This window comes from Lontra canadensis, unplaced genomic scaffold (genome assembly GCF_010015895.1).
Source record: "Lontra canadensis isolate GAN:19392208 unplaced genomic scaffold, GSC_riverotter_1.0 scaffold20, whole genome shotgun sequence".
NCBI classification, from domain to species: domain Eukaryota; kingdom Metazoa; phylum Chordata; class Mammalia; order Carnivora; family Mustelidae; genus Lontra; species Lontra canadensis.
Genome location: NW_022631014.1, coordinates 17,636,629 through 17,692,395, shown reverse-complemented (window position 1 = coordinate 17,692,395; position 55,767 = coordinate 17,636,629). Strand labels below are relative to the sequence as shown.

The window sequence follows — 55,767 nt, the reverse complement described above, 5'->3', positions numbered from 1 at the left end:
TCTGAGGTTTCTCCACATGGCATGTTCAACACCAATTTTTTTTTTGTTTATGGCCAAATAATACTGTGTGCCCATATGAGATTTTATTTATCCATTCATCAGTTGATGATTATTTGAATGGTTTCCACTCGGGGGCTCTTATGAATAATGCCACTTTGAATGTTCATGTGCTGGTGTTTGTGTGGACATATGTTTTCATTTCTCTTGCATAAATAGATGCCCAGGAGTGGAGCTACCAGATCACATGGTAACTTTCGAACCATTTGAGAAACTATCAGACTCTGTACCATTCTACATTCCTACACCCACAGTGCAGAAGGGTTCAGGTTTCCCCACATCTTCTTCAACACTTGTTATTGTTTTATTATACCCACATTCGGGGGTTCCCAGGTGTTTCTGTCAACTTTCAAACTTAGGAAAGAGCCATTACATTATCCAAACAGCAGGAAGGGGAATTTTGGTCTCCGGGTTAAGAATATGGGCTGTGATCTAGGTGGTTCTAGATGGAAAGCCTGGTTCTCTACTTATTTAGACATAGTTGCAATTGTTTCTGGAAAGTGGGCATACTAATGGTGAGGGTAAAAGGAGCAGATGTTTCTGGCACCCTGACTTAGTTTCCTAGGGCTGCCACAACAAATTCCCACAAATTAGGTAGCTTCTAGCAGAAATGTATTCTCTGTTCTGGAGTCTATGGGTCTCCATAACACTAATCAAAGTGTTAGCAGGGACGTATGTTCTCTGAAGGCTATAGGGGAGGATAGCTCTGGTCTCTCCAGGATTCTGGTGGTTGCTGGCAATTCTTGGCACTCATCATTCCAACCTGGCTCTGTCTCCACAAAGCCACCTGTGTGTCTGTCTCTGTGTCCAAATTTCAAGGACATCGGTAATTGGATTACAGCCCACCCTCCTCTAGAATGTCTTAACCTGATTTCATCTACAAAGATGTACCCTATTTCCAAATAAGGTCACATTCTTAGGCACTAAGGTGGGGGGGTTAGGACTCCCAGCATACTCTTTGGGAGCACACACACTAAGTTTAATTATAAGTTTAAGTTTACACTTTAGGGTTTAGGTTAAAGTGTCCTATTCAAAATAGAGCAGTATAGGAGAGGACAGATAGGATCCTAAGCACAGAATCCCTCTGGGCCTTGATGATCTGTGTGTGTGAGGCCCTGTGCCAAGGAAAGGAGATCAGATAAGACTGGAAATGTGTTCTGGGACAGGAATGGAGGGAAGGCCAGTCACCATGGTTGTAGTAGCTGCCTCCTAAGAACTGGGTCCTTGGCAGGTTGGGGCAGAGAGGAGACCCAGAGGTATAGAATTCACTCCAGTTTGCTCACCTTATACTTGACCGGTGAATTTCAGTCACAAGGGTCACCTATTATGTTCATTATGATGCGGTTTTAGAATACAGGTATGGTTCAGTGGAGTAGGGTCCTGAGCCGATGACCAAGAAAGAATTCTTGAGATGTCTTTGGTGCAAAATGGGGTTATTAAAGCATGGGGACAGGACCTATGGGCAGAAAGAGCTGCTGCCCTGGGATACAAGGGGTGGCAGGTTATATACTATGGGGTTGGGGGAGGTAAGGAAAAGGGAGGTCTCAAAAGGATTTTCATATATTAAAGTAGACTCACAGCATACTAGAGGCCTTGCCATTGTCAAGGTTGTTTTTCCTTCTAACCTGGCATTAACACAGATAGTTGGGAGCTCTCTGGACTCTTCCTATTTGAAGTATCTGTCAATGGGCTACAGGTTATAAGGACATTTAATTTTATCTACATTTCCTTCTGGAAGATAGGTTATTGATAGAAATGCTATCTTATAAAATGCTAAGACATTTGTAAACCGAGGGAGACTCATGTCTTGCAGGGTATAAGTTAACTATTTGTTTTTCCTTTCCTCAGCTTTAGGGTAGCCAGGAGTGCCTGAGAAATGTAACGTAAATCCCATCTGGGGGAGAGGGAAGTTGTGGGGTGTCAGCTTCTGCTGCTTCCTCAGCCTGCCTTCTCTAACCTCATCAATTAGAATGTTCTTTTGGGGCAAAAAAATAAAAAAAAAAAAAAAGATTTGGAGAAACAGCCTCATTTCCTCTACATGTGGAGTAAAACTGGAATTTGCCCTTTTTAACCCTGATTCCAAAGGCAAGTGGCCCTGGATATCTCCATATCCCAGGCCCCAAGAATTTATTTTTCCTCTTCTGTAGTCTGTCACAGCTATTAAAGTTTGTGAGTTTCAGCTGGCTGGAAACAGTGCCCAGTGCCTTTAAAAAACTGATTTGTTCTTGGCTGCCTCAGACTTAAGGCAAATTATTTAGAGCAGAGCTTTGTGGAAGGAAATGCTCATCTGACCACTACAGATAAGGCCTGGTAAGGCATGGGCCAGAAAAGGACAGAAGCAAAGCTTTCAAGCTCTTGTTACATTCAATTTCCAGAAATATATTACAAAATATTTCAGTCACAAAGAGTAGAACAAATGGTACCTTGTCCCTTTATTCCCATCACCGAGAGGATTATCAGGATCTTGCTCCCCTTTGTCTTCCTACTCTCCCCTTTACAAAGTCTTTAAAAAAGCAGATTCCAGGGGCGCCTGGATGGCTCAGTGGGTTAAAGCCTCTCTGCCTTTGGCTCAGGTCATGATCCCAGGGTCCTGGGATCGAGCCCCGCGTCAGGCTCTCTGCTCCTCAGGGAGCCTGCTTCCTCCTCTCTCTCTGCCTGCCTCTCTGCCTACTTCTGATCTCTCTCTGTGTCAAATAAATAAAGTCTTTAAAAAAAAAAAAAGCCTCAGCCTTCAGCTCAGGTTATGATCTCAGGGTCCTGGGATCGAGCCCTGCATCTAGCTTTCTGCTTAGCAGGGAGCCTGCTTCTCTCTCTCTGCCTGCCTCTCTGCCTACTTGTGATCTCTGTCAAATAAATAAATAAAATATTCAAAAAAAAAAAAGCAGATTCCAGACACAGATATCACACCATTTCACCCTTCCATAATTCATCTCTAAAAATAATGAACATTTTTCTTACGTAACTACATTATTATCCCACCCAGAAAACGTTAACAAATCTGTTGCATATCATCCAATACCCAGCCCATATTCACGTTTCAAAATGTCTCAAAATGGATTTTTTTAGGGGAGCCTGGCTGGCTCCGTCTGTGGAGCAAACCCGCTAGATCTTAGGGTTGTGAGTTGGAGCCCCACATTCAGTGTAGATGTAAGGGATACAAAGGCAGAAGGAACTGTAGATAAGATTAAGTGTCCTTGGGGCACCTGGGTGGCTTAGTGGGTTAAGCCTCTGCCTTTGGCTCAGGTCATGATCCCAAGGTCCTGGGATCAAGCCTGGAATGGGGCTCTCTGCTCTGCACGGAACCTGCTTCCCCCCCACCCCCACTACCTACTTGTGATCTCTGTAAAATAAATAAATAAAATAATAAAAAAAATAAGTGTCCTTATAAGCTGCAGCCCATTGACAGATACTTCAGGCAGGCAGAGTATAAAGTTCCTCCAGGAAGCGCCCACCTCTTAATGTCCATGCCTTGCTAGATGAAAAGCAACCTTAGTTTGACAATAGCAAGGTCTCAGGTTTCCAGTGATTCTTCTTTAGCATATGAAAATCCTTTTGGAACTCCCCGGAGCTCGATCTCCCTCAGCCTCAAAGTAGGTCATCAGTTGCTGTTCACAATCCTGGGGCAGCAGCAGCCCTAGTACTTTATGTACTTTCTGCCCCTGAGTCCATCCTCATGCTTTAATAAAATCACCTTTTTGCACCAAAGACGTCTCAAGAATTCTTTCCTGGCCCTTGACTCTGGACCTCACCAGTATTCCAAAACTACATTATAGAGATTATTTAAAAATAAAATTTATTAAAAATAAAATCCTAGAGGTGGCTCACTTGCTTAAACCTCTGACCCTTGGTTTGGGCTCAGGTCATGATCTCAGGGCTGTGGGATGAAAACCACGGGCTCCTGCGCAGCCGGGAGTCTGAAGAGTCTCTTCTGCCCCTCCCCCAACCTGTGTGGGCAGACTCACTCTCATATATTTTTTAAAAAATTAAATCTTGAAAAGAAAGGAAAACTATTTTTTTTTAAAAGATTTTTTTAAATTTATTTGACAGATCACAAGTAGGCAGAGAAGAGGCAGGCAGAGAGAGGGGAGGAGGAGGCAGGCTCCCTGCTGAGCAGAGAGCTCGATGGGGGACTCAATCCCAGGACCCTGAGATCATGACCTGAGCCAAAGGCAGAGGCTTTAACCACTGAGCCACCCAGGCGCCCCGGAAAACAATTTTTTTTTACAGTTGGTGAACTGGAATTAGGATGCAGACAAGGTCCTGAGATTCCTTCACGAGATCTCCCACAGGGTTAAGTAATTTTGAATTCTTGAGGGCCTTATCAAATCAGAGAACCTAATGGCAGTGACAGCAATGGGCAGTTGCCAAGCCAAGATCTGCTCCCCAAAGCAGTGTCCCTTCCATGCCCCCCAGGCTGAGCACTGTGCATTTCCAACTTCTTGTTGACTTCAAATTCTCAAGTCTTAATTTTTTCACCACTCCATCTCCAAAATAAGCTGGCTGATGCAGTAGTCTCTAGGTGTTATTTTAGCGTCCAAGGTCTTCCCAGTGGTTCTTCCAAGTGGGAGCCAGTGGATTAAATAGCTGATAAACACTCTGGATCTACGATCAGTGGTTCTCAAAGGAGGCTGCACATTGGAATCAACTGAAGAGCTTTAAAAGCCGCTGATGTCTGGGTCTGCCACCCGGAAATTCGAATGTAATCAGGCTAGGTAGTGGCCTGGGCACGAGTAGTTTTAAAAGTCACCCAGGTGACCGCAACGCGCAGCCGTGGAAGAGAGCCACCGAGGAGCCCACCTGACTTTTCCTAAACCAGCTCCAAGGGTTAACCCGGAGCTGGCGGGGCGGGGGCGGGGCCTCGAGAGCGGGGCGGGGCGGGAGAGGAAACTCCGCGGGAGAGTCCGGGTCACCGCAGCCAGCGCGCTTAGCTGTTGCAGAAACGGGCGGAAACGCCTCCGTTTTACAAAACAAAGCGGAGAAGCGGGAGGCGTGCGCGGTCTGCGGGGCGCTGACCTCGGCGGTGGGTCCCTTCGGTCCGGGCGTTTCGGCACCTTTGGGTGACGATGGAGAGAGGCCTGGAGAGCTGCCGGCGCTCGGAGTCCAGCGGTCTCCGGGCGCCTCCGATCACCGCGGCCGTGGACCTGCAGAGCCGCGTGCAGGAGACCCTGGACCTGCTGTCCCCGCAGGAGCTGAGCAACTTCCGCATCTTCCTCAAGTCTGTGGACGAGGAGCCGCGCGTGACCCCCTTGCGGCTGGAGCTGGCGGGCAACAGCAAGGAAAGGCTGGCGGGTCTCCTGGTCCAGCACTACTGCGAGCCCGCCTCCGCGTCGCGCGTCCTCATCAAGGTGCTGCAGCAGCTACGCCGAGCCGACCTGCTCTGCCTCTGGCAGGGCGCCGGGGCCGCAGACGACCGGGGTGAGCTGAGGGCGGCCAGGTACCCGGGCTGCGGGCGGGGCGTGGTGAGCCGGGGGTACTGGGGATGGGGGCCCGGGCCAGCGTAAGCGCGGGGTTTGGCGCCGCTGCCCCAGGGGTTCCGGGCTCGGCTCGGGGGCGGGGCGCCCGGTTTGACTGGGGTGCAGAGCGAAGAGCGGGCGGGCGCCTTGGGACCCAGTGACGCGCGGCGGGAAGTGGGAGCCGGGGGGCGGGGGGCGGGGGGCGAGGGGGCAAGCAGCCGCGAGAGTCGCGGTTCCCGAGCGCGGAATCCGAATGACCCGTCGAAGAGCAGCCATCAGGATCTACCAGCACATTTTGGGGTGGACTCAGAGATCAGATCGACTCAGCAGGCCTGAGATGCTTTGTTAACATGTACCTTCAAGAGATGATGATGTGGGAGGTTTCCAAATGATGCAGCGAGAAGCGCGGTATTGGAATTCCCGCTGTCGCATCTCCAGGGGATGTGTGGGGCGGAGGGCTCTTGTTTTTGCACACCATGAGACTATTTGCCATTAATCCAGGAAGATGTGGCTTATGGTCAAGAAATGCAGTATGTAACAGGTTAAGGGAGGGGCTCTGCCCCTCCAGATTTAATAAACATATGCACACTTAAGTGCGTGTGAGACAGAGAAAGCAGCACTTACATGGGAGCCATCGAAGTAGACACTAAAATACACCGTGGGTGACTGCCGTTAGCGTGCTTACGATCTGGCTGAGCTTTGCGGTGTGTTACCGTTGCTGGTGTTGTTTATATTTGTAATGAGTGGATCACAATGGTAATGGCTCGCCGAACACCACCGTGGCGTGTAGCCACGCCTGCCCGCCCGGAGGAGGCTTGGCTGTCCCTGCTTTTCGTCACCTGTACCAGCCCCATCACACGAGCACTTCAGGTGTTCTCAGCTCTTTAGGCTTTGAGTCTCTCTTACTGTTGGCAAAGTGTTTTTTTTTTTTTTTTTTTTCCCAGAATCATCCAGACTACACAAGATTATGGCTGTCCACTGTTGGATGCACCCAGTAAATATTTGAATTAAATGCTAAGAGATTATGTTAAATTAAAAAAACAACAACAACTAGTTCCCTTAATTATGTCTTGCTCTCCTCTTCAGGAAGTACAAGTGCAGTAATGTCAAGCAATTACACCTTGTCCTTTTTATTGCTTGCCTGTCTTTCTGCCCTTGCACCTAACTGGGTCTAAGGGAGGTCTTTTTTAAGTTTCTAGCCTTGTATGAGTTTGAAAGAGGGTGTGTTCATAATCCAAGGAATCTGTTCTAAAATGAGGTTGAAGCCTGCTGGACCTGAAAGCCTAAGAGACAACAGAGTTCCCTGGGAAGAGCTTCCTGTAAACAGGAATGACAGTGGATTGATTGAAAAGGGAAAAAAAAATGTGGAAAAAATAATGCAGTAATGCCCTTTTTCTGTTTTATTCTCTTTCCATGAAAATTCATTCAGAGATTCCAAGAAAGATTCTAAAGAGAAGCTATGATTGTGTGGATGGCGAACTGGTAAATATTTTTGCTCTTACTCCAGCACTACACACTGGTTAGGAATGAGGGTACTTAGCCACTTTAGCTGACATTGGAATATTTTTTATGCTGCTCTTGTTGGTTAAAGGAAACTATCTGTATGGTTGTCTCAGGTGGTCAGATCTCACTGCTTTCTGTTACGATTGTGACAGATAAACATGAGCCATTTAAAACCACTGTGCCTGCATTAGCCAAACAAGGTAGGCACTGCTGTTATTTCCGTTTTATAAATCAGGAAAAATGAGGCACTGGAGGTTCGAGGATAACAGGCTATGTGGCCTTGGATGGATGGCTATTTAAATTGCTGATTGTAGGGTTTGTTTGCTTATTTTAAGTTTTATGATGTAAAATTTCAGCAAATACTAAAATAGAATAGAAAGACAAATCTCTCAAACTCCAGCCCAGTATACTTATGACCTTGCTTCAGCAAATTAGTAACTTAGAACCAATCTTGTTTTGCCTGGTTCCCGGCCCCATTATTTTAAAGCAAATCCAGATAACCTATCACATTCATCTACAGATACCTTAGTATGAACCTCTAAATCTTTAGTATGAGAAAGAGGTTGTTCAAAACAACCTCAGTACCATTATTCTACCTAAAAACAACTTCCTTAGTGTGTGCAAAGATGCGGTTGGAATTCAGATTTCATTGATTGGGTCCTGTCTTTTGCAGGTGTTTTTTTGTTTAGTTTTGTTTTTTTTTAATTTTTATTTATTTTTTAAATTTCTTTCCAGTGTTCTAGAATTCAGATGTGTTGTTTGAATCAGATTGCGGACTCATACAAAGTCAACACAATTATTATAGCCTATTGCTTTGGTGCTCTTAACTTAGAATACTTCTCCCTTCTTTAACCTTTTTTCTTATTGTTTACTTATTGAAGAAACCAGGTTGTCTGTAGAATGTCCCCTATTCTGGATTTGGATGACTACAGCCCTGTGTGGTCATTTACTCTACTCCTCTGTCTGCCATGTTTCCTTAAACGGATAGTGATAACTATACATAGGCATTTAACATTGAGATTGGCCTATTAGTCCTAGTGCAAGGAAGATATTTGAAAAAAGGTTAAGTCTAGTCACGCCTCCCCCCACCCTCCTTCTGTGACTAATAAGAGACAATCCCTGTTGCAGCTCTGATCTGAACTGGGAAACCTCACCATTGATCCTAAAAGAAACTCATTATTTCATATCTGTGATGTGTTTGGATTTCTGAGTTTCATTTGGTTTAAATGTTTTTGGCTTTCTTGGAAAATAGGATTGTTATGACTTGAGAGGCAAGCGGAAGGCTTTCATCATGTGTGTGGAGAAGAACAGACCTGGGGCTCACCGGGACATCTGTCTGATGGAGGAGTGGCTTGGCCAGTGCCAGTTTGAGCATACACAGTGCATCGATCCTAACAAAATGGTAAAATTAAAAACAAAAATGAAAAAATGTAACTTGGATCTTATAATTTTCCTTTATTTTATTTTTTAAAATTGGGTTTTGGGGGGCACCTGGGTGGCTCAGTGGGTTAAGCCTCTGCCTTTGGCTTGGGTCATGATCTCAGGGTCCTGGGATCGAGCCCCGCATCGGGCTCTCTGCTCGGCAGTGAAGCCTGCTTCCTCCTCTCTCTGCCTGCCTCTGCCTACTTGTGATCTCTCTCTCTCTCTCTCTCTGTCAAATAAATAAATAAAAAATCTTAAAAAAAAAATTGGGTTTTGGAGGGGCACCTGGGTGGCTTAGTCAGTTAAGCATCTGACTCTTGGTTTCCACTCAGGGTCCTACGTCTGACTCCATGCTCAGTGGGGGAGTCTGCTTTAGGATTTCTCTCCCTCTCTCATTGCCCCTCCCTCTGCTCATGTTCTCTCTCTCTCAAATAAATAAATAAATCTTAAAAAAATAAAAATACTGGGTTTTAATTCCTGGCAAGAACCAGGACTTGCTGAGCAATCCCATGAAAGTCTTCATAAACTTCCTGATGCTTTTGTAATCTTAAGTGTGTGATACCCTGCCTCCACTTCCAGTCAAGCAGGGACCTCTTGGGCTCCAATCTTGGCTAGGGCTACGCAGTTGAAGAGGGAAGGGGACCCAAGAAGGCATTCTAAGCAAGATGGGCAAGGAGGCCCAAGGATAGGGCATGAGTCTGGAGTAGGCAATTTCCAGAGACTTTGGGAGCAGGAAAGACCTAGAAACCCCTTTGAGAGTCACCAGGAGGCTGTTTTCTTGCATTCCAGCAGTGTGGGTCCTTGCAGGATTCACTTAGAACCTGGAAGAGGTGTAGAGAGGGAGTTGATAGCCCTGGGAGGAATTGCATTGTGACCTAACTAGATGATACTGAAAATATAATGTGGAAGAGCCGTGGTGGGAACTTTTGAACCCTAGGTTAGTCTTGACCTAGATGTAACCTTTTTTAGGGGTAGTAACATAGGAAAGCCCTTCCTAGATCCCAGGAGTCCCTGCTAATGAATGTCAAGGAACAGCGCAGCAGGGGCTTCGGATTCCACATAGATTGCCTGAGCGGGAATCCTGTCTCTTCCTAGTTCTCTTAAATCTGGTTCTCATGGGGCAGGCCTGATTTGTCCCCCTCGTTTGGCCATTTGTAGAGACATTTCTGGTTGTCTCACCTGGAGGGCACTGCTGGACTCTAGTGGGGAAGAGCCCCCTCAGCAAAGGATTTTCTGGCTCCAAATGTCCATAGTGCCTTAGTTTTCAGCAGCCCTGCCAGAAATTGACTACTTTTCTCTCCCGGAATTGGGGTTGATGAGAATGACTTGTTTTGGAGGGCTGTGGTGATAATGAATGAGCTCCTGTGTCAAAATGCCCAGAAGAGCCAAGTGCCCAGTAAGCTTTGATTTTATCATAATTTCAGAGATAAAAATAGACTCTTTCACTTTCCCCAAGGATTGTACCAGAATCTCTTACATATTGCATGGTTTTGAATCAGATGACAGATACTGCCAACGTTCCTTTCGTTTATTCTCTTAGGGGCCTCGAGTAGCCGCTTTTCCTGCATCCTGGCAACGTTTAGTTTATTTGTAAATATTAGCAGTTTTACTGGCAAAAGTATTTCATTGTTCTTAGTTTCATTTTCCAGATTATTAATTTGGTTAGACATCCTTAGGCCCTTATTTTCCTTCGATAAATTATTCTGTTTCCTTTGCCCTTTTTCCTACTGGGTCATCTTTTTCCTGCTTTTAGAGTTATTTTTCTGGACTTTATTCATTTACAAAATGTAGTGCAAATACTTTTCTCTTGTCTCTGTTAATTGTCTTTTGATTTCTGTTGTTGTCTTAAGTTGTATAGAAGTCTTTTTAAATTTTTTTGTGAGTAAACTTGTCAGTCTTTCTTGGCGGTTTCTTGGTTTTGGTGTCTTGATCAAATCCCGTGCCTTCCCAACTTAAAAAATGTTTAAATTATTTTTCTGTACTATTTGTGTAATTTAAGGTTTCCTTTCTAAGTCTCTGGAATTTTATTTTTTTGGTAAGTGTGTGGTAAGAGGCCTTACCATATGTCCAGATGGATAGGCAGCCATCTCAGCATCTACTGAATGATGCGTCCTTCCCCCACATATTTGAAACTCCACCTTTGTCGTGAAATAAAGTCCTATATACAATTTGATTGGTTTCTGGAATCTAAAATATTCCATTCATATATTTGTTTATACTTCTGCCGGTAAATCACTGTTTCACTCACTGTGATTTTTTTTTTTTTTTTTAGGACATTTTGATGTCTGATAGGACTTAGACCTCCTTTTTTTATCCCCCCTCCCTTTTGACTTCTGAGTATTCTTGACACTTCCTGAACATCATCTGTTCTCTGTGAGCTTGAGAATAATCTGGTTAAATTCCACTGAAATCCTTTGGGAGTTTGATTGCCATGACATGGAATAGAGATTCATTTGGAGAGAATTGGCAAATTAATAGTATTAACAGAAGCATGGGCTTGTCATGGTGTATGTTGCCTCTTCCCTAAAGCTTTCCTTTTCTTCATTTAGGTAATGTGTGTTTCTTAGGTTTATTCCTATGTATTGTCCTTGTTTGGGTGTGATCATGAACAGGACCCCCTTTTCATTATGTGTGTTAAGTGATTGTTGCTAGGGCATCTGGGTGCCTCAGTTAAGTGTCTGCCTTCAGCTCAGGTCATGATCTCAGGGTCCTGGGATCAAGTCCCACATCGGGCTCCCTGCTCACCGAGCAGTTTGCTTCTTCTTCTGCCCCTCTCCCTGCTCATGCCCGTTCTGTAGTCTCTCTCTCAAATAAATAAAATCTTTAAAAAACATTAAAAAAATTAATCATTGTTGCCAGGTAACTGGTCGGGGGAAGCATTAGATCTTTATGAGTTAATCTTGTGTCTGGTCAGATGTCTGGTCCCTAGTTCCAGTAGTTACTTGGTTGATTATTTTATATTTCCAGATAGTTAGATAGTCACGGTATTTGTAAGTAATGAATTTTAGCTCTTTATTTCCCATATTTAGACTTCATTTTAAATATTTTTGGTGTAAATTCAATTTAATTAACATACAGTGTATCACTAGTTTTAGAGGTAGAGTTCAGTGATTCATCAGTTGCGTGTTAACACCCAGTGCTCATTACATCAGGTGCCCTCCTTAATGCCCATCACCCAGCTACCTCATCCCCCCACCAACCTCCCTCCAGCAACCCCCAGTTTATTTTCTATGATTAAGAGTCTTTTTTGGTTTGCCGCCCTCTGCTTTTATCTCATTTTTCCTTCCCTTCCCCTATGTTCATCTGTTTCGTTTGTTAAATTCCACTTATGAGTGAAATCATGTGATAATTCTTTTTCTGACTGACTTATTTCGTGTATAATACCCTCTGGTTCCATCTACGTCCTCGCAAATGGCAAGATTTCATTCTTTTTGATGGCTGAGTAATACTCCATCACACACATATATCACATCTTCTTTATCCTTTCATCTGTTGATGGACATCAGGCTCTTTCCATAGTTTGGCCATTGTGGACATTGTTGCTATAAACATTGGAGTGTACGTGCCCCTTTGGATCACTGAGTTTGTATCCTTTGGATAAATACGTAGTAGTGCAATTGCTGGGTCATAAGATAATTCTATTTTTAACTTTTGGAGGACCTTCCATACTGTTCTCCAGAGTGGCTGCCCAGTTTGCATTCCCACCAACAGTGTAAGAGGGTTCCCCTTTCTCTGTACCCTCACCAACATCTTTTGTTTCCTGAATGGTTAATTTTAGCCATTCTGACCAGCGTGAGGTAGACTTCATTTAACTTTTACTCACTTTATTGAAGTGAGGAGCTGGGATCTTGGCTATGAGGGGCATGGGAGCAGTGATAGCAGCCATTCCTGCCTTGCTTCTCTCTCTGGGGGGCTTGATTCTGATGACATCTCCCCATAGGTTATGGCAGGTGTATATTATTGGTAGACACTTCCATTCCCTTCCATTTCTAGCTTTTTGAGGGCATTAGTTTTAGAGAATAACAATTTTTATATGTTAAAACAAGCTAATAATATAAAATTTACATACACTAGCCCCTTGGGGAGCTGTCATTCTGTTGTATTTTGTGGTAGAGAATTGGAAATGCTGTAATTCTCTCAAAAAAGAACCAGTGGCACAAGAAGAAAGCAACTGAAAGGGAAGTGACAAGTTAAGGAACTGGTATTTATCTCATACTAATCCTGTTTGAGTTGTGGTTTCTTTTCATATTTGCCCTGTGTTCAGATTGCTTAGGAAAGGGGCTGTCTCTAGCATTTCTGGTTTTTCTTACCTCCAGTTCTTTTGAATATGTTATCCTATTTTACAGGAGTTAATTGAGAAAATAAGATCATTTCGTGATGGACTCAATGAAAGTAAAGATGATGTTGGCTGTTGCCTTGTTACCCTTATGTCCCATGGAGAGAAAGGCTTTATTAAAATGGAAGATGGTGAAAAAGTCAGCCTGGAGGACATTTTTGAAATGTTTAATAATAAAAATTGTCCAGCACTGCAGGAGAAACCAAAGATCTTTATCATCCAGGCCTGCAGAGGAGGTAAGTGAAGACTTCTTTGTGACAGTCATGTTTCTAAGAAATTCTACTACGGATGATTATGAAAAGAAAAGGAAGTTCAAAATATTTGTTTTCATTCTCGTTTTTAAAGATTTTATTTATTTATTTGACAGAGAGAGACACAGTGAGAGAGAGAGAACACAAGCAGAGGAAGTGGGAGTGGGAGAAGCCGGCTTTCCGTGGAACAGGGGGCCTGATGTGGGGCTCGATTCTAGGACCCTGGGATCATGACCTGAGCTGAAGGCAGATGCTTAATGACCGAGCCACCCAGGCGCCCCTATTTGTTTCTTTAAAATCAGAGACCCCTCAGCTGATGTGACTTCAGTCATGTAGTGTATTAGGGCTTTTCGGCTGGGAGGAAGGGATAGAAGGGGAGCTTGGGCTGAGGAAGGGTCTAAGTCACGTCATTGGGGGGGCAGGGGACCTCATGTCTGAGAGAGATGTGTGCCGTTTCCAAGGGCCATCCCACCATCCATGGGTTGCCAGGTGGCCTGTGGGGCTGACATCCAACCTCTGTAGCTTCTGCGGATATTTCTGTCTCTTGTGGAGATACAAGCTCATTGGAACTTGGAGTGAGGGCTCCTGGTGTCTGTGGTGTATTACTGTAGTTTGTACTTTTGTTCTTCAACAAACAGAGAAAAGAGACAGCGGTGTCGAGACAGACGATGAACCCATGGAGTCTGATGACGTAGCTGAGAAGAGGAGGCTGCCCACATTCAGTGATTATTTCATCATCTATCCCACCCAGGCAGGTGAGACATGAGGGTAGATGACAGTGACACGCACTTTTCTTCCACAAAGTCTGGGTCATGCATATCTTTTTTTTTTTTTTAAGTTTTTAAATTATCAGTGCTTTACAAATTGACATGTATAAGGAGAATTCTTCAAGAACCCATCCATCTCTCTTTATACATGTTCTCACTTTCCGAGATGACAGGTTGACATCTTACTGTCCATTTCTTCTGGGAAGGTATGACCCTCTGAGCAAAGTATCACATGGTAAATAAGATCATTGACTTTCCTGTGAAAAAGTTCTTGGCCCAAAAGCTAGTTCTGCCATTTGCTATATTGGAGAACTTCAGTAATTTTTTATCTCTAGATATATCAGTTTCTTTTTTTTTAAAGATTTTATTTATTTATTTGACAGACAGAGATCATAAGTAGGCAGAGAGGCAGGCAGAGACAGAGAGAGGGGGAAGCAGGCTCCCCGCTGAGCAGAGAGCCCGATGTGGGGCTTGATCCCAGGACAGGACTCTGAGATCATGACCTGAGCCGAAGGCAGAGGCTTTAACCACTGAGCCACCCAGGCGCCCCGATATATCAGTTTCTTCATGTAAAGTGGGAATGATGGAATTTACTTATGTCATTGAGATGTTATGGAAACTGAGTTATATAATCGCAGACATGCTTATCATAATAACTGGCATAATAAATCCAAAAAAGGAAATTAGCTACTGTTATTACTAATACATTATGCTAATAATATTATTATCATCATTACTTCATTACTAATACTATTATTATTAATAATAACATAAGGTCCAAAAGAATCTTGTGTGTAAAGAGCCACCCCTTCACTTGGTGCACTTGGAGGAGAGCTAGAATTAAGAGGTCAAGGACATTTCTTTCACTGGCCTTTTTTTTTTTTTTTTTTTTTTAAGTAATCTCTGCACCCAACATGGGGCTTGAACTCACAACCTGGAGATCAGGTGTCACGTACTCTACCAACTAAGCCAGCCAGGTGACCCCCTTTAAATTTTTTTTTTTTAAAGAATTTATTTATTTATTTGACAAGCAGAGATCACAAGTAGGCAGAGAGAGAGAGGAGGAAGCAGGCTCCCTCTCCGTCGAGTAGAGAGCCCGATGCAGGGATTGATCCCAGGACCCTGGGATCATGACCTGAGCCGAAGGCAGAGGCTTTAACCCACTGAGCCACCCAGGAGCCCCCCTTTTTATCTTAACTTCTTTCAAAGAGGATTAAGGCAATTTATAAAAATGTATATGGAGGGCCCCTGAGTGGCTCAGTTGTTAGGCAGCTGACTTCAGCTCAGGTCATGGTCCCAGGGTCCTGGGATCAAGCCCCACTTTGGGCTCCCTGCTCAGCGGGAAGCCTGCTTCTCCCTCTCCCCCGCTTGTGTTCCCTCTCTCTCTGTGTGTCTCTCTCTCAAATAAATAAAAATCTTAAAAAAGAAATATATATGGACTTCAAGATAAATTGTCGTGAAGAAATGTAAACAAAGGAACATAGGGGAACAACTTAAAATGAAACATACTTAGTAGTAAGATGTGAAAAACAGCCCCATTAAAGTGAGATGTAAGATTTCACTCCTTGGTTATTTACCCGAGAGAGATGAAAGCATGTTGCCTCCCAGAGACTGGCACACAGATGTCCACAGCAGCCTTATTTGAAGTCATCAAAGACTAGAAACAGCCCAGATGACCATCAAACATATTGTGGTATGCCATACATGTACTACTACTCGGCAATAAAAAGAAATGAGCTGCTGGTGCCAACCACCCACAGAATTAATATGGAGCGGTTAAGGGTCAAGGTGAGGAAGTTCATGTTCCAGTTTTATTGAATGTATGCATTTTATGACTGTGTGCTGGGCTCTGTGTGTTTAAGGACTAGAGATGCAGTATTGAACAGAAGAACTAAGTATCTCCCCCTCCTCAGAACTTAGGTGCTAGTTGGAGACAGACAATAAATATCGAGAAACTACATATTGTGCTACTTTATGATCCCATTTGTATAAAGTTCAAAAACAGTCGAAACTGACCTGTGGTGTCAGAAATCAGGATAGTGCTTGCCCTCCTGCGTGCAGTGTTTGGGGTGCTCAGGACCAGAGGGAGCAAGAAGGGGACTCCTGGAGTTCTGGCCCCATCTTGTTTCTTGATGAGGGCACCAGTTATAGGGTGTGTTCATTTTATGGAAATTTATTGAGCTGTTTTAGATCCCTAAGCTGTGCACACTTTTCTGTGCGATGGTTACTTTTCAGTGGAATGTTTACCAGAAATAAAGTATGTTGCGTGACTATTGCTATGGAGAAAAATAATGCAGGGGCAAGGGATATAGGGAGTGTCCCAGGGCAGGAGTGGAGATTGCAGGTTTTTTGTTTTTTGTTTTTTTTTTAAACAAATCTTACTTATTTATTTGACAGAGAGATCACAAGTAGGCAGAGAGTGAGGGGGAAGCAGGCTCCCTGCTGAGCAGAAAGCCTGATGCAGGCTCGATCCCAGGACCCTGAGGTCATGACCTGAGCTGAAGGCAGATGCTTAACCCACTGAGCCACCCAGGTGCCCTGGAGATTGCAGTTTTAAAACAGATGTATAGAGATGTCCCCTCTGGGAAGCTGATGGTTATGTAGACACTTGGGGGACACGAGTGAGAGTAAGCTGTGCAGATATTTGAGAGGATTTGTGTTGTAAGCTAAGAATACTTCGTCATACAGCACTATCAAAAACTCTGTGTATAGACAGATACACCACTGGGATAGAAGAGAACCTAGAGGCAGAACCAGATATGCAGGGAAACTAGACAGGTGACAAAAAAGCCATTGCTGATCCGGGTGGAATGAATGGGCTGTTCGATAAATAATGCCGGGAAAACCAGCTTTTCCGTGGGAGAAAATAAAAATTTATTTTCACATTTCTTGGCCCAGGGTTCATTACATCTTTAATCATGTGAAATATCCAGTCAATCTATAGTAATGCCCCTTTTATCTCTGGTATTTGTGGCTTTCTTCTCTTACTCTTTATCAGTCTTGTCAGTGGTGTCTTCAGTTAAGAACCTGTCTTTACTTTTGTTAATCCCCTCTCATATCTGTTTTTGGTTTCATTAATTTTGACTCTTGTTCCCATTGGTCTTCGTTTTGGGGGTCTTTATGCTACTCTTCTTTCTCCAGCTATTTTAGGTAGGTACTTAGCTCATTGTTTTTGATCTTTTAAAAAATATAAGCATTTTTAGAGCTCTAATCCCTTCTGAGCACTGCTTTCACTTTGTCCTTCACATTTTAACATGGAACATTTTTATCCTTCAGTTCTAAGAGTTCTTAGATTCCCATTGTTCTTGTATGTGTTAGAACTATGTCTCTAAATTTCTGTGTTGGGATTTTAAAATTTGTCCTTTGGTTACAGACATCTGGTTCATTTGTGCGAGGAACTGAGAAAGAATATAGACTACGATACTGATTTTTTTTTTAAAGATTTTATTTATTTATTTAAGAGAGATAGAGAGAGCATGAGCAGGAGGCAGAGGGAGAACCAGGCTTCCTGCTGAGCAGGGAGCCGAATGTGGACTTGATCCCAGGACCCTGGGATCATAACCTGAGCCGAAGGCAGACGCCCAGCCAATCGAGCCACCCAGGCGCCCCTACAATATGGATTTGAAATCTGTTGAGACTTGGGTTATGCCTTGGTCTTTAGTAAACTTTTTTTTTCCTTAATTTTGAAGATTTAGTTATTTTTTAGGGAGAGAAAATGAGAGCGTGTGTGCCTGATTGGGGGCGGTGTGAGCAGAGGCAGAGAATTTTCTCATAGATTCCATGCTGAGCAGGGAGCTCAACGCAGGGCTCCATCTCATAGACCCTGAGATAAACCAAGAGTCGGACACTTAACTGACTGAGCCACCCAGGCGCCCCTCTGGTAAACTTTTTTGATGGCATCTGGTATCTCCTAGATACTCTGTGTGTGCTTAATGAAGAATAAACGTTCTGCACTTGTTGAATGCAGGGCTCTAAATATTTCTATCAGTTAAGCATAATTGTGTTCAGTTGTTTTGTGTCTCCACTAAATTTGTCTCTTTGACCTGCCAGTATCTGAGATAAGCATGTCCATACGTTATATTACTGGTAGGCCTGTCTGTTTCTTCTGTAGTCCCAGTGGTTTTGCTTTATTTTGACACAACTTGAGTAGAGCCATACGATTTTAGAATTGTGGTGAAATACATAGAAGAAATAAGACAAAATGCTTTAAGCACTCTTTAGTGAACCTACTTTCCCAAGTAGTGCTCTTTTTTTTTTTTTAAGATTTTATTTATTTATTTGACAGACAGAGATCACAAGTAGGCAGAGAGGCAGGCAGAGAGAGAGGGGGAAGCAGGCTCCCCGCTAAGCAGAGAGCCCGATGCAGGGCTCGATCCCAGGACCCTAGGATCTGACCTGAGCAGAGAGCAGAAGGTTTAACCCACTGAGCCACCCAGGCACCCCTAAGTAGTACCTTTTTTGTGTTAGTTCATTTTGTCTGGAATTTATATAGGTACTTGAATATTCTTTTGCTGCATATTGGCCTGGTATACTGTTCAAACTGTTTTCTATTAACCTTTTTGCGCCTTTATGTTTTAAGTGGGTCTCTTTTAGATAGGATATAGCTGGGTTGTTTTTTTTGTTTTTTTAAGATTTTATTTATTTATTTGACAGAGAGAGATCACAAGTAGGCAGAGAGGCAGAGAGAGAGGAGGAAGCAGGCTCCCCACTGAGCAGAGAGCCCGATGCGGGGCTTGATCCCAAAACCCCCGGGACCATGACCTGAGCTGAAGGCAGAGGCTTAACCCACTGAGCCACCCAGGCACCCCTGTTTTTTTTTTAAATTTAGTATGACATTATCAATCTTTTTACTGGTAAATTAGGGCAATTTGTCTTTGTTACGACTATTGATATATTTGCCCTTTTCCCATTTTGTTTTGTGCTATTTATTTTTCTTTTGCTTTATTTCCTGCCTTTATGGCCCTTGTGTTTGCTTGATTTTTAGTTTAGCATGTTAGTCTAACATTTTTGTCCCCCCTACTGATCTAGAGGGTAGACATCCCATAATTCTTTTTCTCATGGTTCCTCGTGAAATTTTATACATATGCAGAAGCCTAAAGTTAATTTTAAAAAAGCTTATTTTTACTCCCTGATGATTCAAGGAACCTTGAAACACTAATTCACATTACTTTTTCCCCCACATAAGTGCTACTTTTGTTTAACATTTTTCTTTATTTTTTGTGTCTTGTTTAACATTGTTTATATAAAAATATTAATGTGTTCTTAAATTGCCTTAAATTATCCTTCCACTGCCCCCTGGTTTTCTTCTCAAGATATCAGTTTAACACACTTACATCAAATGTGTTGGTATACACTAGGGTGGCAAGCACTATTCTAGGTAATGCCTAGTCCTTTTTTTAAAACCCCACAAATTACAATTTTTTTTTAAAGATTTTATTTCTTTATCTGAGAGAGAGAGAGAGAGAAAATGAGCAGTGGAGGAAGGGCAGAGGGAGAGAGAAGCAGACTCCCTGCTGAGCAGGAAGCCAGAGGTGGGGCTTGGATGGGGTTCCATCCCAGGACTCTGAAATCAGGACCTGAGCCACCCAGGCGCCCCTTAAAGGAGGTGGAACCTGAATGATAATCTGAAAGGCACTTGGAAACTACAGCCATTCAGTAGGTTGACAGTTGAGGAATAATATTGATAGATCATTCCTCACTTAGGTCCTTTTTTTCTTTTTTTTTTTTTTTTTTTTTTTTTTACGATTTCTTTGAGAGAGAGAGAGAGAGAGAGCATCACTAGGGGGAGGGGCAAAGGGAGAGGGAGAGTCTCAAGCAGGCTCCCCACTGATCAAGAGCCGGAAGCAGGACTCAATCCCACAACCCTGAGATCATGACCTGAGCTGAAATCAAGAGGTCAGATGCTTAACCGACTGAGCCACCCAGGTGCCCTCAAGTTAGAACATTATTATAATAAGTTTACAATCCACATTTGTTTCTATTTATTCATGTGATTACCATTTTGTTCGCCATCCCTTCTTGAATCTCAGCCCATTTTTCTGGGTTCATTTTCTTTCTTCCTGAAGTATATCCTTAAGAAATTCATTTAAGGAAGATTTATAGATGGTGAATCCATTTGAGAGCCAAAATCTGGCTGATTATTTGACAGAATCTATGCTTGTTTCTTCTCGCGATTCCATCTTCTATTTCCTTAAACATTTCAGATGGTTTTACATTTTGTACCTAATACTTCCAATGCCTGATGCCTTTCAGGGGGTCACTCCTTGGGTTGCTTCTGTTGACTGTCCCTCATGGTGGTTTGTTTGTGTGTTTGAAGTCTTAGTTCATTTGTTGACTCTTAGTCTGTGGGACTCCTGGGAGCATGAATAGGGAATACTTTTCTTTAGGGAGGATTATTATTCATGTGGACCACTGCAACTCTCTTTGGGGTCACAGGCGAATGCAGGAATCTCTGGCTGAACTCCAGCACCTCCCGGGCACACCTTTAAGGCTTTCGTACCCTCACTAGAGGTGGTCCTAGTCCCTTGGACAGGGTGCAGCTCTGCGTTTCGTGTTTACTTTCTGCTTGGAGCTCAGGTTTCAGTTTCCTCATTTGGAAGAATAGGTGCCTTGGAGATTTCCATGAATTCCCATCAGCCCAGGGTAGCATTAAATGTTTTATTTTAATCAAGTTTTATATCTGGAGGAGCAAAGTGGAAAATTTGGAATATGTGTTAAAATCTTTCAGGGTTATCCACTTTTATTTCATCAGACAACACATAAATGGCCTGGCAGTACCGAGTATACGTGGGGATTTGGGAGCAACAGGTACTTCCGTACACCACTGATGAGAGCAGATTAATCCTACTTGTTCAGAGAGCAATGTGTGCTTCCTAGTAAAGTTAAAGACATGTTTATCCCATGACCCGACAGTTTCACATCTGCATATATACCTTAATGCTGTGGTCCCCAAACTAGGGGGCCACAGTGAAGTCACCTGGCTGTACTTAATTCTGGGAGTCACTAGCTCAAGGTTGGTTATAGTTTCTACAATTAGATTATGCTGCATTCTTTTCAGTGATACCCTATCTTGGGGGAACTAGGTTTTGGAGGGTTGCTGAGATTAAAAAGCAAGTACTTAGGTATTCTAGGTTGAAAAGTCATGCAGAGCCCAACAAGTGCATACATCGCATTAGTAAGTAATTATGGTTCTTTAAGAATGAAATAAAAATAATGACTTGTCTTTCAGTTTGTGTGAGTTCTTTCACCCTGAGTGGCCAGTAAGTTATCTAAATAATACTGAGCTTAGACCTAACTGCTTGAGTAAATGGAACTCTGAGATACATCTTTTGGTCTAGGAGCAATGCAAAAAAGAGTTCCTAAGACACTAAGGGCACCATGAACTGAGAAAGTTTGGGAACCTCTGCATGGGGGAATCTTCTGCACATGTATATACATGAGATGGGATGACCAACTGCCCCAGTTTGTCCAGAGATAGAGGGGTTTCCTGGGATACTGGACTTCCCAGTGTTAAAACTGGAAAGTGGGTGAATGAGGATGCATTAAGCACTCGAATCTGGGCACTTCTTTGAAATTGTTTATAGTAGGGAGAGTGAAGTGGCTAGAAAGCTAAAAACCACTGAAAGTGGTTTGTATTCATACTGTAGAATGTACTGTACCCCACTTGAAAAGAATCAGAGTGGAGAAGTTTTAAATGGAACAATGAATGAAGATAAGGCAGCTATAACAATACGGATCGTATGCTTTTAACATAAAGATTTGAAAACAGTAATACAATCTATTATGGCTGAACATATAGTGGTAAAAGTATAAAAATATGGCACAAAGAGCAGCCAACATCTTTGTAACAGGGACTGCTTTTGGTAGAGTACAGAAGGTAGGGAAGTGGGACAGAAGGTAATCGGGGAGAAATTTCAAAGGAAGATTCAGCTGTATTTCACCAGAAGAGAAGAGCTGGAACAGATAAAGCAAAATGTTTTCTGTTTGTTAAATCTGGGTGGTGGATGCATAGGCCTTCCGTACGCTATTCTGTGTTCTTATTTTGTTATTTTTGAAGAGGTGGGGGCTAAATAAAGAAATTGGAAACTGTAGATACAGCAACTCTGATGGAGTTTTGCTATAAAGGGAGTTGAGAAATAGACAATCTGGATGGTGATGAGGGAGCAAAGTTTTTGTTGTAAAGATGGGCGGTACTGGTGCACAGCTGCTGATTGAATGATCCAGTAGAGAGGGGACTTTTTTTAAAGATTTTATTTATTTATTTGAGAGAGAGAGAGAAATAGAACACAAGTGGGGCTTTAGAGGGAGAAGCAGGCTCCCCACTGAGCAGGGAGCCCAATGCGAGACCCGATCCCAGGACTCCAGGGTCATGACCTGAGCCCAAGGCAGACGCTTAACTGACTAAGCCACCCAGGCATCCTGAGGAGGGAGATTTTTAGGAGAGACTGCAGGAACGGCAGCTGGTAGAGCCGAAATTTTGAGCTTAGACAGCATACATCTATAGGGATTAAGTTAGGCTGATTTTTCAAATGGAAGAAAGAAGTTGCCCTTCTCCTCTGTGGGGAGTACTTCAGGAAGAGCAGATGTGAGGAGGAGGGGAAATCCTGAATTTGAAATGGTAATTAGCTGCCCCAGCAGACAGGCGAAGAAGGCAGTTGATTCTTTAAATCTGGAATCAAGTGAGTGAGCTGCATTGGAGAAAGAAATGTGGGAGTCATCAGCTTGTAATGTTATTTAAAGCCATAGTCCTGGATGAGGTCATGGGCCTTGCACCAACATTTATAGAATGTCAGGATGGAGAAGAGTCAGCCATGGATACTAAGAAGGAGCACCCACTGACATGAGAGAAAACCAGGTGGGTGTGGTGTGCTGGAATCCCGTTGCAGGAAGTGTTTTAAGAAGGAGGGAGTAACAATGTCAGACCCTGCTGACAGGTCAAAAAAGGAGGTGGACACAGAATTCATTGGGCATCTTGACAAGAATAATTTGGGGTGTGGACAAAATTGTGGACTCAAAAGAGCAGAACTACAGCTACGTTGGATAAAAAGGATCAAACCCCAGAAATCAAACCTTGAGTAAAAAAAGTCACAGTAGACTTGGCTTTGTGTTGCTTTTATTTATTTTTTTTAAAGTTCAAAGGAAAACACAATGTGTTGTTCAAGAATAGTATATAAAAGTATGTATGTATATAGTAAAACTGACAGCGGCGTCTGTGTGGGGGAGATGAAATGGGGTCTGGAAGGAGCACACAGGTGGGTGCGAATCTTCCTAGTATGTGAGTCAGTGAGCAAAAGACCCAATAGAACATTGAGTTTGGGCTATTAACTGATAATTCCTAGGGATCACCATTAACCTGGAGAAGATGCTCGATTTATAAGAAGAAAGTAAACAATATTGGAGTACTACTTTTTATCAGATTGGCAGAGATCAGAAAGTTTGAATGTATGCTCTTGTTGAAGAGGTAAAGAATATACTTATTAATTCCTGGCAGGACTGTAAATTGATAGCATTCCTTTGGAGGACCACTTGGCATTGTCTAGCAAAATTATAAATGCAAACATAATTATCTTCCAATTATTTAGTACATGTCTAAGTGACATGTGTGCAACGTTATGCAGTGACATTGTTTATAATAGAACAACCTAAACATCTACCTATAGGGGACTAGTTAAATAAATTATGATAAATCATAGAGTAAATACTATTTAATCAAAGGAAGAAGCTCTTTATGTATTGATGATGAGCAACCTCCAAGATGAACTGGCAAAAACAACAAAAATCAGGTCCTAGAACAGCATGTATAATATGCTACTGAGATCAGGAGGAGGATGACTGCACCCTCAAGTATGTATCAGCTTCTTTGTACACGGTGTATATCTGGAAGGATACACAAGAAATGAATTTATTGGTTTTCTTGGGCATGGGATGAGGAGAGAGAGAGAAGACTTCTGGATTCCTTTTGTAATTTAAATTTGAAACCATTTGTATTTGAATCTGTTTTTTTGTTTTTACTTTAATTTTTTTTAAATTTAAAATTTTAATTTTAAAGATTTTATTTATTCATTTGCGACAGAAATACAGAAAGAGAAAGAGCATGAGCAGGGGGAGAGGGAGAGGGTAAAGCAGAGTCCCTGCTGAGCAGGGAGCCCAGTGCAGGGCTAGAACCTGATGTGGGGTTTGATCCCAGGACCCTGAGATCATGACCTGAGCCAAAGTCAGACGCTTAAACATCTGAGCTACCCAGGCACCCCTTTTTCTTTGTTTTTAGTTTCCCTGTCTAAGTGAAATTATATGGCAGTCTTTCTCTGTCTGGCTTATTTTACTTAGCATAATACCCTCTAGTCCATTCATGTTGTCACAGGTGGCAAGATTTCATTCTTTTTTTATAATGGGTAATATTCTACTGTGTGTGCACATGAAAGATAAATATGTAAAGATATATATATGTGTGTGTATACATATGTATATATATACACACATACATACACAGTCTGTCGATGGGTGAATTGTGAGTCATTTGGATGTATTACCATTCAACAAATGGATTTAATCATCTCTTGGCCTTTTGGCTAAGATCATGTGGAAAAAATGGATTTAAAACATTTTCAAGTTATCTTCTTTTATAATTAGAAGATTTCATAAAATTCAGATTTCTGTCATCTTAGCTTACCAGAGACATTTATACCAGCTACCTGACCCCAGTGAGTCCTAGAGCTTATCTCTCCTGCTTTGTGACAGAAGCATGTTATCTGTGCGAGAGAAACTGCAACAAGATTTCACCTGTTTATTGGCTATTTGTACTTAGTCATGTGGTTGCCACTCATGTCTATGGCCAGAGCTCTCTAAACAACTTTATTTTTTTAAAGATTTTATTGACTTGAGAGAGGGAGAGAGATCATGAGTGGGGGTGGGGGGAGTGGTAGGGGGAGAAACAGACTCCCTGCTGAGCAGGGAGCCTGATGTGGGGATTGGTCCAGGACCCTGGGGTCACGACCTGAGCCAAAGGAGATGCTTAACTGACTGAGCCACCCAGGTGCCCCTCTAAACAACTTTATAATGCACATATCGAGAATCCCGGTCCTAACGATATTTTATTTGACCTTGTTTCGTAAATCAGTGGACATTTCCTAGCTTTCGACCAGAGTCTAAAGTTCTCCAATATCACTCATTAGACTCATTTTTTTGTGGCCTAGAATCTGTCCTGAGGCCTGACCCCATGGCCATGGACTTAGGATCACTGATTATTTTCAAAGCAATGAGAAATTTATAATCTATCATTTGATAAGAGACTTGGCAGCTGCTCTGTTGTTTTCCTGACTTGCTCCTGATTCCTCAAAGGGGTTGAGACCGTGTTGGGTCAGAGGTTTTCAAATGTTATTTGCCATAACCCACAGGAAGAAATAGCTGTGGTGTTTCACCCAATCTAATGCCTTGATTGTAAGACATATCATTATTTTGTATCCTTAAGAAACTACCAATTAATCTATGCCACAGAGGAGATTATACAGCACATCCAGATTTCAGATTGGTGGGAAAAAGAAACTTCGGTCTTAGAATTGATAAAACACATAATTCATTGTGGTCTACTACATTTTTTATATAGAAGTACAAATATACATGTAACACTAGTTTTGTAAGTCATAGCTGCCCTTACTACATTCGAGCCACTTTAATATTTTTTATCATACCCCATTTTATCCCGTTATTTTTTTAAAAAGGCAGTTTCAGTCTGCTAAATTGATTTCTTGGCTGATTATTGGGCCACAGTGTGCCCCTTAAAGCTCACTGGACAGGATGGATTGTCAAGCTTTGTGATGAGCTGTTTCTGACTCAGATTTACTCTCAGAGGGACAATACTGAAATTCCTGTATAGTTCCCACGCTGAACAGATACGTTCTGTGGACTTGTTTACAACGTCATGGAGGCGTAATTGAAGTATGAGCTGTATATACCCAACGTGTACCATTTGAACACGTGGGAGTATACATTCATGACACCATCACCATGATCAAGATCAGCATAGACATCTGTCACCCGCAAAAGTTTCCTCATGTTGAAATCTATCCCTGCCTCTGTCCCCATCCTTGGGTCACCACAGTTGTACTTCCTGTTACCACAGGTTAGATTACATCTTCTGGAATTTTATATAAGTAGAATTATATATAGTATCTGTGTTTCCTGATTGCCTGTCTTCTTCCGCTCAACCTAATGGTTTTGTGATTCATCCGTGTTGTTTTATCTATCAGTTCATTTCCTTTTACTTCTGACCAGTACTCAGCTGTGTGAATATAACAACAATGTGTTCAGCCATTCACTGGGTGAACATTTGAGTTGTTTCTAGTTTTTGGTTATTAAAAGTAAAGCTGCTGTGAACACATGTGTGGAAGTCTTTGGGCTTGTGATTTTTGTTTTTCTTGGGTATATACCAAAAAGTGGAATGGTTGGTTCATACAGTAGGTCTATGTTTGAGTTTTGTTTTAAGATTTTATTTATTCGTCAGGGAGAGAGAGAGAGAGAACACAAGCAGAGGGAGAAGCAGGCTCCCCACTGGTCAGGGAGCCAGATACAGGACTCGATCCTAGGACCCTGGGATCATGACCTGAGCTGAAGGCAGATGCTTAACCGACTGAGCCACCCAGGTGCCCTGTGTTTGACTTTCAAAGAAACTGCCAAATTGAAGATGTTTTTTCAGAGTGGTTGCATCATTTACATTCCCGCCAGCAGTGTCAGAGAGTTCCAGTTGCTCCACATCCTTGTAATCAGTTGGCTTGACCTGTTTTAAAAATTTTCGACAATCTGATGGGTGTGGAGTAGTATCGCCTTGGGGGTTTAATTTGCATTTCTTGGAGGACTGCTGATTATCTTTTCCTGTACATATTGGCCATTCATTTATCTTCTGTTGCTGAATGTCTGTTCATATTATTTGCCCAATTTTTTATTAGGTTGTTGGTTTTCTTGTTATTTTGTAAGAATTATGTGTGTATTCTGGATACAAGTCCTTTGATATGTATGTACTACAGATATTTTTTTCCCAGTCTGTGGCTTGCTTTTCATTTCCTTAATAACATCTTTCAAAAAACAAAAGTTTTGCGGTGCCTGGGGCACTCAGGTGGCTAAGCAACTACTATTGGCTCAGGTCATGATCCCAGGGTCCTGGGATTCAGTTCTGTGTCATGCTCCTGGCTGAGCGGGAAGTCTGCTTCTCCCTCTGCTTCTCCCCGTGCTTGGGCGCTCTCTCTCTCTCTCTTTCTCTCTGTCTCTCAAATGAATAAATAAAATCTTCAAAAACAAAAAATAAAAGTTTTTAATTCTGACAACATCCAATTAATCAGCTTTTTCTTATTATAGTTTATGCTTTTTGTGTTCTAAGAAACCTTTGCCCGTGTTGCAGTTGCAGAGATGTCCCCATGTTTTCTTCTGTTCCAACCTAGATTTATTTATTTATTTATTTATTTTTAAGATTTTATTTTTATTTATTTGACAGACAGAGATCACAAGTAGGCAGAGAGGCAGGCAGAGAGAGAGGAGGAAGCAGGCTCTCTGCTGAGCAGAGAGCCCGATGCGGGGCTCGATCCCAGGACCCTGGGATCATGACCTGAGCCGGAGGCAGAGGCCTTAACCCACTGAGCCACCCAGGCGCCCCCCCCCCAACCTAGATTTATTAATTAGAGGGTAAAATTTGAGATTCCCATCAAATTTCCACACTAAACTGACATGTTTTGTGTTTTTTAATCTAACTAATAATAAAAAAATTTTCACTAAACTTTTGAGGACCCCAAAATGAATTCTATATGGGTGTGTTTCAGGGATATTCAGCTTAAAATCCTAAAGCAAAAGTCAGACATTTAAAAAAAAAATAGAGAAGAGAAAATGAAGTAAATATGGCAAAATGGTGATAACTGTTGAGTGTAGGGGATGATTATATGGGGAATTTGTTAAACTTTGCTTTCTTCCTTTGTGTATATTTGGAAAGCTTTATTTTGAAAATTCATATAAGAGAATTGCCCTCTTGAGGGTTTATGCACGCCTGGTCACAGGAGTCCCCTGAGAGGCTCAGGTGTTTCCCCTTTTCACGTCTGTGCTTCTGTATTCTCAGTTCAGAGCCATTTTCCAGGTTTAAATGTGGGTGAAAGACAAAGTTTGGTGCAAAGAGAGGAGGAAAATGGACGAAACATCTTCTGTTTGCTTTGTAGATCATGTTGCTTTACGGCACCCTCGCACTGGCTCTGTGATGATTGAAGCGATGTCTGCAGTCTTTAAACAGTATGGAAATAAGTGGCACATCGCTGACTTCTTCACTAAAGTAAGTAAATTCCAAGGGAGCACGTGCTCTGTTTGTCCTGATGGTAATGGCACTTGTTGAGAGCGTTTTCAGGAGAAGGTTGACTTTAGCAATGAAGACGTAAGAGATACTGAAAAGTTGCTTGGAAATGATGGGCTGATCATGAGTTTTGATGATGGCGGCATTTAGAAAAGTTGGCTGAGTCAACTGCTGAGGGAAACGGGTATTGACACTTTCTGTTCTTTGGCAATACGAGTGCCTTGGGTCTGAGGTGAGTTTTCAAGTTCCTGCCTGCTCTGTAGCCACCCTTGCAGTCAGCTTTGGCCTGACTCCGCTCCCCTCGAGGGGGGGAATCTTAGCACTTCTTCAAAGACCGACTCTAGCTCACATTTGTCTCCCCAGTTTGTAGCCCGTAGTACACATTTGTTGAATGAATGCCTGTGTGCCCAATAATGGTGGTAGACTTATACACAAACCATAGTTTGGAGAATGGCCCAATTATTGTTGTTTATCATATCAGGATTAATGGGCAATTTTCTTCTCAATCGGAGAGTTTTACACCCAAAGAAAGCTAATTAGAAAAGACTGTAGATGACTACAGTAACATGGGGCACCTGGGTGTCTCAGTTGGTTAAGCGTCTGCCTGTAGCTCAGGTCATGATCCTGGAGCCTCGGGATTGAGTCCCACATTGGGCTCCCCGGTCAGTGGGGACCCTGCTTCTCCCTCTGACCCTCTTTCCTTCTCATGCTCTCTCTGTCACTCTCTCTCTCAAATAAATAAAATATTTTTTAAAAAGAGAGTACAGTAACAAAGATGCTAACATCTATTATCTGTTGCATGGCTCACGCCAGATCAGTTACTGTTCTCTGTGCTACACAGATATTAATCCATTTAAACCTTCCAGCACCCCTCAGGCAGTGTGGGATTTGCATCCACTGTGACAGATGGGGCCTGGTCAGTGGCCGAGCTGGCACTGCAGCCTGGGCAGAGGGCTTCTAGAGTTCATGCTCTAATCACAATTACGTATTAATTACTCTACTCCCCTCCAAGGTATGGTCACTATTTTTCTTTCTTTAAAATCGAAAGATTTATTGCTAATACTTTACCTATGATGCTTAATAGCTTTTAAAACTCCTTTTCGCCTCATTTGAGGTAAGACCTTGGGGGGAAATGTTACAGGGAGGGACCACAACGATTCTGACACTCATTTCACCTGTATTCCCAAATATCTTATATTGCTTAGTTTCTCTAAGGATATAGTTTCTTTTCTTTCTTTCTTTCTTTTTTTTTTTTTTTTAAAGAATATAGTTTCCTGTCAGCTTCTCAGGAATATGTTATAATAAAGACAGATTTAACCAACTATAAATAGAAATTCATTTTAGCTAAAGCTAACTGAAAAATGGTTGTGCTGACCAGTGTTCTTCAAGCCTTTACTGAACACCGTTTATTTTTATTTTTATTTATTTTTTAAAAGATTTATCTATTTATTTATTTTTAAAGATTTTATTTATTCATTCGACACAGAGAGAGAGATCACAAGTAGGCAGATAGGCAGGCAGAGAGAGAGGAGGAAGCAGGCTCCCCGCTGTGCAGAGAGCCTGATGCAGGGCTCGATCCCAGGACCCTGAGATCATGAACTGAGCCGAAGGCAGAGGCTTAACCCACTGAGCCACCCAGGCACCCCAAGATTGATTTATTTATTTGCAAGAGAGAGAGTTCATGGGAGGGGCAGAGGAAGAGGAGATAGAGAATCCTCAAGCAGACTCCTTGCAGAGGTGGGGCTTGATTTCCAGGACCCCAAGATCATGACCTGAGCTGAAACCAGCAGTTGGCCGCTTAACCAACTGAGCCACCCAGGTGCCACCTTTCATTTTTAAAGCACTTGCTGAGTGGACACTAGCAAGAAAAAAAAAAAATCCCGAAATGACCATGATGTGGCCTTTGTATTAAAGGCACATGCAGCTTAGTTAGGTAGCAGATGGTAAATGTGCTTACAACCAAACCCAAGATTGTAGAGCTGTAGGATGCTTTGGACATAGCATAATACAACGCTTTCATTTTACCACGTGTTCCCAAGGCTCAGAAAGGATTCATATCTTGCCTACCATTACTCCAGGGCAAGTTGAGAGCAAACCCTGCTCTGTGGACCTAAGTCTACTGGTTTTCTCACCCAGAGTTTTCTCACCCTTTCGAATTCCAAGCGCTTGGTGGGACATGCTCTTTCTACTGCCATTTGCATCGATTTCTGGAATGCATAGCGTTCGGCTGTTTCACTCTGTAGTGTTCACTAACAGCCTTTTGCTCAGGGCTTTATTCTCTCAGGTGACAGTTTTTGCTTTAATCTTTCAGGTGAATAATAGAGTGGTGCACACTGAATTTCATCTACATGAGGAACCAATTAAAGTATCACTCGTCATGGAATCAACTTTAACTAGATTTGTGTACTTCTGACATCCGGAAGATGAAAAACTAAGGACTGCTTTGTAACAGACTTTGTAAAGAGCTGAGAGCATTTGTAGCATCGTACTAATAGTTATCGTTTTGCATTATTACTGTCACCAGTTGTATTTCTCCAATTCGTTTTGCATATTTTTCAAAGATTGAACCATGCTTATTTGACACTTAGAAATAATTTGATTTCTTTTAAAAGATGACTGTTTTTTGAAAATGATTTTTCTGAACTGTTATCAAACCTCAGGAGTCCAGCTCCATTGTGGACCATTTTTATCATGTGCTTCCCTTACTGGTTACACCCCATCCTCCCCCACTTGGTGCTGGTGTTTGTCCTTATTTTCTTGTCCGTCTTCAAGAACTGTCTTGATATAGTCTTGACCTGTGTTTCTTCTGATTTCCTCCATAATATTGACTGTAGCCAGACTCGTCTCTTTTTGACTCCATAAGCCATTCTCTACTCTTACCTGGATGTTCTCATTTGCCCTCTGTGCCCTTGATGCCTCATGTTTCTCCCTTTCCCTCACTCCCCAGCTTCCTCCCTGCTGTGCAGTACCTTTGAACTACCGTTTTTCTCTGCCTGGAACACTCTGTTCCACCCCAGTCCATTTGGTCCTTAGAGTTTGGCTCAAGCATCCTTTGCACAGGGAAGCTTTTTGCAGCGCCTCATGCTAGGTCCGCCTTTTCTATGTGCTCTCGGACACCTTGCTTTTCTTCTGCAGCACTTAGCACCAACTGTACTTAAATGACTATGTAGTAGCCATTAAATCTCCCTCCAGTTCAGTCATAAGCTGCAAGGGGCAGAGGCCATGTGTCTCATTCATTCCTGTGGCCCAGCTTCTGTCCCTGCCTTAAGACACACAGAAGCACTGTGATGTTTACTGAATTGACTGGTCTCTATCTTTCAATTATTTTGTCCATTCCTCAGACCTCATCTCATTACCTCTGTGCATCTAGCCACCTTCTAGTCATCCCCACCTGCTGGGATGTCCTGTGGCCACTTTAACTGAACAAGTTGGAAGTCAGCCTTACATTTCCCTTAAATCTCTTCGTAAAACCCATCTCATTGTTAATAATTGACTCCCCAGTGCCTGCAGAATATATTCAAATTCCCCTAGGAGAATATCCTAAGTCCTTCTCTGTCAGGCCTTAACCTATACTATTTGTATACTGCCTACTTGTACTGGGTCTTGACCACACCAGATGATTTGCCCTCCCTTCAATAATCCCCTCTCACAGAATCAGACTCGTGGATTACCCAACGTTCAGTGAATGCTCTTGGCTATGTTATCATATTTCATTCTCATCTTTCTTACTGAAATTACCTTTGTTCTCATTCTGTGCTTACTCTATACCATGCATTCCTTAGGATGCAAATTGGGTCCCATCCCATTAGAAGGAAAACCTGTATGTAGACCCAGTGATTTGAGAACTGGTCTCAAATGAACTCCAGACTGAGCTTGAGTTCTCAGTGTAATTGTGTTCTAACTTCTGGTGTAACTTTGGACTATATTAAACCCCAGTTTCCACATCACAACAGGAGATCTGGCTCGGCTGAGAACTCATTCCACTGGACTTCAGTGAACTTTGGCTTCTTAATAAACTGTTCGTGACTATCCTGCAGGTGTGGCTATTCCTGAAACTAGAGGTTCTAACTGGCAATTGCATAAGACTCTTGGGCCTGTATGAGGATACAGGTGTTTGGTGAAAATGCTCTGAAGATTGAGGGTCACAATGAGTGAAGCATCCCAGATCTCCAGGCCTATCTCCATTTCAGGGACAATTGTGTTCTTTTCAGTTAATGTGATTTTTCAAGTATATATATATGTGTGATTGAAGTTTTTTAAACTTTTGAGTTTTGATATTTGATATGTAACTTTGCTTTTTTTTAGAACATTAAACTGTCACCTTGGTTCATAAAATATCTGGTGAGCCTTCTCTGTTCACTTGCATGCTGTGTGATCCTAGGATTCCCGGCATAGGGTCTCATTTCTGGGGGACAGCAGCAGCTGAAATAGGCAATAGCTCTTATTTCCTGAGAGAGGTTAAGTGACTTCTTCAGAGTCACACCATGTGGCAAAGCTGAGATTCTAATACATGAACAAATGCAAGACAAAAAGTGCCAGGTGAGAGGGGAAAGTTGCAAGACAGAATCCTTTTGATAGACAGAAAAAACCTACCATTTTACTAAGGGAATGAGAGCTTTGGGACAAAGGAGGAAACGGTTATTTTGGAACATTGTTTGGGCCACTGCAGGTAAGCTTCCTGGAGAGGACGGTAGCACAGCTGGGTACCAGACCTACAGGTAAAGGAGGAAGTCCACCTAGAGAAGGAGGTCTGAAGGTGCCCAACGTGAACTTGAAGACTAGGGCCCATATTCTCTTAGTTGTAAATCAGAACAAGAGTTCCCCTAGCCATTCAATGTCTTGTGAAGTGTAGCTCCAAAAGACTACAGTCCTTAGCGCAGTTTTATATTTGGAAAAAAACTTAAGCCAAATTTTTATCTTACTATTTTTTTCATTTTAAAAATTATATATTTATTTATTTGCCAGAGACAGGGAGAGAGAGTGCACAAGCAGGGGGAGCAGCAGGCAGAAGGAGAAGCAGGCTCCCTGCTGAGCATGGAGCCTGATGCGGGACTTGATCCCAGGATCCTGAGATCATGACCTGAGCTGAAGGCAGACGCTTAACCAACTGAACCATCCAAGCATCCCTCTTTTTATTATTTTTTAAAGATTATTTATTTTAGAGAGTGTGCAAGCAGGGGGGAGGGGCAGAAGGAACCCTCAAGCAGAACTGTACACTGAGAGTGGAGCCTGACGTGGGGCTTGGTCCCATGAGAGACTCATCACAAGTCGAAATCAAGAGTTGGAAGCTCAAGGAACTGAGCCACCCAGGCACCCCAAGTTTTCCTTTTTAAATATGAACCCCAGAAATCAGAAGTTTGCAAAAGATAGGCTCTGGGATTTATTAAAAATGGGCATGAATAGGCAGGCATGCCTGAGTGGCTCACTCAGTTAAGCGACTGACTTGGTTTTGGCTCAGGTCATGATCTCAGGGTCATGAAATAGAGCCCCTTGTTGGGTTCTGTGCTTAACTCAGAATCTATTTGGGACTCTCTTCCTCTGCTACTCCCCCCTGCTCTCTCAAATAAATAAAATCTTTTTAAAAAATGGGCATGAATAAAAAATGTTGCAAAAACTTGCACAGAGGACTGGGAGGCTGCAAGAATACTAGATATTCTTCGCAAGTGCCACTTGGGGCGAGGGCTCCTCACTGTGGTTTACTCCCAACAGTCAGTCGTTTAGCTTTGGACCTTTGTCAACTCATTTCCTTGCCAAGGATTTTCATCAGATAGATGAGTTCTCAAGAGCAAAGTTATTGGGCTGCTTTGGTAGCCCAGTTGGTTGAGCCTCTGCCTTTGGTTCAGGTCAGGATCCCAGGGTCCTAGGGATAGATCCTGATCTATACAGAATGATCCCCACATCAGGCTCTCTGCTCAGTGGGGAGCCTGCTGCTTCTCCCTCTGCCTGCTGCTCCCCCTGTTTGTGTTCTGTCAAATAAATTCTTTAAAAAAAAAAGAGCAAAGTTAATTTGTGACAAATATATTATTTTGAAGAACACCTAAACATAATTAGAGTACAATGTCCTCCTTGTAACAAAGGAAGTAGTCTTGGGACTGGAGGGTGCACATGGGAGGGAGCTGCTAAGGTGGCTTGGGAGTGTCCCAGAAGGCCCTCCAGAGAAGTCAGGCAGTGACAGAAAACTGCCCTTAAAAGCCACCCATTCTGTTATCATATAGCAAGTTTTTTTTACTTCTTTCCTTTTTTTTTTTTTTTTTTTAAAGATTTTACTTATTAGAGAGAGAGAGCATGAGATGGGGGAGGATCAGAAGAAGGAGACCCCCTGCTGAGCAGGAAGCTCGATGTGAGATCATCCCAGGACTCCAGCATCAAGACCTGAGCTGAATGCAGTAGCTTAACCAACTGAGCCACCAAGGCACCCTACCTCCTTCCCTCTATATCAGCTTTTAAAACTATAATAGGGTTTTCTGTTTAAAACAACCTGTGTTCCTCAGAAAATTTCAAAAATAGGGGGAAAAATTCAAAAACGAGAGGAGGAAAAAACTCACCCAGTTTCTCTACTTGTATATTAATGGTTCTCACCCTGGCTGCACATTAAAATTATCTAGTAGCTACTTTTAAGAATCAGATTTTTTAAGTCCTGGAAATGTAACCTACAACGTGGCAACTATAGTTAATACTGTATTAAATATTTGACAGTAGCTTAGAGGGTAAAAGTTCTCATCATAAGAAAAACAAACATTATACCTGGATGGTGACAGATGTTAACTACGTATATTGTGGTGATCATTTCACAATATATACAGGCTATGTAGTACAACTGAAATGTTTTATCTCAATTATACCTCAGTTTTAAAAATCGATTTTTAAAATTGAGCCTTAGCATATGTTTAAAAGCTCTCCAAGTGATTCTCCAGTGCAGCCAAGGTTGAAAACTACTATATAATTTAATATCTTAGGTATTTTTTAAATAATATTTTAACGTATAGGGCTTCGATTATTACTATTTCTTTTTTCCAGAGAGAGACCCCTTCCCTGGGGAGCGGTGGAGGGAGGAGAGAGAATCTTAAGCAAGCTCCATGCCCTAAAGGGGGCTCTCTCTTAGGACTCTGAGCTCATAACCAGAGCCAACATCAGCTTAACCGACTTAACCCCTCCTTTTCTTTTTAATTGAAGTACAGTTGAACGGGTTTCGATTTTTTTTTTTTTTTAATAATCTCCCTCATAATGCAATTCTTGTTTGTATGTAGCGTATCTTTTGAATATTCCTCAGTGGCTGCATAGTACTATATGAACAGAATACACTTTTAATAACCTATTGATAGATATTCCTTGTCTTCTTAAAAAAAATCGTAACCATTTGTACAGTCTTTTAATATTTTCAGGAAAATTTCCCGAAAAGTCAACTTTTTAAAATGTGAATTACATTCTGCCGAATTGTTCTCCAAAGAATGAGAATAATTTCTCCAGCTTCTGTTGATCGAGTACTTGGGCACGTTGTATCCAACAGCTTCCCACGGACGCAAACTGCAGTTTAGGACAGGAACCCTCCCACGTTGCGCGAAAATTCATACCGTCATCAACGGCAGCCCGCAGGCGCGCGTGCCTGACGAACTACTGCGGGGACGGCCGCACAGCGCGGAACGCCTTCGCCGCGCCGGAAAGCACTGCCGTCGCAAACGGTCCCTCCGGGCTAGAGCTCCCGTCCGCCCTTCCGCTCGGCTTTTTTATTGTCATTGGCTGGTGGCGGAGTATATAAGGGCGTCATTTCCGCCCGCCTCTCCTTTCCGCGCTACCCACGGAACGGTCCATACGGCGTTGTTTCGCGTGAGTGCCCTGTGGGGTTCTCCAGCGTCCCCAAAAGTCACCAGAACAGTTTCCTGCTGGTGTGTGGGGTGCGAGGACGGGGATAGAAGCCAGCAGGCAGAGCGGGTCTGTCTCCTGCAGGCACGTTCCACCTCCCTCCGGCAGCCCGCACATGGCCGGCCCGGGCCCGCGAGTTCCCACAATGCCCCGGGAGCCCGTGGAGGTCGTGCTGGAGCCGGGGCACTGGGCGAGGGTGCGCACTGGCCTGCGGCTGGGTGGCGGGGGTGCCAGCGCACCGTGCTGCCATCGCTTCGGACCCCGGCACTCGGCCGTGACCTCAGGCCCCGGCGCACATCTACAGCAGCAGTTGGTGCTGGTAGTTAACCGTGTGTTAAGGTTTCTGGCAGGGTTTTGCAGAAAGTTCGTTGTAACCCCAGAGAGAAATAATTCTGAAGCGCCCACCTGCAGTCTGCTTGAAAATAAACTTGTCTGCCTCTGTGCTGCCTTTGCTCATCCATAACCTTTATTCTGGGTTACTCTGGAGTGTTAAGTGGCAATTCACCATTTTCGTCTTAATTAGCTGGGTGTTTTTCCCATCTCCACATTCATTAAGATGTGCTGTTGTTTAATAATGTGTGGGATGTGTCTGTTGTATTGTGTCTCATCCCAGTAGACTGTAAACTGAAAGATGTGGTCCTTGGGTTGCATTTAACCGTGAAGCTGTATGGCTCTCAAGAGTAGTTAGAATGCACCTGATCCCTTACCCACTTAAATCACTGGAATGCAAAGGACTGGATTGTTAACTTGTTTTTTAGGTTCCCATCGTAACTTAACGGGAAACTTTCACAATGTCCGGAGCCCTTGATGTCCTGCAAATGAAGGAGGAGGATGTCCTCAAATTCCTTGCAGCGGGAACCCATTTAGGTGGCACCAACCTTGACTTCCAGATGGAACAGTACATCTACAAAAGGAAAAGTGATGGTCAGTCCTTGCTTTGATTTGGGGGGAGGGGCATTCCAGCTAAGTAATCAACGAAATCAGATAACTATTTTGGAAATAAGCTTTAAAACTAAGTAAAAGTGGGGTGTCTGGCTGGCACGGTAGAGCATGAGACTCGATCTCTTTTGAGTTTGACCCCATGTTGGACATAGAGATAACTTAAAAGATATTAAAAAATTAAAAACAGTGTTCTGATGGTTTTGGGAAGAAAAGCTTTCTGGGCTCCAGGCTAAGAGTATGTCTACTGATAGGTTAGGGGACTTGGGTTGCTCCATGCAAGAGCTACGAGATACAAAGATGAGGAAGCTCATTATTTTTATAGTGCCTTGTATTTCACAGGTACTGATACAGGTTTGTTTGAGTTTTGACAGTAAAGTAGAGCAGGAGATAGGAAGGAGCAATTAGGCTTGGAAGGTACTAGAAAAAGAAAAGGTAGGTTGTAATACCTTTGTAGGCATCTTGGATAAGGGAGTGCTTTAGCTCAGAGGCCACTGAAGGACATAATCTTGGGAGTGGCATGTTGTAAAGCAGTTTTGGGTTAATTTGGCTTGGAGGCAGGTTGTAAGGAAAAGTGGCTAGAGACTAGGAAGTGGGTGAGAACTTGCAGGAGGAATCCATATGGGGACCTGAGGGAGGCTTAACACAGGAAGAGAAAAAGATACTCTTTGTCTACTGAGTCAAGGCTGCACACTATTAAAGCTCAAGGTTGAGGCCAGCCATGGCCCATGAACTTGTGAGTGTCGGAAGTGTGCTATAAAAACTGCAGGATTTTCGCTAACACCAGTAGAGCTTGCCTCTATGACTGGAGTTTGATAGTACTCTCTGCTACACTGAATTTTTTTAGAAGAAAATAAATCACAAATTAGGTCGGGTGTTACAAAACTTCTGCTGTCATGTAGGTATCTACATCATAAATCTGAAGAGAACCTGGGAGAAGCTTCTGCTAGCAGCTCGTGCCATTGTTGCCATTGAAAACCCAGCTGATGTCAGTGTCATATCGTCCAGGAATACTGGCCAGGTTTGTAAACAATACACTTGGTTTTTATTAAAAAATAAGCTTACAGATACTGTGGGATGCAGGGAAAAGTATAGGAAAATAAAAATAGTCTATAATTTAACTACTTCTACAAATCTTGAATTGCCAGTATTCGAGGTTTTCAGTATACATAATACTTGGCATCTGGTGGTTTGTTCAGCTTCAGTTTTCTTCTTGAAAACTGGTTTTCTAGTAGGATACTAGTCCTCCAAGACTCATCAGGTCTTCTAAGAGTAAGAATCTTTGCCAACACTAAGTAACTTTTTTTAAAGGCCAGTGGGACAAAACTTGTATTTTGCCCCATTTCTATTTTGGCAATTGTTTCTCTGTTGAGAAAACTAATGAACTTCCCGAAAATTGATTTACAGTTGACCCTTGAACAACACCGTGAATCAGGGGCACCGACCTCATGCATGACCAAAAATCTGTACTTGACTTCCCAGAAACTTTACTGATAGCCTACTCTTGACCTTCAGAAGCCTCAACAATAAGAAAGATAAGCAGTCGATTAATTTATTTTGTATATGTAGTGTATACTGTGGATTTAGGGAAAAAAAATACAAGCTAGAAAGGAAAATACCCTGCAGTACTGTGAAGGGAAAAAAAGTCAACATGTAGATGGACGTGCCTGGTTTAAACTGGTGTTCAAGAGTCCACTAGATTAAGAGCTCTAGCAAGGGTATCAGTCAGCCCATTTCTAATTTGAAAGAGATGTTGGACTTGGATTTTGACAGGTGTGTAAATTGTGTAGTGTTGATGGTAGAACCGGTTTCCACGAATTTAGGGTGTGTTTTGCAGTGGAGGGGGCTATTCCCCAGAGGCTGACTTGTGACAGGATTTAAAGTTTGGTGCGTGGTGGTAAACAGTTTTTAATTACTACTGTAGAATGAACTTGGTGACAGCTCTCCTGGCTTCTTCCCTCAGCAAAAATTTACTGAGCATCTATATTGGTCCAGGCAGTGTTGGTAGGGGTTTGGGATATAGCAGGAAAATACCAAGTCTGCTTTTCTGAAGGGATGTAGGAAATACATTTTGTTTTGTTTTGTTTTAATTATAATGTATTATTAGTCCCAGGGAGGAAATAACATTTTTATGGAGATAAAAAGGAAGGGAAGGGAAAGAAAGTGGGTATATTCTTGCTTTATGTAGGGTAGCTTTGATGAAATTGGACCAGATCACGGAAGTGCTTATTGATGTCAGACACTGTTTTGTTGTCTGTATTGATGAATTTCATTTTCATGACCGTGTTGGAAGTATGTACATAACCTGCCCAAGTCACTCACAAGAGTGGCTTTCTTGGTTCTTGAAACCAGGTGGTGTGGTCATGGAGCATGCAGATGTGAGGAAGCCAGTGAGCCACATGTACCCTCAGGGATTGAGAGTGGGGAGAGCATTCCAGGCAGAGAGCTTGGGGGTGGGGTATGCTTAACATTTCTGAGCCCTAGTTCTGTAAGTAGGTCTCAGGTGGCACAGAGCACACAGAATTGCTGGGTGTGTGAAGTGCCTTGGTGTTTTCATTGTTGAGGGAAAATAGGAGGTCTCCTGACTTCATGGGCTCCTTCAGGTGCTTACAGACCTGGGTGTCTGCATGGGGACACTTGGGAGTGTTCTGTGATGCCATCTCTGGAGCACTGCTAACTCTTGATGTTAATTCTTTAAGCGAGCTGTGCTGAAATTTGCTGCTGCAACTGGAGCCACTCCCATTGCTGGCCGCTTCACTCCTGGAACATTCACTAACCAGATCCAGGCAGCCTTCCGAGAGCCAAGACTTCTGGTGGTTACTGATCCCAGGGCTGACCACCAGCCTCTTACAGAGGCGTCTTATGTTAACCTGCCTACCATTGCTCTGTGTAACACAGACTCTCCTCTGTGCTATGTGGACATTGCCATCCCTTGCAACAACAAGGTAACAGTGTTAGGACGTACACTAGAGCCTTAAGAGTGAATACTCTTGAAGCAGTTGGGCATTCTTCTGCACATTGTTAGAGCTTGGAGTTGAGGCTGCTGGCTGGCCGATGAACTCACAAGTGTAGGTAGTGTGCTACACGAGGGGCAAGTCTTTTCGCTAACACCACGAGGGTCTCTGGCCCAATGAGTGGAGTTTGATAGTAATTCTTGCTACAAGTATAATTCAGATGTGTCAGAGCTTTAAGGAGAAATCATTTTTTAAATGGTCTGTGTTTTCTTCTGCTTTTCTCCATATTTCTTAACTGTTTCGACTTCTCACATTACTGGACCTTTTCGATTTTCAGAGCAACTTGGTGAATCCTGCTATAAGGTCCTAAAAAGGTGGGTTGCATACAGCTCAAATTGGTCCAGTTTACTCGTCTCAAAGTCTTGATTCCACATAAGAATCATCCAAAGAGATGTTTTAATACCAGTGTAAAACGTCTATTTTGTTGGTTCTAAAGGTCTAGATGATGAAACACGTTGGTGGGGGGTGCATGCTGTTGGGGATGACCGAAGTGTCATTTCTTAACCTGGCGCTCTTGCAGGGAGCTCACTCAGTGGGTCTGATGTGGTGGATGCTGGCCAGGGAAGTTCTGCGCATGCGTGGCACCATTTCCCGTGAACACCCGTGGGAGGTCATGCCTGATCTCTACTTCTACAGAGATCCTGAAGAGGTAAGCTTCCTCCACAAAGGCATGTGGTTACATAAGCAAATCAGACATCTTGGTCTGCTTCTTTGACATAAAATTGTTTCTCTAAACATTTTCCCCCCTTAACCAGATTGAAAAGGAAGAGCAGGCTGCTGCTGAAAAGGCTGTGACCAAGGAAGAATTCCAGGGTGAATGGACGGCTCCAGCTCCCGAGTTCACGGCTACTCAGCCTGAAGTTGCAGACTGGTCTGAAGGCGTGCAGGTGCCCTCTGTGCCTATTCAGCAGTTCCCTACTGGTACGTGTCGTGATCCGTGGTTCGCGTTTTTGGTATTCTTAATCTGACTTCGAAAGGATCTCCACAGCTGTATATTTGCACTGAAAGGTTCTCATCCCAGTGCACCGTAGCTGCACTAATAACAGGTGGCTTTGAAGTGGTCTCGCCTTGGGTGTTTGACCCTTGAAGTGTGTATTTGGTAGAAATCAAGGCCTGGTGTTGGTGGGAGTGGGGCTGATTATGTTTTCTTGGTGTTTCCTTAACAGAAGACTGGAGCGCCCAGCCGGCCACTGAAGACTGGTCTGCAGCTCCCACTGCTCAGGCCACTGAATGGGTAGGAACAACCACTGAGTGGTCTTAAGTGGTCTTAAGCTGCTCTTCCACAAAGGCAAACAAACTGGAAATAAGGTTGACGGAAAATAAACAGTTTGTACAAGTCGTGTCCATTTCTGTTTATTTCGCATTCCAGATCAAGAAATACCTGAGATTACTTCAGGTCTTGACTTCGGTTTTACTTCTAAAGCCCACTTTAGATAAAAGATAGTGCTTCTTACTTGAAAGTTATCCTTCCTTTTTGCAAAAGGAATAGCTGTTCTGAAAATAGAGTTAGGCGTGCCTGGGTGGCTCAGTCTGTTGAGCGTCCCAGGATTTCAGCTGAGGTCAAAATCTCAGAGGTTGTGGCATAGAGCCCCGTGGGTGTGGAGTCTGCTTAAGATTGTCTCCCCACCCCCCATTTGTGTGTACTCTCTCAAAAAAATAGATTTAAATGTAAGTGGATGGTAACCCTGGGAATGTTTTTTCCAGGGTGGGACCTGAAACTTTTTTTTAATTGCCATCTGCCCTCAAAATTATGTAGAACCAGAGTTTGAGTAAATTGCCTTTCAGTGACAGCCTTTTCCTTGTGTAGACAATCTGAGTGACCTCTGGTATTGTATTTAAAATACTTGGAGTACTCTCCTGCATTGATTTCACAATAACATTTGACCCATTAAAAATTACAGAGAAATAGTGTAGACCCAGATTTTGAGGAAGAATGAGTTAAATTGATTTACTCCCCTTTTGGAAGACCTAGAAATAGCTATGTGACCTCCTGGGTACCTTGCCGTAGCGCAGGGGCAGTGAAGGGACCTGATGGCTCAAGCACCATCAGCTTTGTGGGGATTCTGCACTGGCTGTGTGCAGAGCATGCTTGGATACCTCTACCATAAACCTGCAAAGCTCCAACATGCTTTAGACCCTTGAATCCACAGCACTTTTAGTGTTGCAAAAGGTCAGTAACACCAGTTAACTCCTGGAATCAGCATGGCTAGAGGGAGGGACAGGGCAGGAAGAAAATTGGGAGTGGAGGAGGTGTGTAGATTGGATTAACAGCCTATTAGTATGTTTTGGGGTGGAGGGGGCCAGTTCAGGGAACAAGGAACAGGAGAAGGCATTTCCTGCCAACTTAATCTATATTCTGGAAAATAATGCTGGCATTAAAGGCTGACTCCCCCCTGGCAACTGCTGGTCCAGCCTCCATCCCTGCTCCCAAGCTGTGTGTATTAATGGCCAGGACCTCCAACCTAGAGCCCTTGTGTTACTTTTTCCCCTTTGGGCATTTGTCTCCTGTCATTCCTGTAGTATGTTCCATAAACAGGCTTTTTTCCCCTAGAATCTTAAATTCCTAAACTTTAGAGCTATGGGACTACAAGCTTCTCCTGGCATAGTTGGTTTATGCCCAGCATGATGCAGCCAAGAGATCCACGTGGAATTTCTCACAGATCGTACGTGCTGCTTCTTGACGGCGCATGGAAGAATGAGGTACAAGTCAGCTGCAAGAGAAAGGGAGCTGGGGATGACAGTAGAAAAGACTCGTTCCAAACAACTCCTCAGTCCCATATTACTAGTAATCACAGGAGTGGAAGAAGGCCATACATTAATCATATTCTTGTAGATAAACAAGGAGTAGGAGTTATACAATGATTATAAGTCTTACAGATAAGCAGGGTATGTCTGGTCAAGCAGTATAAGATTTATAGTTGAGCAAGCATTCAAAGGGGTCATCTAATTAGTCACAGATGGTCCCTGGATTAGGGGAGAAAACAAAACAGGCATTGTGTTGTCCATCCCCACCCCTTTAGTTGGGGGTGTGGGCCAGGTGTTCCCAGCAGCTCGGCTTCAAGGTGCCCAACAGGCCTGTTGCCAGTACATGTTTTTCTTAAGGCTATATCTAAACATGCTTGATGGCCGGCACAATTTCTTGTATGTTATATTTTAAGGAATACATTGTTCTGAGGGTGGTAGTTAATACTTACCACCTGGGCTTAGCTTGCCCAGGGCCTCATACCCTCTTCCTACCTCCAGGAGACTTACTCGTGTTCCTTCTGTCAACAGCTGCTGAGATTGTGCTCCAACCCAAGACCACAAGATGGTTCAGAACTAAGTCACTCCCACCCGGGGACCACATAGCTGCCCCATGGCTGCAGAGCCAGTACCTTTACTTTATTTTATTTTATGTTATTTTATTTTAAAGATTTTATTTATTTGTTTGACAGAGAGAAAGAGAGATCACAAGTTGGCAGAGAGGCAGGCAGAGAGGAGGGAGCAGGCTCCCCGCTGAGCAGAGAGCCTGATGCGGGACTTGATCCCAGGACCCTGAGATCATGACCTGGGCCGAAGGCAGAGGCTCAACCCACTGAGCCACCCAGGTGCCCCCAAGCCAGTACCTTTAAGCCAGCAAGAACTGGAAGGGGCATTTTAAATAAATCCAAACTGACTTTTTGTGGCTCAATGGTGCCTACCTGATGGTTAGTCCCTAAGCCCTGCTGAAGCTAAGTGACGAATTAATGCCCCCCTCCAGGTGTTCACCCTGTAATGTGCTGCTGGCACCTTTCCCCCACTGGCAGCCTTGAGTCTTCCTGGGGACCACTGGGCGAGGAGGACATTCCCACCCTTCCTCCCCTACCCTGCATTTAATTTGGCCAAATGCGCTGCCTCTTCTTTTTCCTCGGCACCTCTCCATCTCTATTCACACTAGCACAGTCTTTCAGGATGTAGTAACACACTCCGTTCTTTTGTCCCACCTGACCTTGGAAACTGCTGTAAACAATACATGGCTTATGTTTTTTTTTTCTCTCTATTGTGGAAACAATACTTCCCATAAGAAGAACCAGCATAAGATTTTTTTGTTCTTACCACAGCTTCCAGCTCTTCATGGACTTTTGGGGTTTGTCTTCTAAACTTACAGAAACTGAATTCTCCCCAGAAGTTTAGTAGAGTTCCCCCTTTTCTCCCTCTACTTTCCTAATTACCTTGGGAGTTTCTCCTTCCATAGAAAACGTTTCTTACTACATCCCAGTGCAAAAACTGAATTCAGCCTAACACAGACCTTGACACTTCATAGATGGTAGGGAGTGAGTACTCTGAGTGAACAGAGAAACCGATTAAGAATAAATCTTAGATGTGTCTGGGTGGTTTGGTTAAGCATCCAACTTTTGACCTTGGCTCAGGTCATGATCTCAGGATCGTGGGATCAAGCCCTGCATCGGGCTACATGCTGGGAATGGGGCCTGCTTGGGATTCTCTCTCTCCTCCCTCTGCCCTTCTACCCACTTGCATGCTTTCTCCCTCTCTTTTCCCTCCTTCTCTCTCTGATAAAATCTTTAAAAATATTTTAAGAAGTCTTAGAGATTTACAGAGTGTTTAAGAAAGAGCTGGAGGGTTGAATTCCATGTGGCAAGCCTCAGGCTCCCCCCAAGGCGTGAGGCGCCCCCTCTTGCATGTTATTTGGCAGCGCAGAGCTCAAGGCAGCTTCATCATCACCTGCCCTAAACCTGCCCTAGGGTGTTACCGTCTGCTCCCCTAGGTCAAAGCGGCGGTCTTATATGGTGTTTCAGGGACATGCTGCACTCCCCGAGGCTGGCTTGGGTTGAGGTCTTCTGGTGAAGGGGTGGGTGAGACTGTTTCTGGTCTGGGCCACCACCCCCAGGTCACAGGTGACTTGTGAAAGGACTCTGGCTGTTGCATTACCCCGGACATCATGTGCTAGGAGCGAGGCAGATGGCAGAGCTGGCTTTGGAATCAGCTATGTCTGAGATAACGAAAGAAAGCCCTGCCTAGCTCCTTCCTCATGTGTGGCCCTGGGCCATAGATGTCTCCCAGTGGCCCAAGTGGCCCCAGCATGGGGATAATCATGGGGTTGTAATTCAGCGATTGTTGCCACAGCAATTAGCCTGGATCCTGGCATGGAGCAAACACTCCTACTATGTATCACATTGTCTTTTGTTCATGCATAATTTAAAAGGAGTTTTTTTTTTTTTTTTTTAATATTTACTTATTTGACAGAGAGAGAGAGATCACATGTAGGCAGAGAGACAGGCGGGGAGTGGGGAAGCAGGTAGGGCTCAGTCCCAGGACCCTGAGACCATGACCTGAGCCAAAGACAGAGGCTTAACCCACTGAGCCATCCAGGTGCCCCTAAAAAGAATTTTTAATTGTAAAATGCATCATGCGTGCAGATGACTACAAAAGATGTATTTGTATATTCTAGAAAAATAAGAATCAAATGAAAGCCTCTGTACTCATTGCATGGGTTTTGAAATAGAAAGGTGCTAGGACCTGAGGAGGTTACCATATAAGCCTCCTGTTCCCTGCTTGCCCCCTGAAGTCACAGACCTCGTCTCGCACAATCCCTTGGTTTACTTGATTGTTTTACCTAAGTGTGCCCTTTTTAATCAAGAATTGTCCGGTTCCAGGGTGCCTGGGTGGCTCAGTCATTAAGGGTCTGCCTTTGGCTCAGGTCCTGATCTCAGGGTACTGGGATTGAACCCCACGTCAAGCTCCTTGCTCAGTGGGAAGCCTGCTTCTCCCCCTCCCACTCCCCTGCTTGTGTTCCCTCTCTTGCTATCTCTCTTTCTGTGTCAAATAAATAATAAAATTTAAAAAAAATTGTCCAGTTTCCCTGTTTTTGAGTTTCCTATAAATGGAATCATAGCATATTTTCATGTGTCATTTGCTTCTTTTTAATTTTAATTTTAATTTTGAGGGAGGTAGAGGGAGAGAGAGAATCTTAAGCAGGTTCCATGCCCACTGTGGAGCCTGACTCGGGGCATGATCTCACAACCCTGAGATCATGACCTGAGCCAAAATGAAGAATCCAATGCTTAACTGACTGAGCCACCCAGGAGCCCCTTGTGTGATTTACTTCTTGCTTCAATGTTATTTTCCTGCTTTTCATCCTATTGCCATGTTCCTACAGAATCATCAATGACATCAATATCCTGCAATGGCCATTTGGGTTGTTTCCATGTTCTGACCATTATCAACAGAACTACTTTGAGCATGTTTGATAGTCTTGGTGCACCAAAATTTCCCCACTGTGGCCTTCAACTCTAACTGCACCAGATAACGCCAGACGGTTTCACAATAGTATACAAAATCCTATGAAAATGCAACCACAACCCTCAGTATCTTGTTGTGAAAACATCACCCTTTCATCACTGCTCAGAACTGCTGCCTCTCTAAAGTACAGAGACCGTCCAGGCAAGGTCTGATCCTGGTCTCTCTATTCTACCCCTGCCTTAGGCATCAGTCCCTGGGGCAAGGCCACACTGTTCTTCATCTTTACTAGAATTTTATAATCTAGCATGGCAATAGGTATGGCAATCTTCCTTCCTTCCTTTTCTCTTCAAGAGAGTCCTGGATATTACTGATAATTTTGTATTGTTATGCACATTTTTTTAATCAATTAGTACAATTCCACTATAAATCCAGCTGGGATTGTATTGATTCTATACTTTAGAGCAGTATTGACTGACACTGAGTTTTTCAATGCACGAACAACCTACATATCTTGCCAGTGTTTCATTTTATGTCCTTCCATCAATAAAATTTTATAATTTTTCCCAAAGAGATTTTGTACATCTTTTGGTAAATTTATTCCTAGACACTCAAGATATTTTAAATTATACTCTTTAAGAAGCCACTATTAGGAATCCTGTTGTAACAGCTTAATCCATATTCTAAATAATGTAAATATCCAATGGTAAATGTCACTATTGCCATGGGGTTTCTGACTGCCTGAGCAATCCAGACCCTTTGTGCAAGGCAAGAATGATGTTACTAAATTCCATCTGTGAAAAACCTGTTCCAAACCCACATGCCACACATTATACTCATTCAGTAGACCAGAACCTCTCATACCTCAGGTGCTAAGCGCAGCAGGCTTCACTTAGGAATAACCCGAGAATTACCCAATTTTATCTCTGCAAAGAATCTCAAGTGAAATAAGTATTCAACATTCAACAAATATTTATTGAGGACATACTCTAGGCCAAACATTATTCTAAGCACTGGGAAAAGAGTAGTGAATGAAAACAAAGCTTCTGATCTTGTGACCTATATTTTGGGGAGGCAAGTACTTAGTTAACAAGTAAACCATTTTCTATGGGAAAAGAAGTGAGGATGATGGGAACATGGAGAAGATATGTCTAAAACAAGTATCGTAGGCATTAACTATAAAAAGAAGCCAATGGAAAGAATCATTGGGGAGAATCAAAAGAGAGTAAAGAAATCCCTCTGCAAGGAGGAATCTCAGCCCAGTCTCACCAAGTGGAGATGAGAGAGGTCTATCCTTGGGGAACTGGGGGCCTTTACCATAGGCCCTAGAGTCTCTTGGAGCCCACACTGTGTGAAAGCTGTAGATCTCCACTGTCTGCCCCAAAGAAAAGTCACCTACATTTTTTTTTCCTTCCCTTTTCCTTTAGATATTTCTGGAAATGAGTTGGGGACCAGGAAAAAGTCTCTAACTGCATAGATATCTACCCCAGTTCTGCTCCCTGATGTACCCTCACTGAAAGGCAACGTCCCAAGGAGCACTCTCCCCTCTCTGTGGGTGGTTGGCTCAGTTCACCCTGGTACAGAAAGCACCCCCTATTGCCAGAAGTGTCCACCATGTCCCCACCAAAGGCCCTCCACTATCTCCTTGGCCACTGACCTCTGCATTTCCTTCTATTCAGTACCCTATCCCAAACTACAGGTGGCTTCCATTTATGATTTGCAAGAGAAAGTTAGGGTTAAGCATGGGAAAGTAGTCCTCCAGACCACCATGGCTGTCCATGCATAGGACTCTGCTCAGGGCCTCAGAGGCTTTCTTTCTTTCTTTCTTCTTCTAAAGATTTTATTTATTTATTTGACAGAGAGAGAGATCACAAGTAGGTAGAGAGGCAGGCAGAGAGAGGGGCAAAGCAGTCTCCCTGCTGAACAGAGATCCCTATACGGGGCTTGATCCCAGGACTCTGAGATCATGACCTGAGCCAAGGCAGAGGTTTAACCCACTGAGTCACCCAGGCGCCCCAGGGCCTCAGAGGTTTTCAAACCTGAAGGAGTTAATAGGCTGGTTTGACATTTGTTTCAAAATCCCTTATAGAGGATTTTTTTTTATTAGTGTATATCATTTCATATAGATATAATTCTGTTAAGTAAATTGGTTTTTCAAAACAAAGTCTATTAATACTCTACATTTGCAATTTAGAAATGAAGAAGTATGATCATCACAATTTAAAATACAATGGACAGGGGTGCCTGGGTGGCTCAGTGGGTTAAAGCCTCTGCCTTCATCTCAGGTCATGATTCCAGGGTTCTGGGATTGAGCCCCGCATCTGGCTCTCTGCTCGGCGGGGAGCCTGCTTCCTCCTCTCTCTCTGCCTGCCTCTCTGCTTACTTGTGATCTCTGCCTGTCAAATAAATAAATAAAATCTTTAAAAAAATAAAATACAATGGACAGGTTTATCAATAAAACCTCTGTTTATCAATAAGAACTCTCTGTTGGAGAGAAGTTTGGTGAACTAGAAAAACTTAAAAAATTTACAAGGAAAACAGAGACAGAGGGACAGGAAATCAGAGAAGTTAAGATACATAGAAGGTACAATGAGAAAGTCACACATCTAGTTGGAAATTGCAGCAGGAGAATGAGAACAGTCAGTGTCAAAAAGAAAAGGCTAAGAACTTCCTGAAACTCTCATGAATCCACAAATTCAGGAATCCCACTATGTACCAAGTAGGATCAATTCTTTTTTTTTTTTTTAAGATTTTATTTATTTGACAGAGAGAAATCACAAGTAGTCAGAGAGGCAGGCAGAGAGAGAGAGGGGGAAGCAGGCTCCCTGCTGAGCAGAGAGCCTGATGCGTGGCTCGATCCCAGAACCCTGAGATCATGACCTGAACTGAAGGCAGAGGCTTAACACACTCAGCCACCCAGGTACCCCAGGATAAATTCTTTCTAAAAAATTTTCTATCTATCTATCATCTATCAATTTATTTATTTATTTAACAGAAAGAGAGAGAGAGAGAGAGCGAGCAAGCACAAGCATGGGGAATGGGAGAGGGAGAAGCAGGCTTCCTACTGAGAAGGGAGCTTGATGAGGGTCTTGATCCCAGGACCCCGGGATCATGACCTGAGCTGAAGGCAGATGCTTAGCTGACTGAGCTACCCCGGTACACCACATAGGATCAATTTTTTAAAAATTTAACTTAGTTAAAATATTTTAAAAAGATTTTATTTATTTGTTTGACAGACAGAGATCACAAGTAGGCAGAGAGGTAGGCAGAGAGAGAGGAGGAAGCAAGCTTCATGTTGAGCAGAGAGCCCCATGCCAGGCTCGATCCCAGGAACCTGGAATCATGACCTGAGCCAAAGGCAGAGGCTTTAACCCACTGAGCCACCCAGGCACCCTAAGTAGGATCAATTTTAAAAAACCTATCTTTTATGTTGTAAGGAATCATGGAAACACCAAAAAGAAAGTGTTCCTGAAAGCAGCCAAGGAGGAAAAGAGCACCTGAGTATTCCCCATCAAGAGTGACCAAAGATAGTCAATGAGAAAAATGAATGGTCAACCCAGCTCTCTTATCCAAGAACTAGGACAATATAAATACTTTTCCAGAAAACAAAAATAAAGTTAATAAGGGGGTAAGTAGTGATGCTGATGGAAGCTGTGACCAAGTGCTAGTGGTCCACCCATGTCCATCCTCCCTTCTTCCATAGTAATAGCTCCCCTGACCTTTGTAGCTGGGCATAGGCTGAGAAGCTGCTACCTCAAATTATGTGGTGGTAGAAAGTTTGATCAGATTTTGAGGCCTACATTGCTCTGGACGGTAGACTAAAATTTGACCAAATCTGTAGCATTAGGGAAATGGTAGGAAAGATTCAGAATGATGGCTTATGTTGACAATTTTTTGACTGCTTTGAGAAAATTCATGAGAGAGACAAGAACTCCAGCTAAATCTGGCCAGCCTATAAAGCAGCAATGGAAAGATCCAGAGTTTTGCTAATAGAGGCACATTCTATATCTGGTATCCATATACTTAGCCAAATATTTCTGTACAACCAAGTCAAACAGTTATGAGCTATGCAACAGAAGAGGAAAACTTTGAAGGGGAAAATATTCTTTTTTTTTTTTAAGATTTAAAAAAATGCATTTGAGAGAGATAACAGAGACAGAGACAGAGAGCACACAAGCAAGGGGAGAGGCAGAGGGAAAGGGAGAAGCAGATTCCCTGCTGAGCAGAGAGCTAGACATGGGCTCCATTGGAGGACCTGGAAATCATGACCTGAGGGAGCCAAAGGCAGGAGTTTACCCATCTGAGCCACCCAGGCACCCCAGGGGAAAACATTCTTAACTCTTTGGAAAGGGGGCCTGCAGTAAGGTGAGATTAAGGTAGGATTACGGAGTTGTTTTCCATTACAAAGCTACCATAAATGAGAAAAAAATCTGGCAAAACCAGATTATGGCTAACAGGACTTTGGAACAAGAACTCCCCTACTGACTGGTGGGAGTATACATTGGTACAGTTTGGCATTATTTAGTAACATAAGCATCTATAATATCCCTCTTAGGGATATACGCCAAAGAAACTCATGTATATTTGCACTAGGATATGTGGACAAGAATGTTAATCAACAACCCCAGAAACAGTCAATGGTCCACCTACAGCACAGTTGATCACCTGTCATATATTTACATCACGGAGTGTCAGGCAACAATGAAAATGAACAAAGCACAGCTACACATAATGACATGCATCAACTTTGCAAATGTAACTTTGAGCAAAAAGTGGTAACAGAAATTATTCTTTTTTATTTATTTTATTTATCTTTTTAAAATATTTTATTTATTTATTTGACAGAAAAAGACACAGCCAGAGAGAGAGAGGGCACAAGCAGGGTGGGTGGGAGAGGGAGAAGCAGACCCCACCGAGCAGAGAGCCCAATGCAGGGTCCTGGGTCCTGGGTCCTGGGATCATGACCTGAGCTGAAGGCAGACGCTTAATGACTGAGCCACCCAGGAGTCCATAATAGAAATTATTCTTCATATGTGATTCCATTTGTAAGAAGCTCAAATACAGACAAATGGAAATTATACTCTGTAGAGATATATTGCTTGGTGGCATACACTATAGATGTCAATAAAGCATCCAATTTATGACGTAAAAACCAAAAAGAGAAAAGGAAAGGAGCATCTGGTTGAGAGTTGGTTGAGAGTCCTACTTGGTTTTGGCTCAGGTAGTGATCTCAGGGTCGAGGGATTGAGCCAAGCATTGGGCTCAGAGCTCAATGGGACTCAACTTTGAATGGTCTCTCCTCCCTCCCCCAACACTCAAATAAATAAATAAATAAAATCTTTAAAGAAAGAGAAAAAGAAAAAAAAACATTCAATAAAATATATACAAAGAGCAGAGGGGGGCATGTAGAAGATAAAGTGTTTCAATGTCTGTTAACGAGGGAGGTTAAGTATCAACTTTAGAATATAAGAATGTTGTGCTCCCTTTGGCAGCACATATACTAAAATTAGAATATAAGAATATTTCTGGTCAGGCAAGCTCATTATATAATACGACCTTGCCACTGCCTCATGGGTGGAATCTTTGTCCTTCTCTTCTTGTGAATGAGACTTTGGGATTCCCCCAACCCAGGAACAGTGGGAACAATAGTGTGTGATTTCCAAGGATAGAGTGTAAAAATGCCACCGTCTTTGGTCTGGATCTCTTGGGGTATTTATTCTGGGAACTCCACTATCATCCAGTGAAGAAGCCCAAGAAATCGAGGAGAAGCCCACTGGAGAAGAAGCAATGCCCCTTGCTCCCAGACTCTAGAACAGCCGAACTGCCAACAGACAGCCAGCATTAACTTCCCAGCCATGGGAGTGATTCGTACTGAAAGTGGATTGTCCAGTCTTGGTTTGAGCCATCTCTGTGGATGCCATGTGGAGCAGACGAAAGTCATTCCTGCCCAGCTCTGTGGAAACTGACTATCTGTGAGCAAAGAAATGATTGTTGTTTCAAGCAGCTTCACTTTAGGAAAGTTTGTTATTCAACAACAGGAAGCTGATGGGATGGAAAGATTCTAGAAGCATTTCACTACAGAAAGAAGACATGGATGCCCACTGTCACCAGTCCTTTGTATCATAGCAATGACCTTATCAGGCAATGCAATGGAGTGGACAAGAGTAACTACTTACAGACACAATAATAGCCAATTGATTTTCCCTATAGAATTTACAATAAGCATTTCTCCATTTGTACCTATGGTATATTTAGCTATATAATGTAAACTGTTAAATGACAATCAAATAGTTTATATTTTATTTTCTTATTTTTAATATTTTACAAAATTTCTACTTTATCAACATTGTTGTCATGAACATCCTTGTGGTTAGCTGGATCAAATGACAGGGACATTTTAAGGATTTAAGATAAAATAATTACATTTTCTTAAATTGCATTTTTAGTAGCATCAAAAGAGAATGCAGAGTTCAATTTATCATCACCCACAATAATTACTGATCTTTGTTAATCTGATTAATGAAAAATCTTTAATGTTTCTTTGCATTTCAACTAGGTAAAGAGCAGTTGCTAACCTGCTTTGATTTGAATATTGAAGAAGAGGCTGCAAGGTTTGCCATGCTGAAAGCATTCTTCATGCACCGGGAAGTGGGTCTAGGTGGCATAAGGTTCCCTCTGCCAGCAATAATCTATGCATAAGATAATCAAATAAAAAAGCCACTGCCTGCCATGTTTGCTGAAAAAATAGAGAGAAAAATAATGTAAACTCTTATACCTTACAATTTTGTTATTCAACAATATTTGCTGGAAACCATGTGCTCTTCATTGAGCTATGAACATGGGATCTGGCAAAGAACCAAAAAAATTTCCTACTCTTCAGGAATTTACCCTGTAATGTGGAAAGAAAACAAATAAAAATACATTTATTATGTGAGGGTGCCAAAAAACAGATATTTATACCACTTTTCTTCTTGGAAAATAGTAGGTTTATGAATTAAAGATACAGTACTTGGAAAAAAGCCTTCTATTTTATATTTAGAAGAATTTATATCTTTCGCCTTACCCATGCCTATAACAGAGATTACCATCTAAATTAAAATGGGGAAATAGAGGAATGCATGGTTTTCATTCATGGAAATCCACAAAGGGAATCAGCACCTAAAAGATCATGGTCATTTGTTCTGTTAACCACAGGAGGGCAGCAGCACTCTGCTACGAAATGCTTCCTGGCTAATACTTTTCCAAACCCTGGCGAAGATCTGGGCCTTTTCCACCATCTGAGAACTGGTGCTCAGGACCCAGGTGCTTAAAACATGGCTTTTCTCCTATTAGTAGGGTTTTCAGCCTCAAAAGGGTTCTGCCAGGAGACGGCTCGAAGGTCCCCATTTGTGACAGATTCACAAGGAATTGCTTTGAACCCCCTGCATCTTGCCGATGATGGGCAGTGCCAGGGGCTCAGTATTGCAAAGGACTTCCTCCAACTCAGATGGGCACTCATGATGAGAAGGCACCAGGGGAAACGGGTGTCTTTCCCATGGGGCTTTCCTGAGGCTGGTGGGGGATATATTGTCATCACCAGCGCAGTTCCAGTTGTCTGAGCAGCCCAGAATGATTCTACTCTCAGTTAGTGTGAACAAGCTGCTTGTTGCTTTTTCTTGTCTTCTCTCTTAGATGATTTCATTTTATTCGAACCTTCTAGAACACAAGCTATACATTACTTACCATAGCACAGACCCCAAACACTTGCTACCGTAGAAAATGCCATCTACCATTGGTCAGGAAACCAGAACCTTAAATTCAAGACTGAAAAAATTTGGGGCACCTGGGTGGCTGGCTCAGTGGGTTAAGCCTCTGCCTTCAGCTCAGATCACGATCTCATGGTGCTGGGATCAAGCCCCACATCGGGCTCTCTATTCAGTGGGGGAACATGCCCCCTTTCTCTGCCTGCCTCTCTGCCTACTTGTGATCTCTGTCAAGTAAATAAATAAAATCTTAAAAAAAAAAAGACTGAAAAAATTTAGCAAGTAAAGAATATCTGATTTAATTCTGTACGAAGAGCCTGGTGCATATTGTACACATCCCAGATTGAAGTCTGCTTTTGTGAAACAACCAGATAAATCTAGTTGCCTTCTAAAGAATCCCCTTGGGCAGGAGCTTGGCCGCCACACTTGGGAGGTCACAGCTTATTACCAGTCTGGAACTCCTCTTGGGTGCTCCTCCTCCCCAAGTCCTTAGCCCAGGGGACTTTGAAATATTTACCAAGTTGGGAAATCCTTATGAGAGTGAACCGAATTTCTGATACCGACTGAAAGAAGTTTGGAATCAGTGAATAAAAGGGCAATCAAACTGCATATTACCCCTTGGGATGGAAAATGGAAATTGACTCAACAGGAATGAGAAGGTTCTATGACTTCTAAGCTGGCTCCAAAGGATATTCCCAGTGACGGGTCCTAAACATGTTTTGGACACCTATAAGGTGTTCCTTCCTGTGCAAGTCCAGTCTCTAGGCTAAGGGTCAGTCATGAAACTTCACTCATATTTCTTAGAACTTTGCTAACAGATCAGACTTGCTCTTGTATTGGCCAAGCAACTCTTATCAGACAATCTCCCATGGATAAACACTAAAAACTCAGGAGGAAATATAAAAAACTGTTGCTGGAAGATAATAACAAAACAAAACAAAACAAAGCAAAACCCAGAAGAAAGTAGGCTATGGAAGAGAGTTGACCCCTATAAGAATAAGATCACTATATGAGTTTCCCACTTTTTGTAGCTGTTATCTTTTATCAACCTCAGTCTACCCGGAGTGGGACAGCTAAAGCTGGAATAGAGGCCAGGAGTCTTCTAGCATGCATAACCAGAAGTAGTTTGAGGCAATTTAGTTAAAATCATCTGTAAACCACCACCCCCCAGGAACTTATTGGCTATCATCTCACACAAAGAAAGAAATGCATTTCCTATCTACATTCTCACACATGCAAGAATGGAATGTGCACCTGAGATTGTTTAAGGACAAAGACATCTTTATGAAAGGACCAGCTTACATGGAGGTACAGCATGTGGCAGGCATACAATGAATGTTTCCTTCCTTCATCCTCTTCTTTCTCAAAAATGACCTTTACATGGCAGAAGTCCATTCTGATCAATAAATACAACATTCTTCTTCAAGGAAGAAAAGTTCCTGTGAATGAAAAGGCTCGCTACTATATGTATTGTACCTGATGCTGTTGTTTGTATTACCGTATGTTTCAGTTCTCAGTGAATTATAGCCTTTCACTCCACATGGCCCTAAACAAGGAAATTGCATACAACATCACTATTGTACATTGTCAGATTCTCCTGCCTGCATAGGATTGAAAAAGGAGAGAGAGATTTCTAACTCAGAACAGGAAAGATGACCTTACCTCGGGGAGAGATGGGGAGACTTCCTCCACCCTGTCACTAGGAAGGTCCTCAGTGGACCCTCCAGAGGATCCGGAGGACACAAAAGAGCTGTCTGAACATTGCTTGTCTTGCTCAGGAATTATTCAGGGGGCATTGCTTGATGTGAACACAAAGCAATAGTGCATGGATGTGACTGGTAAACAACAAGGACTGAGCTGCTGCTGGGCCCACCTACTTGGGGGATG

At 42.9% G+C, this 55,767-nt stretch overlaps 2 protein-coding genes and 2 non-coding genes across 5 annotated transcripts; all 4 read left to right on the top strand.

Moving 5' to 3' along the window:
- The first annotated feature begins 4,934 nt into the window (after positions 1-4,934).
- Positions 4,935-31,811, top strand: LOC116869733 (caspase-14-like). Its single transcript, XM_032861139.1, has 7 exons — positions 4,935-5,472; positions 6,940-6,992; positions 8,266-8,415; positions 12,782-13,007; positions 13,661-13,777; positions 27,982-28,091; positions 30,421-31,811. Exons 1-7 carry the CDS (start codon positions 5,121-5,123, stop codon positions 30,520-30,522), a joined length of 1,110 nt encoding a protein of 369 aa, XP_032717030.1. The 5' UTR covers positions 4,935-5,120; the 3' UTR covers positions 30,523-31,811.
- Positions 31,812-35,904: 4,093 nt separating this feature from the next.
- Positions 35,905-41,191, top strand: RPSA (ribosomal protein SA). 2 transcript variants are annotated; one of them, XM_032861137.1, is made up of 7 exons: positions 35,905-35,933; positions 36,728-36,893; positions 37,811-37,929; positions 39,608-39,853; positions 40,443-40,571; positions 40,678-40,843; positions 41,089-41,183. In XM_032861137.1, the coding sequence occupies exons 2-7, from the start codon at positions 36,761-36,763 to the stop codon at positions 41,181-41,183; spliced, it is 888 nt and encodes a 295-aa protein (XP_032717028.1). In that variant the 5' UTR covers positions 35,905-35,933; positions 36,728-36,760. The 2 variants fall into 2 exon arrangements, with proteins under 2 accessions (XP_032717028.1, XP_032717029.1); XM_032861138.1 differs by lacking the exon at positions 35,905-35,933 and having other exon boundaries at positions 36,761-36,893; positions 41,089-41,191.
- On the top strand, positions 37,594-37,744 carry LOC116869845. The gene has a single exon (XR_004383123.1). It is a non-coding gene; the product is annotated as a small nucleolar RNA SNORA62/SNORA6 family (small nucleolar RNA).
- LOC116869844 lies at positions 39,919-40,073 on the top strand. Its single transcript, XR_004383122.1, has one exon. It is a non-coding gene; the product is annotated as a small nucleolar RNA SNORA62/SNORA6 family (small nucleolar RNA).
- Positions 41,192-55,767: the final 14,576 nt, after the last annotated feature.

Coding starts and splice junctions, on each gene's coding strand:
- LOC116869733 (XM_032861139.1), top strand. CDS start 5,121: ATGGAGAGAGGCCTGGAGAGCTGCCGGCGCTCGGAGTCCAGCGGTCTC. Junction 6,993..8,265: donor ATTGTGTGGATGGCGAACTG/GTAAATATTTTT, acceptor CTTGGAAAATAG/GATTGTTATGACTTGAGAGG. Junction 8,416..12,781: donor GCATCGATCCTAACAAAATG/GTAAAATTAAAA, acceptor CCTATTTTACAG/GAGTTAATTGAGAAAATAAG.
- RPSA (XM_032861138.1), top strand. CDS start 36,761: ATGTCCGGAGCCCTTGATGTCCTGCAAATGAAGGAGGAGGATGTCCTC. Junction 39,854..40,442: donor CCATCCCTTGCAACAACAAG/GTAACAGTGTTA, acceptor GCGCTCTTGCAG/GGAGCTCACTCAGTGGGTCT. Junction 40,572..40,677: donor TCTACAGAGATCCTGAAGAG/GTAAGCTTCCTC, acceptor CCCCTTAACCAG/ATTGAAAAGGAAGAGCAGGC.